At 51.2% G+C, this 67101-nt stretch overlaps 1 protein-coding gene across 1 annotated transcript; it reads left to right on the top strand.

Annotated features, from left to right (window-relative positions):
* Positions 1-25704: 25704 nt before the first annotated feature.
* Positions 25705-64982, top strand: LOC135173939 (B-cell CLL/lymphoma 9 protein-like). Its single transcript, XM_064141151.1, is given in 11 exon segments — positions 25705-25802; positions 50777-50859; positions 56780-57086; positions 58659-58975; positions 60819-61008; positions 61923-62022; positions 62426-62462; positions 62465-62789; positions 62791-63335; positions 63338-63388; positions 63391-64982. Coding segments are annotated over 9 exon segments (3168 nt in total). The 5' UTR covers positions 25705-25802; positions 50777-50859; positions 56780-57033; the 3' UTR covers positions 64941-64982.
* The last annotated feature ends 2119 nt before the right edge of the window (positions 64983-67101 follow it).

Below are 67101 nucleotides of genomic sequence, written 5' to 3'. Positions count from 1 at the left end.
TGTACTGATTACTACTGCCTCACTGGTTGCACAGTGCACAGAGCAACGTTAGGAAGAGGAACGGCTGATGGATCTGACCAGCACTGGCTGTACAACATCACCCTACAGCAACAGCAGACAGATAATGGCAAATGCAGCTAGAGAAGAAAGACCTAACCCTTCTCACTCCTCCCATCTATAGTGGAAAGGAAAATCTGATTGATCTTGCATTTTTCTATTCAGATGTGAACATCCAAACAATCCTGAGCCATAGTCAAGCTCAGGCTGGAGCATGGAACTGAGCCTGTGATTAAAATACTCTTCTGGATTTCCAGAGAGTTGATCTGTCTTCCTTCAAGACATTATCCCACATCAAAACTCTTGACAAATTCCATGTATTAAAAACATTCCAGTTGCAGGAAGCTCCCCTATTTATAAAGTCATTAGGGAGGTATCAGGCAAATGCTGCATGGACATAAGATAAATGCTCACCTTTTCTCCTATGATTAAAAGAGAGAGAGGAGGAGAGAGGAGATACTGAATTAGCAGGGAAATCAGGTAAACAGAATCTGGGAAAACATATGCTCATGCAGCAAAAGAAAACACAAACTCACATGTTGGAATCATAGAATCACAGAATGACAGGGGCTGAAAGTGACCTTGGAGATCACTCAGTCCAGCCTTGCTAACACAGGTACACCTAAATCAGGTTGCTGGATGAGGCACTTAGTGCCATGGTCTAGTTGATTGGCTAGGGCTGGGTGCTAGGTTGGACTGGATGATCTTGGAGGTCTCTTCCAACCTGGTTGATTCTATGATTCTATGATTTTATGTCCATGCAGGTTTTGAAAGTCTCTAGAGAAGGAGACTCCACAGCCTCTCTGGGAGGCCTGTTCCATTGTTCTGTCCCCTCAAAGTATCACAGTATCACCAAGGTTGGAAGAGACCTCACAGATCATCAAGTCCAACCCTTTAGCACAGAGCTCAAGGCCAGACCATGGCACCAAGTGCCACGTCCAGTCCTGCCTTGAACAGCTCCAGGGACGGCGACTCCACCACCTCCCCGGGCAGCCCATTCCAGTGTCAATGACTCTCTCAGGGAAGAACTTTCTCCTCACCTCCAGCCTAAATCTCCCTGGCACAGCCTGAGGCTGTGTCTCTTGTTCTGGTGCTGGCCACCTGAGAGAAGAGAGCAACCTCCTCCTGGCCACCCACCCCTCAGGTAGTTGTAGACAGCAATAAGGTCTGCCCTGAGCCTCCTCTTCCAGGCTAACCAATCCCAGCTCCCTCAGCTCTCCTCGTAGGGCTTCTGCTCGAGGCTCTCAGTCAAGTGAAACCTCCTGTGTTCTAGTTTCCACCTGTTGCTCCTTGCTCTATTGCTGGCCACAGCTGAGAGAGCCCAGCCATCCTTATGGCCTCCACCTTTACATATTTATATGCATTGATAAAATCCCCTCTCAGCTTCTCTTTCTCAGGATGGAGAGCCCCAGGTCTCTTCTTTCAGTCTCCCTGTAAGAGGACCCCTTCCAGTCCCTTAATCACACCTGTGGCCCCACACTCGGACTCTCCAGTCGTTCCTGTTTCCCTCTTTAACTGAGGAGCCCAGAACTAGATGCAATACTCAGGCGCAGCCCACCAGGGCAGAGTAGAGGGGGAGAAGAAACACACTGATCCACCTCAACTGCTGGCTACATCTTCTGAATGTACCCCAGAATACCCCTGGCCTCCTTGGCCACAAGGGTGCCAGCACTCCAGGTTCTTCCCCACATCCTTGCTTTTCAGCAGCTAACCTCAGCCTGTATGGATGCATGAGGTTATTCCTCCCAGGGGCAGGGCTCTACATTTGCCCTTGCTGAACTTTCCATGAGGTTCACCCCTGTTCAACTCTCCAGACTGTCCAGGTATCACTGAATGGCAGCACAGCCTTCTGGGGTGTCAGCTACTCCTCCCAGGTTTGTATCATCAGCAAACTTGCTGAGTGTATGCTCTGTCCCTTCACACGAACATGTTGAACAAGATGCTCCCAGTACTGACCCCTGGGGAACACCACTAGCCACAGGCCTCCAACTGGACCCTGCACTGTTGATCTGGGTCTGTCTTTCAGCCAGTTCTCATTCCACTCACTGTCCACTCATTTAATCCACCTTTCCTAAGCTTAACGAGGAGGATGTTTGTGAGACAGTGTCAAAAGCCTTGCTGTTGTCAAAGAAGACAACATCCACTGCTCTCCCCTCATCTACCCAGCTTCTATAATGGTCACACTATTACAGAAGGGCATCAAATTGGTCAAGCATCATTTCCCCTTCCTGAATCCACCCTGACTATTCCTGATAAATCTTTTCTCCCATGTGCTTAGAGGTGACCTCTAGAATCAACTGTTCATCACCTTTCCAGGGATGGAGGTGAGCCTGGCTGGTTCCTGTGTCCTGCTTCTTGCCCTTATTGAAGTTTGGGGTGACAATGGCTTTCTTTCAGTCCTTGGGCACCTCTCCTGTTCTCTGTGACCTTTCAGAGATGATGGAAAGTGGCTTAGCAACTACTCAGCCAGCTCCTTCAGCACCTGCGGGTGCACACCACTGGGGCCCATGTATTTTCTAGGTGATCTCTAACCCAGTCCTCCTTTGCTAAGGCAAAGTCTTTCTTCCTCCATCATTCCTCTCTCTTATCTCTAGGGACTGAGGGATGCCTTAGCAGTAAAGACTGAAGCAAATGAAACAATATGATGTAGAATTGAGCAATGAAAAGTATGAAACAAAGGTGGGAGATTTTGGCATACAGATGAGACTGCAAAAATCTGTGTCTGCTTCAGGAGCACTGCTTCCATTACACTGTCCTCATGTTTTACAGGAACTACAAACACACAGAGTGCTCTGGGGCTGCCAGGAGAATTTGGCTGTGGAAACTGCCTGGCCCTTGAGCCTTTTAAGATTCTCAGCCATGACTTCACACTCTCTTTGTATGTGAATGACAATCTTTGACTTCCACGAGGAAAGGCGTGGTGGCAGCAGCTCAGAAATGTACCAAACTCACTTCATGCTTCCATTTAGCCCCTGTGAGCTTAACCTAAGACAGCAAACCTCTTGCACAGCCAAGCAGCTACATTCTCTGTAATGTCTCTCTGCCTTTGACACCATCCTGCACCACATCCTGGTCTCTAAGCTGGAGACACATGGGTTTGGTGTGTGGACCAGGAGATGGATAAAGAACTGTCTTGATGGCTGCACCCAAAGAGTGGTTGTCAATGGCTCCATGGCCAAGTGCAGGCCAGTGACAAGTGGAGTTCCTCAGGGATCAGTCCTGGGACCAGGCTTGTTCAACATCTCTGTGGGTGCCATGGACAGAGGCACTGAGTGCAGCCTCAGCAAGTTTGCTGACCACACAAGCTGTGTGGTGCAGCAGCCAGGCTGGAGGGCAGGGATCCATCCAGAGGGACCTGGACAGGCTGCAGAGGTGGGCACAAGCCAAGCTCAGGAGGTTCAACAAGACCAAGTGCAAGGTCTGCTGAGCTGGGTCGGGGCAATGCCAAGTACAAATCCAGGCTGGGAAGGGAGTGTTGGAGAGCAGCCCTGAGGAGAGGGACTTGGGGTGCTGCTGGAGGAGAAGCTCAACAGGAGCCAGCAGTGTGCACTTGCAGCCCAGAAAGCCAAGCAGAGCCTGGGCTGCAGCAGCAGAAGTGTGGCCAGCAGGGCCAGGGAGGGGATTCTGCCCTCTGCTGTGCTCTGCTGAGACCCCACCTGGAGTACTGCATCCAGTTCTGGAGCCCCATTCCAGAGGGATGTAGAGATGCTGGAGTGTGTCCAGAGAAGGGCCACTGGGTTGATCAGAGGGCTGGAGCACGAGGTGAGCTTCTTGTGGCCTTCCAGGATCTGAATGGGGCCTACAAAAAAGCTGGGGAAGGACTTTTCAGGATATCAGGGAGTGGCAGGACTGTGGGGAATGGAGCAAAGCTGGATATGGATAGTTCAGGCAGGACGTGAGGAGGAAGTTGTTGAGCATGAGAGTGGTGAGAGGCTGGAATGGGTTGCCCAGGGAGGTGGTTGAGGCCCCATGGCTGGAGGTGTTTGAGGCCAGGCTGGCTGAGGCTGTGTGCAGCCTGCTGTAGGGTAGGGTGTCCCTGGGCATGGCAGGGGGGTTGGAACTGGCTGATCTTGTGGTCCCTTCCAACCCTGACTGATTCTATGATTCTCTAATGCCACCACACAGTGCCAGAGCTCACATTGTGGACTTTTATGGCATAAAACCAAACCAAAGGAAACTTCATTCCCAAAGGTGTTTTTGAGAAAGCCAAGCTCAGAAGAAGAAAGCACCTTTCATTAGCAGAATCCTTTCATGGTAAGCAGAAGGAGGCTAAGTCTGCCTGCAGACAGACAGAAGAAGTCATCTGTTGCCAACACATTCAAACATCTCTCTTGGTATAACAGACTTCTTGTGCCTTCCAGTGCTTCTTCTCCAGCATCCAGCTGCTCGGGGCACTCCTGCTGTACAACAGGGCAGTGGCACAGATGGGTTACTCTCACGGTCTGCAGCTGCTCTACAGTCAGCACACGGGTAAAATTTTGTTCCATGTCTCTCCTGCAAGGCTACAATAGAGCAAAAATAACTTCAGCATGATTTCCCCTCTAGATTGCACCAAAGAAGCCAAGCCCTGCCGTAGTGCAGGCTGGCCCGTTAGAGCAAGCGGTTCAGCTGGCGCTAGGACAAAGTGGGCGTTGTTGTCTGTTTGGTGAGGCAGAAATCAATATTGCCACCCCTCTCCTTCTGTTATTTCACCTTGAGATACTCATGCTCAGAGAGATGAGAGCTGGATCTTACTCAGTGTTACTGCAACTTTCCCTCTCCAGCATTTCACAGGGTCACAGATGTTCTTGGAGCCCTAACTGCCTGTGATTTACCGCTCAGCTCCTAAATGAACCCCACTGCTGGCTGAAGTAATGACTGGTTTTCCTTCCAAATCAGACCACTGCAGCTTTGCTAACTATTTATCTATGCCCTGACCCTCATTTCAGTCATTTTGCTCCCTGTGTCCTCCAGTAACAGCCCTCTGTCTGCCACAGCCTCTCTCTTCTCTGGACCCTATAATTCACTCCCTGGTGCTAGCCTCTTCCATACTGTAGCCATCTCATATCAATGATGTTTTATTGTGAAATGCCCCTTCTGATGTCTGTCTTCCTTTAATCTAACTGTAGGGAGTAGCTTGAATGAGTCATTAATTTGAGCAGAGGGAGCAAGGGAGGAAGGACCTGGGTGACTGATGCTCAGCCCAGGTGAGCCTGAAGCAATCTTGGCTGGGGAGAGACAAGCTGGGCACTATAGCACCATATCTCAACAGCTGCTCCTTCCAGTAGGTTCCCCTTCGGCAGTTCAGATTCAGGGGGTCTGGACTGACTCCACAGCCAGGTAGCAATAATGCCAGGCTGGCTGGGCTGGTTCTGATGAATCCTCTTGGATGCAGCTCTGTCTGCTATCATGCCTGCCTCTGTCACCTAAGGATTAGACAACTGCAATATGTTCTGTTTGGCACCACGCTTCAAATCCATTCATAAAGTGAAGGCAGTGCAGGAACCAGCACTCTGTGAGATAAGCCACGTCTCTCACCCACTATCACTCTCACATTTGTGTTCCCTTTTGCTGCCATCTGACCACTGATTTCCAGACAGACTTTAACATCTTCTGCTAACCTCCAGTGCCTTGCATACCACAACCCCCCCACCTGAGAAATAACCTCTTCCATTTCATAGAATCACAGAAGCATAGAATCAACCAGGTTGGAAGAGACTCCAGCTCAGCAGTCCAACCTAGCCCAGCCCTAGCCAGTCAACCAGACCATGGCACTAAGTGCCCAGCCAGGCTTTTCTTGAAGACCTCCAGGGATGGTGACTCCACCACCTCCCTGGGCAGCCCATTCCAATGCCAATCACTCTCTCTGCCAACAACTTCCTAACAACATCCAGCCTATACTTTCCCTGCCACAACTTGAGACTGTGTCCCCTTGTTCTATTGGTGGTTGTCTGGCAGCAGAGCTACCAGACTACAGCCTGGCTACAGCCTTCAGGAGTTGTAGACAGCAATGAGCTCTGCCTGAGCCTCCTCTTCTGCAGGCTGCACACCCCCAGCTCCTCAGCCTCTCCTCACAGGGCTCTGCTGAGGGCCACTCCCCAGCCTTGCTGCCTTCTCCAAACACCTTCCAGCACCTCAACATCTCTCTTGAATTGAGGAGCCCAGAACTGGACACAGCACTCAAGGGGTGGCTGAGCAGTGCTGAGTACAGGGGCAGAAGAACCTCCCTTGTCCTGCTGCCCACACTGCTCCTGAGCCAGCCCAGGATGCCATTGGCTCTCTTGGCCACCTGGGCACACTGCTGGCCTCATCTTCAGCCTACTATCTATCAATACCCCAGTTCCCTTTCTGCCTGGCTGCTCTCAGCCACTCTGTCCCAGCTGTAGTGCTGCTTGGGGTTGTTGTGGCCAAAGTGCAGAACTCTGCACTTGGCCTTGTTCAGTCTCATCCCACTGGCCTCTGCCCACCTATCCAGCCCAGAAGCTGGAGAAGTCATTGGGTATTCTCACATGTACCTAGGAGACTGGAGTTGAGGGTTGTTCAGTCTTTAATTTGCCATTGTTTGCTGGTGACAGTCTGATGAAATTGCCTGAGCTATAATGAAGGCAGTTTTCATTATCTGTCATTTAAAAACGTCAAGGGAGCTTAGACTGAATGGATAGGTGCTACCTGTTGTTTCAAATAGCTTTTGATGAAGGAAATACATTTCAAAAGTTCCAGTCACTGATTCACAGGTGTTGTACAAAGATTACATAAAACAGTGAGCTCCCTCCAAAGAAAACAAGCAATTTCCCCCTTGCTCTTTCGTTTACACACTGGCTAGCAACAGCATGGGGCTGACTTTCTTCTGCAGTTAGGAGCAGCAGCTTTCCAATCTGCAAGATCCTACATGATGGAGGACAACACCAACAAAACCAGGAGTAATTATTATGAGAGGCCACTCAAGAGTTCTGGCTTAGCCACATAAATGCTTCCCTCTTCTTCTTTTGCATTTTACTTGTGCACTGTTATGGTGCAAATTCTGCACCACTTTAGCAACACATGCCATGACTGGAGTGGAGAAGGGAGATGAAGCTGGGGGGGCCTGGAGCAGAGCCCTGTGAGGAGAGGCTGAGGGAGCTGGGGGTGTGCAGCCTGCAGAAGAGGAGGCTCAGGGCAGAGCTCATTGCTGTCTGCAACTACCTGAAGGGAGGCTGTAGCCAGGTGGGGTTGGGCTCTGCTGCCAGGTAACCAGCAACAGAACAAGGGGACACAGTCTGAAGCTGTGCCAGGGGAATTATGGCTGGATGTTAGGAGAAAGTTGTTGTCAGAGAGAGTGATTGGCATTGGAATGGGCTGCCCAGGGAGGTGGTGGAGTCGCTGTGGCTGGAGTGTTTGAAGCCAAGCCTGGCTGGGGCACTTAGTGCCATGGTCTGGTTGATTGGCCAGGGCTGGGTGCTAGGTTGACCTGGCTGAGCTTGGAGGTCTCTTCCAACCTGCTTGATTCTATAATTCACACTTCTGCCCAAACATTTTGCTAGTCTCTCTCCACTGCAGGTGTTGGCCTCTCACAGTGAATTCCAGTAACAGACTGTGTCAATGTTCCTAGTCCAACTGAGCACAAAATCTGCCAGCTTATCTGTTTATTGCCTAGCATGAATACATCTGCTTACAATACCTGCCTCGTGGGTCCTGAGAGACACCTAGGGCAGCAGGTTTATATCTGTAGCTTTTATTTTAGAGCATCCCTTTAACACATGAGATGCTGCTGCACAGGGGATCTGCCTTGGTAATGTACCTCTGATGGGATACACTCCTGTTGCCTTGGCTTGTTTACAACATAGGCTGCTCCTACACACATCCTGTACCTTTTGCCTGTCCTTTCTGTCAAACCAAAGGCAAAATAAATCCTATCAGTCTAGCTAGCATGGAGGGAATGCAGGTAACATGCAGGACACAAGAATCATTTGTGGTTTAGGCAATGGCTTTTAGATGTGTATCCAGCATAGAATCTTAGAACCACAGAATGGTTTAGGTTGGAAGGGACCTCAAGGATCAGCCAGTTCCAAACCCCTGTCATAGGCAGGGACACCTCCCACTAGAACAGGTTGCTCAAGACCTTGTCCACCCTGGCCTTGAACACCTCCAGGGAGGTTGTGGAGCACAGAAGCACCCAACGTGATCTTGATCACGTTGGGTGCTTCTGTGCTCCACAACCTCCCTGGAGGTGTTCAAGGCCAGGGTGGACAAGGTCTTGAGCAACCTGTTCTAGTGGGAGGTGTCCCTGCCTATGACAGGGGTTTGGAACTGGCTGATCCTTGAGGTCCCTTCCAACCTAAACCATTCTGTGGTTCTATGATTCTATGCTGGATACACATCTAAAAGCCATTGCCTAAACCACAAATGATTCTTGTGTCCTGCATGTTACCTGCATTCCCTCCATGCTAGCTAGACTGATAGGATTTATTTTGCCTTTGGTTTGACAGAAAGGACAGGCAAAAGGTACAGGATGTGTGTAGGAGCAGCCTATGTTGTAAACAAGCCAAGGCAACAGGAGTGTATCCCATCAGAGGTACATTACCAAGGCAGATCCCCTGTGCAGCAGCATCTCATGTGTTAAAGGGATGCTCTAAATATAAAGCTACAGATATAAACCTGCTGCCTAGGTGTCTCTCAGGACCCACGAGGCAGGTATTGTAAGCAGATGTATTCATGCTAGGCAATAAACAGATAAGCTGGCAGATTTTGTGCTCAGTTGGACTAGGAACATTGACACAGTCTGTTACTGGAATTCAGCTGTGAGAGGCCAACACCTGCAGTGGAGAGAGACTAGCAAAATGTTTGGGCAGAAGTGTGAATTATAGAATCAAGCAGGTTGGAAGAGACCTCCAAGCTCAGCCAGGTCAACCTAGCACCCAGCCCTGGCCAATCAACCAGACCATGGCACTAAGTGCCCCAGCCAGGCTTGGCTTCAACACCTCCAGCCACAGCGACTCCACCACCTCCTGGGCAGCCCATTCCAATGCCAATCACTCTCTCTGACAACAACTTTCTCCTAACATCCAGCCTATAATTCCCCTGGCACAGCTTCAGACTGTGTCCCTTGTTCTGTTGCTGGTTACCTGGCAGCAGAGCCCAACCCCACCTGGCTACAGCCTCCCTTCAGGTAGTTGCAGACAGCAATGAGCTCTGCCCTGAGCCTCCTCTTCTGCAGGCTGCACACCCCCAGCTCCTCAGCCTCTCCTCACAGGGCTCTGCTCCAGGCCCCTCCCCAGCTTCATCTCCCTTCTCCACTCCAGTCATGGCATGTGTTGCTAAAGTGGTGCAGAATTTGCACCATAACAGTGCACAAGTAAAATGCAAAAGAAGAAGAGGGAAGCATTTATGTGGCTAAGCCAGAACTCTTGAGTGGCCTCTCATAATAATTACTCCTGGTTTTGTTGGTGTTGTCCTCCATCATGTAGGATCTTGCAGATTGGAAAGCTGCTGCTCCTAACTGCAGAAGAAAGTCAGCCCCATGCTGTTGCTGAGCCAGTGTGTAAACGAAAGAGCAAGGGGGGAAATTGCTTGTTTTCTTTGGAGGGAGCTCACTGTTTTATGTAATCTTTGTACAACACCTGTGAATCAGTGACTGGAACTTTTGAAATGTATTTCCTTCATCAAAAGCTATTTGAAACAACAGGTAGCACCTATCCATTCAGTCTAAGCTCCCTTGACGTTTTTAAATGACAGATAATGAAAACTGCCTTCATTATAGCTCAGGCAATTTCATCAGACTGTCACCAGCAAACAATGGCAAATTAAAGACTGAACAACCCTCAACTCCAGTCTCCTAGGTACATGTGTGAGAATACCCAATGACTTCTCCAGCTTCTGGGCTGGATAGGTGGGCAGAGGCCAGTGGGATGAGACTGAACAAGGCCAAGTGCAGAGTTCTGCACTTTGGCCACAACAACCCCAAGCAGCACTACAGGCTGGGGACAGAGTGGCTGAGAGCAGCCAGGCAGAAAGGGAACTGGGGTATTGATAGATAGTAGGCTGAAGATGAGGCAGCAGTGTGCCCAGGTGGCCAAGAGAGCCAATGGCATCCTGGGCTGGCTCAGGAGCAGTGTGGGCAGCAGGACAAGGGAGGTTCTTCTGCCCCTGTACTCAGCACTGCTCAGGCCACCCTTGAGTGCTGTGTCCAGTTCTGGGCTCCTCAATTCAAGAGAGATGTTGAGGTGCTGGAAGGTGTTTGGAGAAGGGCAGCAAGGCTGGGGAGTGGCCCTCAGCAGAGCCCTGTGAGGAGAGGCTGAGGGAGCTGGGGGTGTGCAGCTGCAGAAGAGGAGGCTCAGGGCAGAGCTCATTGCTGTCTACAACTCCCTGAAGGGAGGCTGTAGCCAGGCTGTAGTCTGGTAGCTCTGCTGCCAGACAACCACCAATAGAACAAGGGGACACAGTCTCAAGTTGTGGCAGGGAAAGTATAGGCTGGATGTTGTTAGGAAGTTGTTGGCAGCAGAGAGAGTGATTGGCATTGGAATGGGCTGCCAGGGAGGTGGTGGAGTCACCATCCCTGGAGGTCTTCAAGAAAAGCCTGGCTGGGGCACTTAGTGCCATGGTCTGGTTGACTGGCTAGGGCTGGGTGCTAGGTTGGACTGGCTGAGCTTGGAGGTCTCTTCCAACCTGGTTGATTCTATGCTTCTGTGATTCTATGAAATGGAAGAGGTTATTTCTCAGGTGGGTGGGGTTGGTGGTATGCAAGGCACTGGAGGTTAGCAGGAAGATGTTAAAGTCTGTCTGGAAATCAGTGGTCAGATGGCAGCAAAAGGGAACACAAATGTGAGAGTGATAGTGGGTGAGAGACGTGGCTTATCTCACAGAGTGCTGGTTCCTGCACTGCCTTCACTTTATGAATGGATTTGAAGCGTGGTGCCAAACAGAACATATTGCAGTTGTCTAATCCTTAGGTGACAGAGGCAGGCATGATAGCAGACAGAGCTGCATCCAAGAGGATTCATCAGAACCAGCCCAGCCAGCCTGGCATTATTGCTACCTGGCCTGTGGGAGTCAGTCCAGACCCCTGAATCTGAACTGCCGAAGGGGAACCTACTGGAAGGAGCAGCTGTTGAGATATGGTGCTATAGTGCCCAGCTTGTCTCTCCCCAGCCAAGATTGCTTCAGGCTCACCTGGGCTGAGCATCAGTCACCCAGGTCCTTCCTCCCTTGCTCCCTCTGCTCAAATTAATGGACTCATTCAAGCTACTCCCTACAGTTAGATTAAAGGAAGACAGACATCAGAAGGGGCATTTCACAATAAAACATCATTGATATGAGATGGCTACAGTATGGAAGAGGCTAGCACCAGGGAGTGAATTATAGGGGTCCAGAGAAGAGAGAGGCTGTGGCAGACAGAGGGCTGTTACTGGAGGACACAGGGAGCAAAATGACTGAAATGGAGGGTCTAGGGCATAGATAAATAGTTAGCAATAGCTGCAGTGGTCTGATTTGGAAGGAAAACCAGTCATTACTTCAGCCAGCAGTGGGGTTCAGTTTAGGGAGCTGAGCGGTAAATCACAGGCAGGTTAGGGCTCCAAGAACATCTGTGACCCTGTGAAATGCTGGAGAGGGGAAAGTTGCAGTAACACTGAGTAAGATCCAGCTCTCATCTCTCTGAGCATGAGTATCTCAAGGTGAAATAACAGAAGGAGAGGGGGTGGCAATATTGATTTCTGCCTCACCAAACAGACAACAACGCCCACTTTGTCCTAGCGCCAGCTGAACCGCTTGCTCTAACGGGCCAGCCTGCACTACGGCAGGGGCTTGGCTTCTTTGGGTGCAATCTAGAGGGGAAATCATGCTGAAGTTATTTTTGCTCTATTGTAGCCTTGCAGGAGAGACATGGAACAAAATTTTACCCGTGTGCTGACTGTAGAGCAGCTGCAGACCGTGAGAGTAACCCATCTGTGCCACTGCCCTGTTGTACAGCAGGAGTGTGCCCCGAGCAGCTGGATGCTGGAGAAGAAGCACTGGAAGGCACAAGAAGTCTGTTATACCAAGAGAGATGTTGAATGTGTTGGCAACAGATGACTTCTTCTGTCTGTCTGCAGGCAGACTTAGCCTCCTTCTGCTTACCATGAGAAGGATTCTGCTAATGAAAGGTGCTTTCTTCTTCTGAGCTTGGCTTTCTCAAAAACACTCCTTTGGGAATGAAGTTTCCTTTGGTTGGTTTTATGCCATAAAAGTGCCACATGTGAGCTCTGGCACTGTGTGGTGGGCATTAGAGAATCATAGAATCAGTCAGGGTTGGAAGGGACCACAAGGATCAGCCAGTTCCAACCCCCCTGCCATGCCCAGGGACACCCTACCCTACAGCAGGCTGCACACAGCCTCAGCCAGCCTGGCCTCAAACACCTCCAGCCATGGGGCCTCAACCACCTCCCTGGGCAACCCATTCCAGCCTCTCACCACTCTCATGCTCAACAACTTCCTCCTCACGTCCTGCCTGAACCTATCCATATCCAGCTTTGCTCCATTCCCCACAGTCCTGCCACTCCCTGATATCCTGAAAAGTCCTTCCCCAGCTTTTTTGTAGGCCCCTTCAGATCCTGGAAGGCCACAAGAAGCTCACCTCGGTGCTCCAGCCCTCTGATCAACCCAGTGGCCCTTCTCTGGACACACTCCAGCATCTCTACATCCCTCTTGGAATGGGGGCTCCAGAACTGGATGCAGTACTCCAGGTGGGGTCTCAGCAGAGCACAGCAGAGGGGCAGAATCCCCTCCCTGGCCCTGCTGGCCACACTTCTGCTGCTGCAGCCCAGGCTCTGCTTGGCTTTCTGGGCTGCAAGTGCACACTGCTGGCTCCTGTTGAGCTTCTCCTCCAGCAGCCCCAAGTCCCTCTCCTCAGGGCTGCTCTCCAGACACTCCTTCCCAGCCTGGATTTGTACTTGGCATTGCCCCGACCCAGCTGCAGGACCTTGCACTTGGTCTTGTTGAACCTCCTGAGCTTGGCTTGTGCCCACCTCTGCAGCCTGTCCAGGTCCCTCTGGATGGATCCCTGCCCTCCAGCCTGGCTGCTGCACCACACAGCTTGGTGTGGTCAGCAAACTTGCTGAGGCTGCACTCAGTGCCTCTGTCCATGGCACCCACAGAGATGTTGAACAAGCCTGGTCCCAGGACTGATCCCTGAGGAACTCCACTTGTCACTGGCCTGCACTTGGCCATGGAGCCATTGACAACCACTCTTTGGGTGCAGCCATCAAGACAGTTCTTTATCCATCTCCTGGTCCACACACCAAACCCATGTGTCTCCAGCTTAGAGACCAGGATGTGGTGCAGGATGGTGTCAAAGGCAGAGAGACATTACAGAGAATGTAGCTGCTTGGCTGTGCAAGGAGGTTTGCTGTCTTAGGTTAAGCTCACAGGGGGCTAAATGGAAGCATGAAGTGAGTTTGGTACATTTCTGAGCTGCTGCCACCACGCCTTTCCTCGTGGAAGTCAAAGATTGTCATTCACATACAAAGAGAGTGTGAAGTCATGGCTGAGAATCTTAAAAGGCTCAAGGGCCAGGCAGTTCCACAGCCAAATTCTCCTGGCAGCCCCAGAGCACTCTGTGTGTTTGTAGTTCCCTGTAAAACATTGAGGACAGTGTAATGGAAGCAGTGCTCCTGAAGCAGACACAGATTTTTGCAGTCTCATCTGTATGCCAAAATCTCCCACCTTTGTTTCATACTTTTCATTGCTCAATTCTACATCATATTGTTTCATTTGCTTCAGTCTTTACTGCTAAGGCATCCCTCAGTCCCTAGAGATAAGAGAGAGGAATGATGGAGGAAGAAAGACTTTGCCTTAGCAAAGGAGGACTGGGTTAGAGATCACCTAGAAAATACATGGGCCCCAGTGGTGTGCACCCGCAGGTGCTGAAGGAGCTGGCTGAGGTAGTTGCTAAGCCACTTTCCATCATCTCTGAAAGGTCACAGAGAACAGGAGAGGTGCCCAAGGACTGAAAGAAAGCCATTGTCACCCCAAACTTCAATAAGGGCAAGAAGCAGGACACAGGAACCAGCCAGGCTCACCTCCATCCCTGGAAAGGTGATGAACAGTTGATTCTAGAGGTCACCTCTAAGCACATGGGAGAAAAGATTTATCAGGAATAGTCAGGGTGGATTCAGGAAGGGGAAATGATGCTTGACCAATTTGATGCCCTTCTGTAATAGTGTGACCATTATAGAAGCTGGGTAGATGAGGGGAGAGCAGTGGATGTTGTCTTCTTTGACAACAGCAAGGCTTTTGACACTGTCTCACATAACATCCTCCTCGTTAAGCTTAGGAAAGGTGGATTAAATGAGTGGACAGTGAGGTGGAATGAGAACTGGCTGAAAGACAGACCCAGATCAACAGTGCAGGGTCCAGTTGGAGGCCTGTGGCTAGTGGTGTTCCCCAGGGGTCAGTACTGGGAGCAGTCTTGTTCAACATGTTCGTGTGAAGGGACAGAGCATACACTCAGCAAGTTTGCTGATGATACAAACCTGGGAGGAGTAGCTGACACCCCAGAAGGCTGTGCTGCCATTCAGTGATACCTGGACAGGCTGGAGAGTTGAACAGGGGTGAACCTCATGGAAAGTTCAGCAAGGGCAAATGTAGAGCCCTGCCCCTGGGGAGGAATAACCTCATGCATCCATACAGGCTGAGGTTTAGCTGCTGAAAAGCAAGGATGTGGGGAAGAACCTGGGAGTGCTGGCACCCTTGTGGCCAAGGAGGCCAGGGGTATTCTGGGGTACATTCAGAAGAGTGTAGCCAGCAGGTTGAGGTGGATCAGTGTGTTTCTTCTCCCCCTCTACTCTGCCCTGGTGGGGCTGCGCCTGGAGTATTGCATCTAGTTCTGGGCTCCTCAGTTAAAGAGGGAAACAGGAACGACTGGAGAGTCCGAGTGTGGGGCCACAGGTGTGATTAAGGGACTGGAAGGGGTCTCTTACAGGGAGAGACTGAAAGAAGAGACTGGGGCTCTCCATCTGAGAAAGAGAAGCTGAGAGGGGATTTTATCAATGCATATAAATATGTAAAGGGTGGAGGCCATAAGGATGGCTGGGCTCTTCTCAGCTGTGGCCAGCAATAGGAGCAAGGAGCAACAGGTGGAAACTAGAACACAGGAGGTTTCACTTGGACTGAGAGGCCTCGAGCAGAAGCCTACGAGGAGAGGCTGAGGGAGCTGGGATTGGTTAGCCTGGAGAAGAGGAGGCTCAGGGCAGACCTTATTGCTGTACAACTACCTGAGGGGTGGTTGTGGCCAGGAGGAGGTTGCTCTCTTCTCTCAGGTGGCCAGCACCAGAACAAGAGGACACAGCCTCAGGCTGTGCCAGGGGAGATTTAGGCTGGAGGTGAGGAGAAAGTTCTTCCCTGAGAGAGTCATTGGACACTGGAATGGGCTGCCCGGGGAGGTGGTGGAGTCGCCGTCCCTGGAGCTGTTCAAGGCAGGACTGGACGTGGCACTTGGTGCCATGGTCTGGCTTGAGCTCTGTGCTAAAGGGTTGGACTTGATGATCTGTGAGGTCTCTTCCAACTTGGTGATACTGTGATACTTTGAGGGGGACAGAACAATGGAACAGGCCTCCCAGAGAGGCTGTGGAGTCTCCTTCTCTAGAGACTTTCAAAACCTGCATGGACATAAAATCATAGAATCATAGAATCAACCAGGTTGGAAGAGACCTCCAAGATCATCCAGTCCAACCTAGCACCCAGCCCTAGCCAATCAACTAGACCATGGCACTAAGTGCCTCATCCAGCAACCTGATTTAGGTGTACCTGTGTTAGCAAGGCTGGACTGAGTGATCTCCAGAGGTCACTTTCAGCCCCTGTCATTCTGTGATTCTATGATTCCAACATGTGAGTTTGTGTTTTTCTTGTGCTGCATGAGCATATGTTTTCCCAGATTCTGTTTACCTGATTTCCCTGCTAATTCAGTATCTCCTCTCTCCTCTCTCTCTCTTTTAATCATAGGAGATAAAGGTGAGCATTTATCTTTATGTCCATGCAGCATTTGCCTGATACCTCCCTAATGACTTTATAAATAGGGGAGCTTCCTGCAACTGGAATGTTTTAATACATGGAATTTGTCAAGAGTTTTGATGTGGGATAATGTCTTGAAGGAAGACAGATCAACTCTCTGGAAATCCAGAAGAGTATTTTAATCACAGGCTCAGTTCCATGCTCCAGCCTGAGCTTGACTATGGCTCAGGATTGTTTGGATGTTCACATCTGAATAGAAAAATGCAAGATCAATCAGATTTTCCTTTCCACTATAGATGGGAGGAGTGAGAAGGGTTAGGTCTTTCTTCTCTAGCTGCATTTGCCATTATCTGTCTGCTGTTGCTGTAGGGTGATGTTGTACAGCCAGTGCTGGTCAGATCCATCAGCCGTTCCTCTTCCTAACGTTGCTCTGTGCACTGTGCAACCAGTGAGGCAGTAGTAATCAGTACAGGTGAGCTACAGGTGGTCTTAAGCCAGCAGTGGGGACAGAGGAAGGGTGTATGCCTGCTTTGGAGATCTGTGTGTGTGCATATATATGATGTTGTTGTAGGTAGGCATGCATTTCTCCCCTCTCGAGTCTAAAGTCCCACAGAAGCCAGGGTGCAGGGAGGCTGCTCCCCCGAACTAAGTTCCTAATGTTCTTGATGGTTGCAGGCCTGAGGTTTGGCACAGCTGGGGAGACAGGTTAATATCTGATATAAAGGATGCTAAACTAGAAAGAATGCCACAACAATCTCTCCTCCTCCAGGCCAAATTTCTTAACCTTTTAGGAATCATAGAATCATAGAATCATAGAATCAACCAGGTTGGAAGAGACCTCCAAGATCATCCAGTCCAACCTATCACCCAGCCTATCCAATCAACCAGACCATGGCACTAAGTGCCTCAGCCAGTCTTTTCTTGAAGACCCCCAGGGACAGTGCCTCCACCACCTCCCTGGGCAGCCCATTCCAATGGGAAATCACTCTGTCTGTGAAGAACTTCTTCCTAACATCCAGCCTATACCTACCCTGGCACAACTTGAGACTGTGTCCCCTTGTTCTATTGCTGGTTGCCTGGCAGAAGAGGCCACCCCCCACCTGGCTACAATGCCCCTTCAGGTAGTTGTAGACAGTAATAAGATCACCCTGAGCCTCCTCTTCTCCAGGCTAAACAGGCCCAGCTCCCTCAGCCTCTCTCATAGGATTTGTGCTCCAGGCCCCTCACCAGCTTTGTTGCCCTTCTCTGGACATGTTCCAGCACCTCAACATCTTTCTTGAATTGAGGGCCCAGAACTGGACAGAGTACTCAAGGTGTGGCCTTACCAGTGCTGAGTACAGGGGAAGAATAACCTCCCTTGTCCTACTGGCCACACTGTTCCTGATGCAGGCCAGGATGCCATTGGCTCTCTTGGCCACCTGGGCACACTGCTGGCTCATCTTCAGCTTACTATCAATCAGTACCCCCAGGTCCCTTTCCTCCTGGCTGCTCTCCAGCCACTCAGTCCCCAGCTATAGCACTGCTTGGGGTTGTTGTGGCCAAAGTGCAGAACCCTGCACTTGGCCTTGTTAAATCTCATCCATTGGCCTCTGCCCACCCATCCAGCCTGGCCAGGTCCCTCTGCAGGGCTCTCCTACCTTCCAACAGATCAACACCTGCTCCTAACTTGGTGTCATCTGCAAACTTACTGATGCTGGACTCAATCCCTCGTCCAGATCATCAATAAAGATATTGAACAGGACTGGGCCCAGCACTGATCCCTGGGGAACACCACTAGTGACAGCTGCCAACTGGATGTGGCACCATTCACCACCACTCTCTGAGCTCTGCCATCCAGCCAGTTCTTGATCCAGCACAGAGTGAATCTGTCCAAACCATGAGCTGCCAGCTTGGCTAGGAGCTTCTTGTGGCAGACTGTGTCAAAGGCTTTGCTGAAGTCCAGGTAGACTACATCCACAGCCTGCCCCACATTCACCAGGCAGGAACCTGATCATAAAAGGAGATCAGGTTGGTGAGGCAATGATATACAATAAACAGAAGAGTTTCTGGAAGAAGGCTTTTCTTTTCCAAGCCAACAGGGAATGTTCAACTACACTTCCCTGTGTTCCTTTCTCATCTCTTTCACACTGTCCAGCTTTAGACTTCCTCCTGCAGCAGGATTCATGAAGGCAGCTCCCTTGTGCCCATGCAGAGAGATCATGGTGGTATGTGAACCATAATCACCTGGATTCCTTACAGAAATGTGCTCTTTTCCTCTCCAGAAGGCTCGTTAGAGCGTGCAGCCTTGTCAAACTCAGAGTTCATAAGGAAAGGATTTCACAGAGCTTCATCTCTCCCATCCTGCAGGTCCTCTGACCGTTCACACCTCTCCCATTCCCACAAACTTAAAGCAAACAAGCAAAGCAAATCATCCTCCCGGTGATGTGTCTCCTCCATTCCAACACTGAGAGCCTTTTACACCCACTTTGCACAGGTGTACAGGAGTGCAGAAGTTTGCTGTTACCTGGTGAGTGAGCAGGAATTGGAAGAGGGAAGCTTGATTCCCCTTGTGGTATTGCAAGGCCAGCAGCACCAAGGAAGTGATTGTTGCCCTCTTACTCAGCACTGGTGGACCAGACATTGAGCATGGGCTTCAGTTTTGGACCCCTTGCTCCAAGAAGGGTGTTGAGGAGCCAAGGCATCTCCAGAGAAGGGCAACAAAGGTGGGGAAGGGTCTGGAGAATTGGGCTAGGGAGGAGCAGCTGAGAGAACTGGGGGTTTTAAGCCTGGAGGAGGCTGAGAGGAGACCTCCTTGCTCTCTGTCACTTCCTGAAAGGAGGTTACAGTGAGGTAAGGGTTGGGCTCTTCTCCTTAATATTATCATAGAATCAGCCAGGTTGGAAGAGACCTCCAAGCTCATCCAGTCCAACCTAGCACCCAGCCCTGGCCAATCAACCAGACCATGGCACTAAGTGCCCCAGCCAGGCTGGCTTCAACACCTCCAGGGATGGCGACTCCACCACCTCCCTGGGCAGCCCATTCCAATGCCAATCACTCTCTCTGACAACAACTTCCTAACAACATCCAGCCTATACTTTCCCCTGCCACAACTTGAGACTGTGTCCCCTTGTTCTCTTGCTGGTTGCTGGCAGCAGAGCCCAACCCCACCTGGCTACAGCCTCCCTTCAGGGAGTTGTAGACAGCAATGAGCTCTGCCCTGAGCCTCCTCTGCTGCAGGCTGCACCCCCAGCTCCCTCAGCTCTCCTCACAGGGCTCTGCTCCAGGCCCCTCCCCAGCTTCCTTGCTGCCCTTCTCTGGACACCTTCCAGCACCTCAACATCTCTCTTGGATTGAGGAGCCCAGAACTGGACACAGTAGTCAAGGTGTGGCCTGAGCAGTGCTGAGCCCAGGGGCAGAAGAACCTCCCTTGTCCTGCTGCCCACACTGCTCCGATCCAGCCCAGGATGCCATTGGCTCTGCTGCCCACCTGGGCACACTGCTGGCTCATCTGCAGCTCCTCTCTACCAGCACCCCCAGCTCCCTCTCTGCCTGGCTGCTCTCAGCCACTCTGGCCCCAGCCTGTAGTGCTGCTTGGGGTTGTTGTGGCCAAAGTGTAGAACCCTACACTTGGCCTTGTTCAATCTCATCCCATTGGCCTCTGCCCACCCATCCAGCCTGGCCAGGTCCCTCTGCAGGGCTCTGCTACCCTCCAACAGCTCCACAGCTGCCCCTAGCTTAGTGTCATCTGCAAACGTTCTGGTGCTGGACTCAGTCCCCTGGTCCATATCACCAATACAGATATTGAACAGCACTGATCCCTGGGGCACACCACTAGTGACAGCTGCCAGCTGGATGTGGCACCATTCACCACCACTCTCTGGGCCTGGCCTTCCAGCCTAGTTCCTGACCCATTTCAGAGCGACAGGTGATATTAGGTGATAGGATGAGAGGAAACAGCCCCAAGTTGCAGCAGGGGAGGTTTAGATTGGATGTGAGGAACAATCTCTACCCCACAATGGTTGTCAAGCCCCAGAGGAGGCTGCCCAGGGCAGGGGTGGAGTGCCATCCACAGTAGAGATAGAGAGAAAACCTCTGAAGGAGTTAGTGGAGCTTCCCTACTGGAAGGTTATCACACTGAAAGAGGGAAATCTTGCCTTAGCAGACAAGAAATTTGTGATGCAATATTGCTAGAGATAAAATAGCCCAGAAATTGGGAAAAAAAAGAGAACATTTTGCATGGCCCAAATGTGCCATATCAAAGTAACTAGAGAAGGAACCTTTGACTGCAGAAGCAGTGGTGTACTGACTGCAGATGCTTGTAGATCCTTTCCATGCAAGGAGCCTACAAAAAAGCTGGGGTGGGACTTTTCAGGATCTAGGGAGTGCCAGGACTGGGGGAATGGTGCAAAGGTGGAGGTGGGGGAGTGAGGCTGGAGGTGGGGGGGTGAGGCTGGAGTGAGGAGGAAGTTGTTGAGCAGGAGAGTGGTGAGAGGCTGGAATGGGTTGCCCAGGGAGGGGGTTGGGCCCCATGGCTGGAGGTGTTTAAGGCCAGGCTGGATGAGGCTGTGGGCAGCCCTGGGCATGGCAGGGGAGTTGGATCTGGATGGTGCTTGTGGTCCCTTCCAACCCTGACTGATTCTGTGATTCTGTTCTAAGAGGGAGAGTGCATTCCTGATCCTAGGTGTAGTGCCTGTTGGCAGATCCTTCTTTGTGGTGACGGATTTTCTTGAGCATTAGTGACTGAAAATGCTTAACCTGCTGTTGCAATTGAGGTGAAACTTGTTTCACGTGGAAAGAGTGTGACTGAGGAAGAGGCTCTGCTTCAGGGTGTGAGTGGATGGTCAGGAGCAAGGTGTAACTTCAGAAGAGGTTATGCCTCCAGCCTTCACACGCTACGCTTCCGTGTCACCATCTTGCCTGCCCTCCATCCATCTTCAGTCCTGTTCCTCAGATGTTTCCATCTCCTCCACTTGTGCCAATTCAGGATGGAATTTACACTGGAGCTGACCTGGCTTGAAGGATTTGTTCTTGTCAGTAAAGACTTTATAAAAAGTTGGTCCTTCTAAACAGCCACCTGTGAATGTGGCTACATAAACAGTTTAACTGGAACAAGTGAGCAGCACTAACTGCGAGAGAGCACAGCAAGAACCCCTTACACTGGGTTTGCAGCAAATGGAGTGGAACAGAGCCTCAGCCCTACCTGTTCTTAATGTCTCTTGCATGAGTAGCTCCACTGTGTTTCAGTGGGACTCTACATACACATGTAAAACCGTTTGGCAGGGCCAGGGCCTGAAAGAGAATAAAAGCTACGATTGGGATGTGCCATGCTCTGAAGCTATGTGGAGAGTGGAATGCAGATCAATCAGAGAATCATAGAATCAGTCAGGGTTGGAAGGGACCACAAGGATCAGCCAGTTCCAACCCCCTGCCATGCCCAGGAACACCCTAACCTAGAGCAGGCTGCACACAGCCTCAGCCAGCCTGGCCTCAACACCTCCAGCCATGGGGCCTCAACCCCCTCCCTGGGCAACCCATTCCAGCCTCTCACCACTCTCCTGCTCAACAACTTCCTCCTCACCTCCAGCCTCACTCTCCCCACCTCCACCTTTGCTCCATTCCCCCCACTCCTGCCATTCCCTGACAGCCTAAAAAGTCCTTCCCCAGCTTTTTTGAGCCCCCTTCAGATGCTGGAAGGCCACAAGAAGGTCACCTGGGAGCCTCCTCTGCTCCAGCCTGCACAGCCCCAACTCTTTCAGTCTGTGCTCACAGCAGAGCTGTTGCAGCCTCTCAGCATCCTCCTGGCCCTGCTCTGGACACTCTCCAGCATCTCCACAGCCCTCTTGGAATGGGGGCTCCAGAGCTGGATGCAGTACTCCAGGTGGGGTCTCAGCAGAGTGCAGCAGAGGGGGAGAATCCCCTCCCTGGCCCTGCTGGCCACACTTCTGCTGCTGCAGCCCAGGCTCTGCTTGGCTTTCTTTGCTGCAAGTGCACACTGCTGGCTCCTGTTGAGCTTCTCCTCCAGCAGCACCCCAGGTCCCTCTCCTCAGGGCTGCTCTCCAGCCACTCACTGTCCAGCCTGGATTTGTGCTTGGCATTGCCCCGACCCAGCTGCAGGACCTTGCACTGTTTCTTGTTGAACCTCCTGAGCTTGGCTTGTGCCCACCTCTGCAGCCTGTCCTGGTCCTCTGGCTGGATCCCTTTTTGCTTGCTGAGCTGTCTTGTCTGCTCTGCTCTGCAGAACTGGAGTGCATGTAGCAACTTTTCCTGGGCTTGGTTTGCCCTTACTAGAAGAAGATCCTGCTTTTGAAAAGAAGGCCTGGTCTTCTGTCTCTGCCACAGGCAGGCAGTTGTGAGGAGATTGCATGCAGTAATACTTCCAAGATGTTCTTGGGATTTGCTGGGGTGCTGCAAAGAGCTGGGACATCTGGCTTTTCTGGGGCAGCTTTTACGAGCTTGGCTGAAGAACAAGGCCTGAGGACGGGGATGCTCTCAAGGTTAGCAGTGGCAGGCCCATGGTCTGGTGCTCCACTGCCTCAAATCCTGCCTTGCAACCTGCCGTTGCAGTTAGGATCATTCGAAAGCCTGTTGTCAGTTCCCATGGTAAAACATTTCAAGGACAACAGGAGGGATTTCTCAGATGAGAATCCCTGCCTTGGGAATTCACTGCTTGTGGCAGTTTGCTGTGGTGGATTCCCAAAGGTGGTGGGTGAAGTAGCGACTTAACTCTTGAGAGTGAAGCAAAAACACCTTGATAGTTGCTATCCGGAGCCCAGAGGGAGGAAGGAAGAGACATGAAGCCGTTGGAGGGGAGAGGCTCGGTGTGGTTATTTGAGACCGCTGCCTGCAGAGTTGCACAGTCATTTATAACTGTTTGAGACGTGGGGGGATGGGGTCGGGGGGATGGGAGAAGAGTTGGAAGAACCACAGCATCTGCAAACTGGTAGTGTTTTATGCTCCTTTCCCCCCGATCTAACTTCTCAAGGGAAGACAGTGAAGTAGTAGGTCAGAGGAGGGGGGGAGAGCAGAAAAGCAGACTGCTAGCAGCTCGTATTTTATCGCTGCTGTTGCTCGTGTCCAGGCTGGAGCACAGGGTAGGGTTTTCAGAGGTACCTTCAGGAAACGCAGATTGGGTGCCTGGCTTCCTTAGGCTCTTTAGGAAAATCCCAGCCTCTCTGCTGCCCAAGGGAAGCAGTTTGCTTTTAAGCAGACCACCATGGTCCCTGGTGACAGTGAGAGCAGGACTAGGCCTTTGCTCTAATGCACTGCAAGGCAGATCTGTTCCTTACACTGTGTTTTGTTGCGTAGTTGTCTACTCTATACGGCTGCTGCTGTTGCAGCCTTTCCTGGGCTAGTCCACTCAGCTCCCTCTGGTGTGGGGCAAGTAGTAGGCATGACATTAAGATCATAAGACCCACAGCAATGTAAAAATAGCAGAGGTTTATGTGTCAGGTAAAGAAGCAGGCTGAAACGGTGGCAAAGTACGTGGTGGTTCAAATGGAGCTAACCAGTCAGGTTTCACCATCACTCCAGCTTTGTAAGGTGCTGCTGTGATCTGAGGAAAGGCACAGGTAGGGCTAGTGTCAGTGGATGAGTTGGAAGGACCTTCTGGAGACCAGTGGGTTCTACTTTGGGGTTGTGGAGTCTGAGAACTTGTAGACCAAGAGACTGGTAAGGGAGAGAAGCAAGCAAGAGGCTTCGGTGGGCTGGAAGTCCGCACAGGGAAATGCTTAAGGGGTCTGGTTTCCAAATCAGAAGGGATTGAAACTGGCTGTTAAGAAGTGTCTCCTGAAGGAAGAGTATCTATCTAGGGTAGAAGGTCTGAAGTAACTCCTGTTGCAGTGCTTGGGGAACTGTAGAGTTCCTTAAGGATCTTACCAAGTGGGCAGGGACCAGGGGAGAAGAGAGGTACAAATTTCCCATTGGAATGGGCTGCCCAGGGAGGTGGTGGAGTAGCTGTCCCTGGAGGTGTTCAAGAAAAGCCTGGATGAGGCACTCAGTGCCATGGTCTGCTTGACTGGCCAGGGCTGGGTGCTAGGTTGGACTGGCTGAGCTTGGAGGTCTCTTCCAACCTGGTTGATTCTATGATTCTATGAAAAAGAGGAAAAGCCTCTTGGGGACTGAGGGTTATGTGGAGAGGTGAGGTGGATTAAATGGTCAGAGGGCTGTCCCGTGTGAATGCTCAGTGCTGAAATACAAAGAGTTGGGTTATTTAAGAGTGGAAATGGAGCAGAGTGAAGAGTTGGTCCTTTGAAGTCAAAGGGAGAGGGAAGCACTTGGTGTTGTTTTGGCAAAACAGGTTCTTCAGGCATGGCAGATATGCAAAACCGATCAGCCTGCTTTCTCTCCTTGGACTGCAGCAGCTCTCTGTGCCACTGGCGGTTTGGAAAGCTCTTCCTCACAGCCCACGAGATCCCTCCATTCAGGAACGTTTTGTGGCAGTAAAGAAGGATTAGTGGATGTTGAAAATGCTCTTTTCACAGAGCAAGTCACCGTCTGAAAAGGCAGAGGATTGCTGCAGATCTTCAACGCTCTTAACTCTGGGCTGGTTTCAAACCACATTGACGATTAATCCCCCGAGCATGGAGCGTTTGTTCAGGATAGGGCCCTTGAGCATATTTAGGAGTTGATGGGTTGTGTCTGTCGTTGCCGTCTGGTTCTTCCCTGGTCGGCTGCAGGCTGGTGCTTAGCCCAGAGTTTTGCCCCTTCCGAAAAGGCCCTCAGCTCTCAGAGCAGCTCCGTTAATGCGCTGGCAGCTGGTGGGCAGGCACTGGGTAGCAGAAGCGTGCTTCTGGAGGAGAAGCTCCCTCCCGCTTTCCTCTTGCCTTCTCAGTGGACAGCCATCCCCTTTCTGCTTCAGATACGGGGAAGGGAAATTCCGCGCTTGGTGTGAGCGGGCTGAATGTGCAGCGCCCTGTGGTGCTGCCCACCCGCCAGCCGGCGCCTCGGCGCTGGGCCTCTTTCGGGAGGATGACCCAGCACTGGTGACTGCAATGCACAGTGCCCACCCAGCACTGGTGACTGCAATGCACAGTGCCCACCTTGATGACTTTCCCGGCGCGTCGAAGACCTTCCCTTCCACGGGGCACCCGGCGAAGGTGCCTCGGTGCAAACCACCCTGCCAGCCGCGGTGCCCCTAGGCGCCTCTGGTGCTAAGAGGAGGAGGACTGGCAGGGGACCCGCTCAGAGCCGGGCAGCCCCCGGGAACCGCGCAAGGCCGCAGGGCTGAGTGGCGGGCGCCGCCCCCCCGCGGGGCCCGCACCGTTTCCGTTAGGGGTGCCGTTAGGGGGGCCCCGCGCCCACGGGGTCTCACGCCGGCCCCTCCCCGCCTCCACCGGGTGCCTCCCCTGCGGCTGCGGGCCCGGGGCGCCTGCAGCCCCGCCTCCGCGGCTCCGCCCGGGGAGCGGGAAGGCAGAAGGGGGGTGGGATGCTGCCGGTGCTCAGCTCCGCTGGGGCGAGTTAACCGAGCGGCCGTGCGCGGGAGGGGCGGTCCCTTTAAGAAACGCCCTGGGCGCGAGGTCTCTTTAAAAGGGGAGGAGGGGTGGGGCCCCGAGGCCGGGGGGCGGCTATGTTAATGGCGGGGGCGGCGCCGCGGCGAGCGCGGCGGGGTGGGTGGCGCTTGTCACGGTCCCGGGGGGCGCTCGGTGCGGCCGGCCTGTCTCTTTAAGAGCCTGGCTGCTACCACTGTGTAGGCGAGGGCGGGAGGAGCGAGTCTGCGAGGGGGAAGGGAGGCAGTCCCCGCCCGCTGGCTGAGGAGGGGAGGGGCGGGGCGGAGGGCCGGTCGAGACCACTGCCCGGAGCGGGGAGTAAGAGGCGGTCCCGCTGGCGGAGTGAGTAGGGGACAGTACCATTCCTGGGGCGGGGCGCGCGCGACGGGCGGTACCATTCCTCTCTCCGGGTTGCGGGACGCGGCGGGAGGGGGGAGGACTGGGGGGGGTGTGAACGGTGTGGGAAAACGGGGGGGGGGCGTGTGTGTGTGGAACGGACGGGGGGAGCGGGCGAGAGGGGCTGCGATGGGTGGTACCATGTGTGCGGGAAGGAGAGGGGGGGAGGCGCTGGCGGACAATGGAGCCTGTGTGTGTTTGCGGGAGGGGGAAGGACCCGCCGTTGCCGGGGGGAGCCGCTGCGCCGCCCCCTCCCGCCTGGGGCTGAGAGGAGCTTCGGCCCCCGCCTCTCCCCCACGGCCCGGCGGTGAGTGAGGGGGAGGCGGCGCGGCGGGCACCGGGCGACCACCGGCACCGCCGGCCGCCGCCCGCTCAAAGTTTGAGAGTTGGGGAAGGCTCGGGGGCCGGAGGGGACGCCGCCGACGGCGGAGGGGAGCGCAGCCCTGGGACCGCAGCGCCCCGGCGGCTTTGCTGGCCGTCCCCGGGCGCCTGGGATTCGCTCGGCTCCGCGGCGTGCCGCGCTGGCTGCGCGGAGGGGTGTGGGGTGCCCTGGGGTGTGCTGCGTGGCGGGAGGTGGAGGATGCTCTGAGGTGCGCGGGGTGCCCCGAGGCTGCGCTCCCTGGAGGGCCCTGTAGAAGCTGTGCCCCAAGTGAAAGGGGGGTGGGGGGAGGGGGTGGCGCTCCGTGGTGCGGAGGATGCCCTGGGGGCTGCACTCCTCTGGAGGGATGTGTGGTGTGTAGGGGATGCTCTAGGGGCACTGCTCTCCGGGGAGGTGTGTGGCGTGCAGGCGATGCTCTAGGGCTGTGCTTTACGGAGGATGTGTGGGGTGCAGGGGTCGCCCTGGAGGCCGTGCTCTGTGGAGGACCAAGTGAGGTGCTTTGGGGTGCACGGGAAGCCCTGGAGATCGTGCTGTATGGAGGGGCATATGGGGTGCTGTGCACTGCATTGTGGTGTCGGGGTGCCCTGGGGGCTGTGCTGTATGGAGGGGTTTATGGATCACTGTGGCTTGTCGGAGGTGCCTTGGAGGTTGTGACGTGCGGACGAACGTGTTGGGGTGCCCTTGCCTGCGTTTGTGGTGCATGGCATGCTTTAAGGGCTGTGCTACGTGGATGTGTCTGTGGGATGCCCTGTGGTTCGAGGCATGCACTGGGGCATCTGCAGTGGAGAGGTCCGTGTGGGGTGCACCGAGCTGCGCTGGGGTGCCCGGGGCGGCCACGTGGCTGTGTGGTGTGGAAGAGCCTGGGCTGAGGTGAGCTGCAGCATTGGGGTGCTTTGGAGGGCACGACGTATCGGTAGGTGAGTGGAGTGCTCTGCACTGTGGTGAGGTGAGCTGATGTGCCTGGGGTGCCCTGAAGGATGTGCTGTATGGAGAGGACTGTATTGGGTGGATTAGAGAGGTTTTTAATCCCAGTGAGTAACTGGGACATTGGATAACAGGGGCTGCAACACTAGGGTCATGATGCTGGGATTTGGGGGTGTGGGAGAGAAAAGCTGGTGCAAGTGGGATGAGAAGTAGGCATGTGAACTCCATGGTGAGGCTGAAGGAAGAGGGGCTGGGGCACAAAGGGCTACAGCAGGGATGCAGGGAATGGAGTATGAGGTGAAGCATGCAGGGGGCATGGGAGGTGAGATGTTAGGTCATCTGGGATGTGCTGCGAGGAAGGGATGGGGGGCTCCCTTGCAGGAAGACCTCCCTTCAGGAAGGGATGTGGAGAGGTGGATGACGTGTGGAGTATGAGGTAAGCTGGGGAGAAATAAGTTGGTGCACAAGAAGATGGTCATAGTGATGAGAGGATGTGAGAAACTGGGACTTGAGTGGTTGGGAGAAAGGGATGTGGGAGTTGAACTGTAGTATGGGGAAGCACTGTGAGCCAGAATATGGGGTGATAACTGTTTTCAGCAGAGAAGAGATGGTGCATGTGGTTGTAAAGTCAATTGTAGGTGTCCAGTGTAGGTAGTTTAGGGGAGCAGGCATCTTGGGAAGCTAAGCAAGTAGTGTGGAACTGGAATGTGAGATAGTTGTGCAAGAGGAGTTTGTGGGCTACTAAGAGTGTGGGAAGGAGCCGTCTACGTAGGGATTGTGGGGAAGAGCAGTATCTGACAAGGCAGGGGAAATGTGTTTGTTTGCAAGTGTTTCTGCTAGGCAGAGAAGAGGCACTGCATGTATGTGCCTGAGGGAGTCCGTGCCCTGGCCTGCTGCAGAGGGGTCTGTGGGAGGCTGTCTGAGGGATGGGAGAAGCTACATCTGTAGAGGTACTGGAAGTTCGTCAGATTAAATGTTGGACAACAGGAGAAAACCAACCAGCATTGGAGACTCCAAATGCTTAAGAAAATGATGGGACAGGTGGATGCATGCAAGTGGTGAGGCTCTGCTTCTAGGATGAGAGCATGCTGTATTTGGAGAAGAGGAGACTGTGAGGTGACCTCATCAGTGCTTATAAATCTGTAAAGGCTGAGTGCCAGGAGGCTGGAGCCAAGCTCTGCTGGGTGATGCCCAGTGACAGGACAAGGGGCAATGGGTGGAAGCTGAGGCAGAGGAAGTTTCATTTAAACATGAGCAATATTTTCACTGTGAGGGTGACAGAACAGGCTGCCCAGGGAAGTTGTGGAGTCTCCCTCTCTGGAGATACTCCAAACCTGCCTGCAGGCGTTGCGGTGTGATCCGGTATAGGTGATCCTGCTCCGGCAGGGGGGTTGGCCTGGATGAGCTTTCGAGGTCACTTCCAGCCCCTGACTTGAGGTCACTTCCAGCCCCTGACTTTCTATGATTTGTCGTCCACTTTCTGTTCCTTGGACCACTGTGTAGATGCCTGAGCTATGGGACTAAAAAGACCTGGCAATTCAGTCTCGGGGATGTGAAAGGTGGATGTTGCTCTAGGAGGCTAGACAAAACACGAGGATGCAGATGGGAAGGATCTGATGTGACAGTCAATCGTGGATTGTTATTTGGATATAAAATATCAAGGTGGGACGATTACTGGTTAATGGTTTAACTAAACAAATTGAGGAGCAGGAAGTAGTCATGCAGCAAAGAAAGTGTGGAATAATAATTGACAGTAGAGAGCTGATCATGGAACAGTTCAAAGCCCACCAACGTGAAAGGGAAAATGCTTTACTCTCCAGGTGCCAAAGCTGATTTGGGCTGTGAAACTGGCTGGGAAAATAACCACAAACCCCACTTTCTGGGAGAGGAGCATGAAGTCTTGTAGCTCTTGCCTTGCAAAGCAACATCTCCTTAGTTTGGGCCTTAGTACAGAGAAGAAAACATTGTGCCAAGTCAAGTTTGTCTCATTAAGCCTCCCTCTTGGTGACCAGTTGCTATACTGTCAAAGGACAGCTGGAGAAAACGTGGGAGACAGCTCTTTCAGTTTTGCGGGGTTCCACTAACATTTGTTTTCCTTGAAAGTGCTTTGTTCTCTGTTTCTTTGTGAAAAGCATACCCAGGCATCAGGGTGCTCTGAAAGCATCTTTAAATGCATCAAGCTTTAAAAGCAGGAGGAAAAAGATGATGTAGGTTATTTTAATCTTTTATTTTTTCCTTCTGTTTTGTTGGAAGATAATGTTTGGTGAGGGATCATAGAATCAGCCAGGTTGGAAGAGACCTTCAAGCTCATCCAGCCCAACCTAGCACCCAGCCCTATCCAGTCATCTAGACCATGGCACTTAGTGCCTCATCCAGGCTTTTCTTGAAGGGGAAGAAATCCTCCCATGAAATCAAATATCACAAAATAATTGCAGCCTATGGAATGGAAGAATGAACACATTAAACAGCTTTTTTCCTTCTTTTTTATTTACCTCTCTGCCGTTTAATATTTGGTCCTTGATGCCAGCTTGCTCCCTACAGTGAGGTGTTAGAGGTGTTGCAGGGTGCATTTAAACAGAGGCTAAGGCAGGTTTGTGTTCATCCCGTGCTAGCAGAAGTGCACATGCCCCTATCCTGCTCTGCTTTCTCCTGGAGGCACAGGAGTTGCTTTGGTGAGCTCTAGCCATTTTGGCCAAGTTGGCAGGATGGCTGTGCCGTGGGTTGTTGCATGGTGTGGGTGTTTTCCTCGTTGTGTTTTTTTTTGGAGCAGTGATCTCCAAAGAGATAATTTTTAATGAATGTGTCCTTTTTTTTTTTTTTCTTTCTTTCTTCCTCGAAGCATAAAAATGTCTCAAGGGCTTATATTCTTTCCTTGTCTCCCTTGCTGGCCCCTCCTCAAACAACAAAAGAATGGCAGCTTTCTTTTTCTAAGATGGAGTTAGCAGCGATGTCAGTTTTGGGATTTGGGAATTTTCCCAGTGGGGTGGGTGGGTTTTTTTTTCGTTGATGTGTGTCTTTGGATTCTTTTTCGTCCTGGTGAGGTGTGGAGTTTTTTCCCCTTTTCTTTTTGTTTTGGTTGTTTGTGGAGGTGTTTTAGTGTTGGGTGATTTAATTTTTTGGGGGGTGTGGGGTTTTTGTGTGTGTGTGAAGAGAGGTCTGGGGATCTTGGGTCTCACTGCACTGTTGTGAACTCTTAACACCTTAATTGAAGGGGTGGAGATGCTGAATCGCTAACAAAGCCTCCTTTATCCAAAATGTTAATCAATCATTGACGTTAAATAAGTGTGAACAAAACCAAACAAAAAAAATCCCACCCTAAACAAGTTTTTGTCTAAGGCCCCCTCCCATTCAGCTGCTCATCTTTGGTCAGGTTAACTTAGAAATTCGTTTGGGGGGATGTAATTTGTGTCTATAGATGCTTCATTTTGACAACGTTTGGTTAAAGTTCTTTGCTGACTTCCCAGTGTTTTCCCAACACAGATCATTGAGCATCATAGATGCAGTACAGATGTTTCAGGAGAAACTGATCTACCCGGTGTGAGGAAGTAGCTAGATTGTGGCAGTACTGTTGAAACCACCTTTTTTTTGTGGGTCTGTTTAGTGGTTTTTTTGGTGGGTTTGGGATGTGGTTTGCTTTCCTCTCTTGTGGTCAGTTACAATCATAGAATCAGTCAGGGTTGGAAGGGACCACAAGGAGCAGCCAGTTCCAACCCCCTGCCATGCCCAGGGACACCCTACCCTAGAGCAGGCTGCACACAGCCTCAGCCAGCCTGGCCTCAAACACCTCCAGCCATGGGGCCTCAACCACTCCCTGGGCAACCCATTCCAGCCTCTCACCACTCTCCTGATCAACAACTTCCTCCTAACCTCCAGCCTGAACCTACCCACCTCCAGCTTTGCTCCATTCCCCCCTCCTGTCACTCCCTCACAGCCTAAAAAGTCCTCACCAGCTTTTTTGAGGTCCCCTTCATATCCTGGAAGGCCACAAGAAGGTCACCTGGGAGCCTCCTCTGCTCCAGCCTGCACAGCCCCAACTCTTTCAGTCTGTGCTCACAGCAGAGCTGCTGCAGCCTCTGAGCATCCTCCTGGCCCTGCTCTGGACACACTCCAACATCTCCACATCCCTCTTGTAATGGGGGCTCCAGAACTGAATGCAGTACTCCAGATGGGTTAGTTTGTTTATTGGTCAACACAGTCTTGTAAGTGAGGCAGGACCTGAATTTTAATGTGAAAGAAAATAAATAGGTTCCCCTTCATACAGCCAGAAACTTTGTAGGTCTCTTCTTCAGTATGTTATCAATACAAAGGGTGTGGACTCTTTCTTCCCTGTGCTTCCCTCTCCCTCCCCTCCCCCATCTTGCATTTCATCTTTACAATTCGTGCACTTGGATTGTTTTCAGTTGGGGTTAGTCCACAGCCAGAGAAACTACATTTGTCACACAATATCCAAATATAGCAACTAAGGCAACTATAAGCCACAAGGCTAAAAGATTAACATACAGCATCTTTTCTGAGGAGTTTTTGTGTTTGTGGTGGGAGTACCTTTGATCCACACTCGCTCACGATTCAAAGGCTTGCTACTCTGTAATGTGTTGACTTCCCATCCCTATTTCTACATGCTTCTGGATCTCTTTTTTTCCCCCCCTCTTTGAGATTCTCATGTGCTGTGTCAATTCTGTTCCTTGCCAGCTGTGCTTACGAATTTTGTTGGTCTTTTATAAATTCAATGAGAGAAAAAAGCCCCAACACAAGAAGTTGAACCTGTGGAGCCATTTACACTGCTGTCTGTATTCAAGCCATTCCCATCTTAAATGTCAGCTGTGTTACCTGGTAGGATATGATCTCTTCTGCTTACCACAATTTCTTCAGGGTGATGCAGGGAGCCTTCATAAACTCCTTCTATTTAGTTCACTTGGCCTTGGACTGCACAGAAATCTCTGTGCCTGGTAAGGTCTGTGTTCTGTTTACACAGACATGAAGTCCTTTAACCCAGCAAGGTTTACTATAGGCTTGGAATTCCTGCTCACAAGCTCTGCTGGAGTCCCTCTAGTCTTCCTGATCGCAAAATGAAGGTGTTAACTCAGGTTGTCAGAGCAATTTGTGCATGGAAGGAGATTTCATTAGTGAGTTTTAGTCTGAGCACTGCTCTGCCTATGCTATGTAGGATGATTTTCTTCTTGTACCTTTACTTGTCTGTTAGGATTTTTTTCTGTTTCAAGAGTTTAAACATTTTGGAGCTGGACCTCCTATGTGGCAGGGACTGTATAAGTACAGAAGAGAGACTTTATTCAGAGTTAGGACTTTGCATAAGCTTGAAGAAACAGAGTAGAAAAACCTGACCCATCTACTGGGAAATTCCTGAAGAGTTGACTTTAAGACTGTATCATAGAATCACCAGGTTGGAAGAGACCTCCAAGCTCAGCCAGTCCATCCTAGCACCCAGCCCTGGCCAATCAACCAGACCATGGCACTAAGTGCCCCAGCCAGGCTTTGCCTGAACACTCCAGGCACAGTGACTCCACCACCTCCCTGGGCAGCCCATTCCAATGCCATCACTCTCTCTGACAACAACTTCCTAACATCCAGCCTAGACCTCCCTGCCACAACTCAACTGTGTCCCCTTGTTCTGTTGCTGTTGCCTGGCAGCAGAGCCCAACTCCACCTGGCTACAGCCTCCTTCAGGCAGCTAGACAGCAATGAGCTCTGCCCTGAGCCTCCTCTTCTGCAGGCTGCACCCCCCAGCTCCCTCAGCCTCTCCTCACGGGCTCTGCTCCAGGCCCCTCCCAGCCTTGCTGCCCTTCTCTGGACACCTTCCAGCACCTCAACATCTCTCTTGACTTGAGGAGCTCAGAACTGGGCACAGCACTCCAGGTGTGCCTGAGCAGTGCTGAGTACAGGGGCAGAATAACCTCCCTTGTCCTGCTGGCCACACTGCTCCTGATCCATTGGTCTCTGCTGCCCACCTGGGCACACTGCTGGCTCATGTTCAGCCTGCTATCTCCCAGTATAGCCATAAAAACTCAAGCTATACAACAATAGCAAAACATAAGGTGATATTTGATGTATGCTGAATCCAAATGAACTATGCCAATGTGACTTCATGGTTTAGCAGAAATAGGGCTTTCTTTTGTCACTATACCTGTACCTATAGTCCTAGCTACCATTTGTTAGTATTTCTGTCAGCATTTCTTCTCTGTTCTAGGTTTGGCTTTGAGGAGTCCTTGATGCTTGCCCCATTTTTGATTCTGCACCACCCGTCTGTATGTGCTGGTACTGTTGCTGGAGCAGCTGTATGCTAAAGCAGATCAAGGACTTGATCTGGCAAAAAAAAAACCCCTCATTCTACTTGGGCTGCATCAGTTTGCCAAGCTGGTTCACTGTTTGCCACACAAACAGTTGTAACAGGCACATCACAGTGTGGTGCAGGGGTGTAAGTAAGTATTGGTAGCAGCAGTTTTTCAAGCTGGCATTGCTGCCGAAGGAGTGCTCATCTAGTTACACCTCTAAGACACTGCTAAGCTTGCTAAATGTGCTTTACACCTATTTGTTGCAGCTTCCCTTGCCTGAGAACACTTCCTTCAGCTTATCTGGTTCTTCCTGCCAAGATGTTTGTCCTCTCTGAACACATGCAATGTATATAAAAGGGGAGCTCCCTCTTAAGAGGCTTTAAACAGGGCAATGAAAAGAGTGTGGTGGTTTAGTGCTGGAAAAGTTTTTGCTGCTTCAAGACTGTCTGATTATACAGAACATGTAGTGTAATTGATGATAGGCTATTTAGTATGGTTGCAATTAAGCAGTGAAATTCATGCTGTGAGAATCATCAGGAGCAAGAATTCAACAAGAGTTAAAAAGAATCTATGTCTGTAGGAATAGGAAGAATATTCATTATCATCATCAGTGAGAGTAGAAAATTTGGAAGAGGTATGAAGCCTGTGGTCTAAACCTTGATTTTTTTATTGTGTTCTAACAGATGTGCTTCTATATTGGGAAAGAGAGGGAGGGAATGTCTTGTTTTGCCTGGGTTTGCTTGCAGGATTCTCACACACTTCTCTGACTGACTGAGACCACTGTGTGAGATGTGCTGCTGAACTCCATGGGCTTCTTGTTGCCTCCCAATGATCCATCCTGAAATCTGGTTCTGAGCTACCAAACTGTGAAGTTTGTGAGCTGCTGCTGCCTGACTTTTTACATTTGTTTTGCTCTTACTTCTGTGAGCTGGTGAGGGGCCTGGAGCACAAATCCTATGAGGAGAGGTTGAGGGAGCTGGGCCTGTTTAGCCTGGAGAAGAGGAGGCTCAGGGGTGATCTTATTACTGTCTAAACTACCTGAAAGGGCATTGTAGCCAGGTGGGGGTTGGCCTCTTCTCCCAGGCAACCAGCAATAGAACAAGGGGACACAGTCTCAAGTTGTGCAGGGTAGGTATAGGCTGGATATTAGGAAGAAGTTCTTCACAGAGAGAGTGATTGGCATTGGAATGGGCTGCCAGGGAGGTGGTGGAGGCACCGTCCCTGGGGGTCTTCAAGAAAAGACTGGATGAGGCACTTAGTGCCATGGTCTGGTTGACTGGATAGGGCTGGGTGATAGGTTGGACTGGATGATCTTGGAGGTCTCTTCCAACCTGGTTGATTCTATGATTCTATGATTCTACTTGCTCTTCAGCAGAACCAGATCTCAGCACTAGTTGCATTTATTCTAAAGACTTCTGAAATTGCTGTTTACTGTATTTGAAGAATGAAGGTTATCTCTTTGAAGGAGATAGAGAATCATAGAATCAACCAGGCTGGAAGAGACCTCCAAGATGATCCAGTCCAACCTAGCACCCAGCCCTATCCAGTCAACTAGCCCATGGCACCGAGTGCCTCAGACAGTCTTTTCTTGAAGATGTGCTCCCAGAATCCTCTTCTCCCCTTTTTTTTCCCTTGAAAGGTGAACTCCTTCATAGAATAGAATCAACCAGGTTGGAAGAGACCCAAGATCATCCAATCCAACGTATCCATCCAGTCCAACCTATCCAACCAAGAGCATCAGTCCAGCCTTATCCAATCAACTAGACCATGGCACTAAGTTCCTCATCCAGTCTTGAACACCTCCAGGGATGGTGACTCACCACCTCCCTGGGTAGCCCCTTCAATGACAAATCATTCTCTCTGTGATGAACTTCCTCCTGAATCAAGCCCATACCTCCCCCTGCCACAGCTTGAGACTGTCCCCTTTCTGTTGCTGGTTGCCTGAGAGAAGAGACAAACCCACCTGGCTTTTCTTGTTTGCCCTCTAAGAAGACAACAAACAAGAAGAGAAGGGAGATGAAAAGTGGAACTGTAAGGTGGTTGGCTTCTTTGCTTGTTTATAAAACCTGGGCAGAATCGATGGAGTCTGTTTGCAGGAAGGAAAATTGAAAGTATGCTTTACCAGTCACATAATTTCTTTCAACAAAGCAGGGCTGGGAGGTGGTGGAGCAGCATCCTCTGAGAGTTCACTGAAAATTGGGTGCTGTAGTCTTGAAAACAATCCTCATTTCGAGTGCTTCTTAGTGGTGCAGGCTATGATAAAGAAGTGCTACAGTAGATGCAATAATATAACTGCATATAGAACCGAGGGAGAGCTTTCTCCTTCTCTATTGGCTTGAGAGCAGTTGTGCCTCTGTGCATGGCACCCATAGCCACACAGCTGTGCCTGCTCAACGTCTAGCATGTGCAGTTACTCTGAGCTGGTTGTCCTGTTACCATGGCCTTTAGGCCTCTTAAAAAGGCAGTGCCACTGTGTTCTTGCACTTAACGTTCTGGTGGAGCTTTCTGAACAGTAGCAAAACAAAGGAGCTTTAAATTGCTGACCTGTCTTGTCACTTGTGGTCTGCATGCCTGATGTTGGTTGTCCATGCATTTTGAGCAAAGGGTGCAGATATCTTTTCACTTTATCAGTAGAGTGCTGGGGTCCATGGGCTCTTTTAAAACCAGGTCAGGTTTGATTTGGTGGTGAACTTGAGCACAGAACCTGGCTCTTAATTTGTCTGCTATTTATCTGCTTGACCATGATACTTCTGCTCTCCAAATTGCGTTCAATCTGTGAGTCTGCTAGCGTGTGCTGCACAAAGCATTCTTACCCACCCTGGCAGTGTGTGCAGCTATGCAACACCTGAAGGCAAATTCTGGTTCAGGGGGCACTGCCAAAAACACTATGTAAGATAAAGCTGTAGACCCGGAAGAAGGGGACCTGGGGTACTGGTAGATAGTGCACTGAACATGAGGCAGTAGTGTGTGCAGGTGGCCAAGAGAGCCAATGGCATCCTGGGCTGGCTCAGGAGCAGTGTGGGCAGCAGGACAAGGGAGGTTCTTCTGCCCCTGTGCTCAGCACTGCTCAGGCCACAGCTTGAGTGCTTGCCCAGTTCTGGGCTCCTCAATTCAGAGAGATGTTGAGGTGCTGGAAGGTGTCCAGAGAAGGGCAGCAAGGCTGGGAGGGGCCTGGAGCAGAGCCCTGTGAGGAGAGGCTGAGGGAGCTGGGGTGTGCAGCCTGCAGAGAGGAGGCTCAGGGCAGACTCATTGCTGTCTACAGCTGCCTGAAGGGAGGCTGTAGCCAGGTGGGGTTGGGTTCTGCTGCCAGGCAAGCAGCAACAGAACAAGGGGACACAGTTTGAAGCTGTGGCAGGGGAGGTCTAGGCTGGATGTTGTTAGGAAGTTGTTGTCAGAGAGAGTGATTGGCATTGGAATGGGCTGCCCAGGGAGGTGGTGGAGTTGCCGTTCCTGGAGGTGTTCTTGCCAAGCCTGGCTGGGGCACTTAGTGCCATGGTCTGGTTGATTGCTCTGGGTGCTAGGTTGGGCTGGCTGAGCTTGGAGGTCTCTCCCAACCTGCTTGATTCTATAATTGATTCTATGATTCAAGTTTCTCGTGCCTATGCATTCTGTATCTTACTAAACAGACTTCTTCAGATGTCTTGATATCACTGTTGTGCTGCCTGTTGAAGTTGCAGTATTTTACCTACATATCAATCGGTTTTGTTTGGTGATGATTAGAAATGTGTGTTATTTGTAGTGTAATCCAAAGCTGTAGCCTGCCAAGGTGTGCAGCCACTGCTTCTAAAGTGACAGCTGTTATGTTCAGAGTTCAGATGATCTTATGCATGGAGAGACTCGTGGAAGTTTTCCTAGTGCAGTTGAAGCTTTCCACCACTTTTTACATGTATGTATGAGAAGATAGTAAAGAATTTCAGGCCAAAATGGCTTGACAGTTTGATGACAAGAACATCATAGAATCAGTTACATTGGAAGAGACCTCCAAGCTCAGCCAGTCCAACCAGCACCCAGCCCTGGCCAATCAACCAGACCATGGCACTAAGTGCCCCAGCCAGGCTTGGCTTCAAAACCTCCAGGGACAGTGACTCCACCACCTCCCTGGGCAGCCCTTGCAATGCCAATCACTCTCTCTGACAACAACTTCCTCCTAACATCCAGCCTAGACTCCCCTGGCACCAACCTGAGACTGTCCCCCCTTGTTCTATTGCTGGTTGCCTGGCAGAAGAGCCCAACCCCACGTGGCTGCAGCCTCCCTTCAGGTAGTTGCAGACAGCAATGAGCTCTGCCTGAGCCTCCTGCTGCAGGCTGCACACCCCCAGCTCCTCAGCCTCTCCTCACAGGCTCTGCTCCAGGCCCCTCCCCAGCCTTGCTGCTCTTCTCTGGACATGTTCCAGCACCTCACATCTCTCTTGACTTGAGGAGCCCAGACTGGACACAGCACTCAGGTGTGTCTGAGCAGTGCTGAGCACAGGGGCAGAATAAATTAACCTTCTCGTGGTCCTGGATGGAAGTTGAAACTGTCAGGCACATAGCCCCCACGCAGCAGAATGCTTCTGATGTTTCTGGTGAAAGTTAGTTTCATTTGACAGTTCTGAGTCTTTGAAAGTAGTGCTGTGTTTATACCACCCAGTGAATACTTTGAAGTAGGCTGGGACTTGCTGTACGTGCATGGCTAAGTAGAAGGATATTAAAGATGCACATCTGGAGCCGAGCGAGGGAGGATCCTGCAGCAGTCAGAGTTGCATGCTCTTCTTACTTGTATAAGATCATGTCAAAGCAGTAGGTTGATAATAGACCTGGTGATACAGTTGCTTAATTTCTTGTCAAAATAACGTTTTTAGATGCAGTGTTTTGAGATCTTTTAGGTGACCTCACGTTATTTATCAAATGTCAGTTTTTCATCGCAGCAGCTTTGATACAATCATGTAGCATTGTGAGGTGCTGTGTACATGCAGTCTTGGGCTTGCTGGAGCTCTTTGAAGTGCCTTACTCCTTAGAAAAGTCATTGCTCTATTAAAGATCCTACATTTAATGATTAGGAACCAGTATGTGGAAGAACAGTGTGCCCAGGTGGCCAAGAGAGCCAGTGGCATCCTGGCCTGCATCAGGAATGGTGTGGCCAGCAGGAGCAGGGAGGTCATTCTGCCCCTGTACTCTGCACTGGTTAGACCACACCTTGAGTGCTGTGTTCAGTTCTGGGCCCCCCAGTTTAGGAGGGACATTGAGATGCTTGAGCGTGTCCAGAGAAGGGCAACAAGGCTGGGGAGAGGCCTTGAGCACAGCCCTACGAGGAGAGGCTGAGGGAGCTGGGATTGGTTAGCCTGGAGAAGAGGAGGCTCAGGACCTTATTGCTGTCTACAACTACCTGAGGGGAGGTTGTGGCCAGGAGGAGGTTGCTCTCTTCTCTCAGGTGGCCAGCACCAGAACAAGAGGACACAGCCTCAGCTGTGCCAGGGGAAATTTAGGCTGGAGGTGAGGAGAAAGTTCTTCCCTGAGAGAGTCATTGGACACTGGAATGGGCTGCCCGGGGAGGTGGTGGAGTCGCCGTCCCTGGAGCTGTTCAAGGCAGGACTGGACGTGGCACTTGGTGCCATGGTCTGGCCTTGAGCTCTGTGGTAAAGGGTTGGACTTGATGATCTGTGAGGTCCTTCCAACCTTGGTGATACTGTGATAACTGCACTGTGTTGCTGAAGGTTGTGCTGTATCTAATGTGAACCTAAATCCAAAGAAATGAGATTTTCAGTGCAGCAGGAACACCATATTCCTTGACACCCATCTTACCCAGCAGTAAGTTGCATGGAATATAGTAATTCTCCAGCTGTTCTCCACATGTGAATGCCTTGCTTGCAGTGCTGAGCTCCCCAGGTGTGAACACCTGGTGCTATAAAATAGCAGGAGGACTCAGGTAAGGAAGAGGAGCAGAAGGAATAGCTGGTTGTGACAGTCCTGAATGAAAACTGGTTCCACAGGCAGTGCTGGAAGATAGCAGTGCTCAGGGGAGCTTTGAAGAGCTGCTTGTTTGGGATCAGAGAGACCAGACACCCCTTAAGGTGAAGGTTAAGATGGAGGCAGGGGTGTGGGTCACCCCCAGCAGTGGTGTTGTCCCCGTGCAGTGTATTGGGTAGTAGCTGCTTGGTGCTGGAGTGTGTTTTCTGTGAAGAATGTCTGTCCAGTGCTGACCCATTCCAGCCCCACTTAGCTTATGGAAACTGACAGGCTTCTAGCCTGAGGAGTTATGCCTGAGGATGGTTTTTTGCCCTTTTTTCCTGGAAGCCTAGTGAAGGTGCTGAAATGAAAAGAAAAAGCACTTGTTTTCTCCTGTGCTGGCTGATAGGTAGCTTATTCCTTCCAAACCGTCTGCTTAAACAGTGTATCATTGCTGCATGTTGAAGAACAAACTGTCTTCTCAGCCCTGTCTTCCCATCCATTATTTCCACATCCTTCCCCTCCCTCTGCAGATTAGTTTCTAAATAATGGGTTACTGGCAGCTTGATACAAATATCTTTCACTGATAGTGGTTCATGTTGATGACCCCAGTTAAATTTACAAAAAAAATAAGCCCAGAGAAGTGAAACACAGAGCAGGGCCAGGAGGGTGCTCAGAGGCTGCAGCAGTCCTTCTCTGAGCACAGACTGAAAGAGTTGGGGCTGTGCAGGCTGGAGCAGAGGAGGCTCCCAGGGGACCTTCTTGTGGCCTGCCAGGATATGAAGGAGGCTACAAAAAAAGCTGGGAGGGACTTTTTAGGCTGTCAGGGAATGGCAGGAGTGGGGGTAATGGAGCAAAGGTGGAGGTGGGGAGAGTGAGGCTGGAGGTGAGGAGGAAGTTGTTGAGCAGGAGAGTGGTGAGAGGCTGGAATGGGTTGCCCAGGGAGGTGGTTGAGGCCCCATGGCTGGAGGTGTTTGAGGCCAGGCTGGCTGAGGCTGTGTGCAGCCTGCTCTAGGGTAGGGTGTCCCTGGGCACGGCAGGGGGTTGGAACTGGCTGATCCTTGTGCTCCCTTCCAACCCTGATTGATTCCAATTCTGTGAAAGTAGATCACCTCTAACAGGTTCAGCTGCCTCTCAGAAACTAGTTAAGTTTTGACAGAAGGTAAACCTACAGAGCCACTGGAATGGGCTGCCCAGGGAGGTGGTGGAGTCGCCGTGCCTGGAGGTGTTCAAGCAAAGAGTGGATGAGGCATTTAGTGCCATGATCTGGTTTAACTGGCTAAGGCTGGGTGCCAGGTTGGACTGGCTGAGCTTCAGGTCTCTTCCAGCCTGGTTGATTCTGATTCTATGGAAAGCAGCTCACAGAAAACTCTGTTGTTATCTGCTGTACTCCTGCATGTAATACTGGGTGAAGATGGGGCTGTAAACTATTAAAGCAATGTATTAAGCTGCAGAAGCCTGTCAAATATTAGGGAAACACTGTTGAAATATTTCTTGAAAAATCTGTTATCAGTAGAGCTTTGGATATTTTTATCAGTGCTAACAACTAGAGGAACTCTGGAGCAGACTGGCTGTTGCTACAGGTAAGCTCCATGTGAAGTGCTCACCACTCCACTTGTAACATACATAAACTGCTCCCAGCACTGCCAGCAGAGGTGGAGCTGAACTGATGTTGGCCCTGTGCTAAGGCTGAGTGGAGGTCAGCAGCACATCATGGTGCACTACAGGTTATGGCACAGTTCATAGAATCATAGAATCAGCCAGGTTGGAAGAGACCCCCAAGCTCAGCCAGTCCAACCTAGCACCCAGCCCTGGCCAAGCAACCAGACCATGGCACTAAGTGCCCCAGCCAGGCTTGGCTTCAACACCTCCAGGGATGGTGACTCCACCACCTCCCTGGGCAGCCCATTCCAATGCCAATCACTCTCTCTGACAACAACTTCCTAACAACATCCAGCCTAGACCTGCCCTGGCACAACTTGAGGCGTGTCCCCTTGTTCCGTTGCTTGATGCCTGGCAGCAGAGCCCAACCCCACCTATCTACAGCCTCCCTACAGGTAGTTGTAGACAGCAATGAGCTCTGCCCTGAGCCTCCTCTTCTGCAGGCTGCACACCCCCAGCTCCCTCAGCCTCTCCTCACAGGGCTCTGCTGAGGGCCCCTCCCCAGCCTTGCTGCCCTTCTCTGGACACCTTCCAGCACCTCAACATCTCTCTTGAATGGAGGAGCCCAGAACTGGACACAGCACTCGAGTGTGTGGCCTGAGCAGTGCTGAGCACAGGGGCAGAAGAACCTCCCTTGTCCTGCTGCCCACACTGCTCTTGAGCCAGCCCAGGATGCCACTGGCTCTGCTGCCCACCTGGGCACTGCTGCCTCATCTTCAGCTCCTCTCTCCCAGCACCCCCAGCTCCCTCTCTGCCTGGCTGCTCTCAGCCACTCTGGCCCCAGCCTGTAGTGCTGCTTGGGGTTGTTTTGGCTAAAGTGCAGAACCCTGCACTTGGCCTTGTTCAGTCTCATCCCATTGGCCTCTGCCCATCCATCCAAGCCTAATACCTTAGCAGCAGTCTGGGCAGCCTGCTCCTGTAAATTTGTTGGTGGCAATGGTGTGGGCAGCGAGGGGGAAGTGTTCATGGCATTCCTGCACAGAAGCTGATAGCTTTGGCTTTGAGGTTTACTGGGGTTTTAATTTGGACCTTTTCCAAACTGATTGTGGTGGTTTGGGTGCTATCTGACCCCCCCACCCCCACACTTTGGAAATCACCCAGAGTGGCTCTGGAAGTTTGAATGAAGCTATACTTACAGCTTAGCACAACATACAAGCAGATACTGACGATACATACAGCTGTGTTCAGAAGTATACAAGGTAAAAGGTAACACAGAAACACAGCAGCCCTCCCAGAAACCTGAGTCCTTAGCAGGGGCCCCCAACTGCCCTTCCATCTTCTCCCACCCCTCTACCTTACCTAGGTGTTGCCTTGAGCCCCACGGAAGAATGGAGGGTTAGACAGGGTGGTGAGGAAGTAGATGGATTAATGAGAGAGACAGAGGGTGAGGTTAGAGACAAATGCAGCCCAGAGCCCAGGCAGTGCCTGAATGCCTTATCTATGTTTTTACTCTTGTTCTTATACATCTCAGCAAGCCTCTGAGTGAAGCAGACATCACCATTGTTCTGCTTTCACAACCTGGAATCTAGTTCTCACATTCTAAACATTCTATCTGGCTTTGAACTAGCACACTGATTTCTGCAACTGTGTCAGACTTTGCCATGAGATGGTTTGAGTCCTAAGTGGACCAAGTAGGTCAAAGGTTGTGGTGTTGTTTTTTTAGTGTAATAACTGGGAAATTGAAAGGGACTTCAAATGTCTGGCTGCATACACCTTCAGTCTACTCAGCAGTGTGCATAAGCATGTGTCTCCTCCATTACCTTGAGGAAGGAGCTGTGGAAAGACTTGTACAAAATCAGAAACTGGATGGGACAGCTATTCATCCCCAGTGTGTTAAAAATACACTGAAGTGGTAGATGCCTGCAGAAGAGGGGGCTCAGGGCAGACCTCATTGTTGGCTACAACTCCCTGAAAGGAGGCTGTAGCCAGGTGGGGTTGGGCTCTTCTGCCAGGCAAGCAGCAACAGAACAAGGGGACACAGTCTCAAGCTGTGGTGTGGAGGTCTAGTGCTGATGTTGTTAGGAAGTTGTTGCCAGAAGAGTGATTGGCATTGGAATGGGCTGCCCAGGGAGGGTGGTGAGGTTGCTGGCCACTGGATGGTGCTCAGGCAAAGCCTGGCTGGGGCACTTAGTGCCATGGGTCTGGTTGATTGTCTAGGGCTGAGTGCTAGGTTGGCCTGGACGATCTTGGAGGTCTCTCCAACCTAGGTTGGTTCTATGACTCTATGCACTAATATAATTCAATAAGCATATAGCTGTCTCTTTGACAGTGTTAGTAACAGCTATTACAAGTGAGTTAGGTGTGTAGTGAGCAATTAGAGCACTTGAAAAAGATTGTTTTAGAATGATGTTTGTAAATAGCTAAAAAGAATAATTAAATGGGCCTTTGCATCCATGGCTACTGTTGTTTATCCATGTGCTTGTCAAAGGGAGCAAGAGGTAGTGATCGTTAGGGTATCATTGCTGAGAGCAAAGGGATGGTTACATGAGAAATGTCCTAAACCATTTTATCTCTGATCTTTGGGGTTGTATTGTCAGTGATTGCCTTGAGTACACTTTGTAAGGAGAAGAGGAAAAAGTCAGACTTTCTGTGGCTGGCTGTGTTTTGAATGAACTTCAGGAGAGACTGGTTCTTCAGGAAATATCCATGTGTGGTGACAGGAGCTGGAAACAGTGGAAGAAAGAGTATGCATTGTGAATGGGCAGGCACAGGTAGGCTCAGCAGAGCTACATTTATATGGTGCTGCATACTGAATTTGCACTAGGGCAGTCCAGGATATTGTTATAGTTTCTGGGAGCCTTATCCTGTAGTCCTAAATTTATTATAGTTTCTGGGAGCCTTATCCTGTAGTCCTAAATTCTTAATTGGAGCTACTTGAAGGAATATTTTTTCCCTTGTAATACCATAGCCTTGCCAGATCATTCCGTGTCAATGTGCTTGTAGGTCATGAATGTGTTAATTTTAAGTGAGCCTTTCTTTGCTGAGCCCCCTTCTCTGTGCTTCAAGGTGTGGAAGTAGTTACAGGCAATAACCTGCCCGTGTTTTGGAAGTTAACAGAGAGATGTATGCACACCACGTGTGCAAGAGGAGTTATTTTCTCAGTGGAGGTTGTAATGAGCCTGCTGAAGATTGTGTGGTCCCCACATGCATGTAACAAAATGAATTTAGGTGGGAAGCTCTGAATTCTGTTGTTTGGTTGAGATTCACTTCTGGTACAAGACCATAGAATCAACCAGGATGAAAGAGACCTCCAAGCTCAGCCAGTCCAACCTAGCACCCAGCCCTGCCAATCAACCAGACCATGGCACTAAGTGCCCCAGCCAGGCTTGGCTTCAACACCTCCAGGGACAGTGACTCCACCACCTCCCTGGGCAGCCCATTCCAATGCCAATCACTCTCTCTGTGAAGAGCTTCCTCCTAACATCCAGCCTGGACCTCCCCCGGCACAATTTGGTGGCTGTGGGGAGGCCTGTGGATGTGCTCTATCTGGACTTCAGCAAGGCCTTTGGCACTGTCCCCCACAGCAAACTGCTGGCTAAGCTGTCAGCCCATGGCTTGGATGGCAACACTCTGTGCTGGGTTAGGAACTGGCTGGAGGGCTGGACCCAGAGAGTGGTGGTGAATGGTGCCACATCCAGCTGGCAGCTGTCACTAGTGATGTCCCTCAGGGATCTGTGCTGGGCCCCATCCTCTTTAACATCTTCATAGATGATCTGGATGAGGGCATGGAGTCAGTCATCAGCAAGTGTGCAGATGACACCAAGCTGGGGGCAGATGTGGCTGGGTTGGAGGGCAGAAGGGCTCTGCAGCAGGACCTTGACCACCTGGACAGATGGGCAGAGTCCAAGGGGATGGCTTCAATAGCTCCAAGTGCAGGGTGCTGCACTTTGGCCACAGCAACCCCATGCAGAGATACAGGCTGGGGTCGGAGTGGCTGAGAGCAGCCAGACAGAGAGGGATCTGGGGGTGCTGATTGATACCCACCTGAACATGAGCCAGCAGTGTGCCCAGGTGGCCAAGAGAGCCAGTGGCATCCTGGCCTGCATCAGGAATGGTGTGGCCAGCAGGAGCAGGGAGGTCATTCTGCCCCTGTACTCTGCACTGGTTAGACCACACCTTGAGTGCTGTGTTCAGTTCTGGGCCCCCCAGTTTAGGAGGGACATTGAGATGCTTGAGCGTGTCCAGAGAAGGGCAACGAGGCTGGGGAGAGGCCTTGAGCACAGCCCTATGAGGAGAGGCTGAGGGAGCTGGGATTGGTTAGCCTGGAGAAGAGGAGGCTCAGGGGTGACCTTATTGCTGTCTACAACTACCTGAGGGGAGGCTGTAGCCACGTGGGGTTGGTCTCTGCCAGGCAAGCAGCAATAGAACAAGGGGACACAGACTCAATTTGTAGCAGGGGAAGTCTAGGCTGGATGTTAGGAGGAAGTTGTTGTCAGAGAGTGTGATTGGCATTGGAATGGGCTGCCCAGGGAGGTGGTGGAGTCACCATCCCTGGAGGTGTTCAAGAAAAGCCTGGCTGAGGCACTTAGTGCCATGGTCTGGTTGACTGGCCAGGGCTGGGTGCTAGGTTGGACTGCCTGAGCTTGGAGGTCTCATCGAATCTGGTTGATTCTGTGATAATGCTGAAGTACTGAAAGAGGAAAAGCAGAGGATGAAGCAACAAGAATACTGAACTTCTTCACACATATATCCTTTTATCGTTGAACTCTGCTCACTTTAATGCTGTTGTCTCCTTTTTTTCTTCTTTTTTTACCTGAAACTTGCCATGTCTTCAGTCACACATTCATCTTAAATGAGGAGTCCAGAATACCTGGCTGATTCTGTGACAGGGTGGCATCTTTTACCTGCCTTATTGAAAGCTGGTGGTTCCAGTAACTAGCTGTGTTGCAAGCACATGCTCTATACATTCGTGGGAAAGGATGAGGATAACATCTGCTAAAAGGCAGGGACAGGTTAAAAGGTTTATTTCACAGCCCTTAGCAGGGGCTCTATCTAGCAGATGGGACTGGCTCAGAGGTTTGAAGTGTCCTGTGCCCTTGCATCCTCAAGTATCATGGGAGAGAGGTGTGGGGTTCAGTACTTGTTAATTTATCTGTTTGCTTTTATACAGCCTTAAGGGAGGCTGATGGTTCAATAAAAGCATTGAATAACACTTCCTGCATCCTCCTTGTTTCCCAGTTGCACTCCTTTATCGATGAGGTGTGTAATCAAACACTTTATTAAACAGCAGCTTATTAAGATGTGAAATGTGCTGTTTGGCTGCAGGTGTGCAAAACTGCTAACTGCAGCATGTGATGAATGCCAGTGGTAACTTTTGGGTGTGTGGTTGGATGAGGGTCAGAGTAATAGGATGTGACCTTCCCAGTAGAACTGCACTGGAGAAGTGTGTCGGCTGATTTGTTGGCTTATCTCACCTCTCAGGTCTCATGGGGAATCCACTGGTGGCTGGGGAGAGACTGTTTACAAGGTCTTGTAATGACAGGATGGGGAGTAATGGGTTAGACTAGATGCTAGGAAGAAGTGCTTTGCAGTGAGGGTGGTGAGACACTGGCACAGGTTGCCCAGAGAGGTTGTGGATCACAGAAACACCAAATGTAATCACATCTTTGATCACATTCAGTGCTTCTGTGATCCACAACTTCTCTGAAGGTGTCCATGACCAGGTTGGATGAGGCCTTGAGTGACCTGGTGGGAAGTGTCCCTGCCTATGGTGAGAGGTTGGAACTGGATGATCTTTGAGGTTCCTTCCAACCTAAACCATTCTATGCAAAGGTTTGCTTCCTGGTGGCTGTCATGATAAGCAGTTGCTCTAACTGCTTCTGCCACTGGTGCTGCTGTTCTTGGTCCCTCCTGAAGCTATTGCTCTTCCCAGAGCAGTCTTACTCCACTCTCCTTTCTTGCCCATTCTGCTGTCACAGCTACAGTTCAGGGTGCCAGCTCAGCTTGCATTCAGAGTTACCATTTGTTTTCTGTACCAGCAGATCTCTAGCCTTTTTTCCCATGCTGATTTTGGTCTCTTACCACCCTCAGTCCAGCATGGATTGGCTCTCTGAAAGACCACAGGGGGAAAAATGGGCTCTTTCTTGTACACAGAGAAAGGTTTCTTGCCTTTAATGCTTCATGTCACACTAAGGCCACAAGTTTCATACTTTTATCTATTTGGTATGCCTTTATTTCATCTCTCCACATTCTCCCTCTCAAAGGAGGACAAAAGACTGAAGTGACTCAGTGATAACTGCAGCTGTTCCTGCTGCAGTAGCCATAATGCTATATACCTTCAAGTACCTTACCACTTGTCACTATCAAGCTTCTGCAGTTTAAAGGCATGAAGTAGGAATTAACTAGTTCATAGAGTGATTTGCATTGGAATGGGCTGCCCAGGGAGGTGGAGTCACTATCCCTGGAGGTGTTCAAGAAAAGCCTGGATGAGGCACTTAGTGCCATGGTCTGGTTGATTGGACTGGCTGAGCTTGGAGGTCTCTTCCAACCTGGTTCATTCTATGATTCTGTGATTTTGCCTTAAATGTTGCTTATATAGTTAGAGAATCATAGAATCAAGCAGGTTGGAAGAGACCTCCAGCTCATCCAGCCCAGCCTAGCACCCAGCCCTGGCCAATCCACCAGACCATGGCACTAAGTGCCTCATCCAGGCTTTTCTTGGACGATGATCCCACCATGTCCCCGGGCAGCCCATTCTGATGTTTGGATGGGTTGGTGATTTGCTTGTTTGCTTCTGGTTTACTGTTGGGGTTGGTTTGTTTGTTTTGTAATGTGGTGACTATTTCATAGAAGTGTGGGGGTGATTCATCAATACTTACCAAAACTAAACCAAGACATGCAGTTGTCTTTAATTACTCCGTGGTAGCTGCTTGTGTACTTGCTCTCACCCTTTTGCTCTGAAACTCACTGTGCACCCTCACTCTCTTGCACTGACTGTGGGCTAAGACCAGGTGAGCAGCAGAAACAGTAAGCTAGGGGAAGGGGATGGAGTTCCACTGCAGTAAGTGTCTGGGTAACCTTAAAGACAGATAGAGTCTGCTTACTGCTGTCTACAACTACCTGAAGGGAGGCTGTAGCCAGGTGGGGTTGGGCTCTGCTGCAGGCAAGCAGCAGCAGAACAAGGGGACACAGTCTCAAGCTGTGTCAGGGGAGGTCTAGGCTGGATGTTGTTAGGAAGTTGTTGCCAGAGAGAGTGATTGGCATTGGAATGGGCTGCCCAGGGAGGTGGTGAGTGGCTGTGGCTGGAGGTGTTGAAGCCAAGCCTGGCTGGGGCACTTAGTGCCATGGTCTGGTTGCTTGGCAGGGCTGGGTGCTAGGTTGGGCTGGCTGAGCTTGGACTCTTCCAACCTGGTTGATTCTATGATTTGTGTCCCTCTTGCAGTTCTCAGCTGCAGGCTCTAAGGCTGTCATCTTCTGGTTCTTTGCCAAGTCGGGCTTGAACATTTCACGCAGTAGAGCTGTGGCTGTTTGCTGTGACAGATTCTCTGCGTCCTGTTGGGTGCTGGTGTAACATGTTTCTCCCTTTCTGCGTCCTGTTGGGTGCTGGTGTAACATGTTTCTCCCTTTCTGCGTCCTGTTGGGTGCTGGTGTAACATGTTTCTCCCTTTCTGCGTCCTGTTGGGTGCTGGTGTAACATGTTTCTCCCTTTCTGCGTCCTGTTGGGTGCTGGTGTAACATGTTTCTCCCTTTCTGCATCCTGTTGGGTGCTGGTGTAACATGTTTCTCCCTTTCTGCATCCTGTTTGGTGCTGGTGTAACATGTTTCTCCCTTTCTGCGTCCTGTTGGGTGCTGGTGTAACATGTTTCTCCTTTCTGCATCCTGTTTGGTGCTGGTGTAACATGTTTCTCCCTTTCTGCGTCCTGTTGGGTGCTGGTGTAACATGTTTCTCCTTTCTGCGTCCTGTTGGGTGCTGGTGTAACATGTTTCTCCCTTTCTGCATCCTGTTGGGTGCTGGTGTAACATGTTTCTCCCTTTCTGCATCCTGTTGGGTGCTGGTGTAACATGTTTCTCCCTTTCTGCGTCCTGTTGGGTGCTGGTGTAACATGTTTCTCCCTTTCTGCGTCCTGTTGGGTGCTGGTGTAACATGTTTCTCCCTTTCTGCGTCCTGTTGGGTGCTGGTGTAACATGTTTCTCCCTTTCAAGGGAAAAGGTGATTTCTGTCGCTACTTTAGTACAGGTGTGTCAGTATTGGCACTGGCATAGCTTAGCTTGTATTATTTCATGGGGTGGGGTGGGGGAAAGGGGAAAGGAGACATAACCAGGTAATTGGATTCAGGAAAGATTGTGCTACTGTGGTAGGTTTTACTGGCTGAAGCAGCTTGTTGCGATAGGTGTTTGTTTCAGCTTCTGTCTGCAGGTGTGACTTGGCGAGATAAGGATGGTCTATCGCATTGATGATTTCATTGTTTGATTTGGCTGGACTGGGTGGAGAATGTAGCTACATTGTTTGGGACTAGCTTTGTAGGTTGGCTTTGTTGAAGTGGATTGCATGGCAGTGCATTGCTACATTATTAAGGTGAAGCTGCAGTAGATAAGAGTTGGAGAGTGTTGGAGGAGAGAGAGTATGTAGTTTCACAATGCGTAACTAATTGAGCCTCACAACAGCTCCTGTGTTCCTGTTGGGAGATCTGGGCAGCAGAATGCACTGGGATTACACAGGAAACCTCTGGTAGTGATTTCACTTAGCAATTGTGTTAACTGCAGGGTTGTCCACGTGTGTAAAAGGCTGAGAGTGCTCTGAAAAACCATGCTGGCCCCAACAATGTGAATGTTGTTTGGATGCTTACTGTCCTTGCAGCCTCCCCAGTTTTCACAGGAAATAAGGGAGAAGCTGGCAGATACCTGCTCTGTCTTTCCTGACCTCAGATTTACCATGAAGCCATTCCTTGGAGTCCATGTTTAAGCCATTCCTTGGAGTCCATGTTTAAGCCATTCCTTGGAGTCCATGTTTTCTTGTGTTAGTGAACTTCCAGGCATTTAAACTTGCTTTAAAATGTGACTGAACATTCATTGATGCAGGGTTGCCTCCATCACTGAAAATGTGCTGGTCAGTTCTTATGCTGTTAACTCCTTTAACCTGATAGGAAATAACCATAGTGCAAGGTGAGACTTAACCCCTCTATTTTGACCAAACTTGCAAATAGGTCTTGCTTGGGAATGTTTGCAGTTGGATTCCCTTCTTGTATTGTAGCACAATGATGTGAAGTAGGAGCTGCCAGAAGAGCAGATAGTGTTTCTTCCTTCTAAAACCTGCCCGGTTTTCCCCTAGATGTTATTGCTTGGCTTTCTTGGTGCTTGCTGTTATGATTTGTATGTTGTCTGGTTGTGGAGGAGGTTGTATCTGCAAAGCACAGGGGGGTTGGCAGAAGTTGCTGGGCACATAGTGAGGGGAAGGCAAGCCTTTGAAGAAAGATGGGTGCAGAAAAAGGGAGGTTACATGTCTGAGCTTAGTGCCAGCTTCTCTGAGCACAGATGAGCTCATGGGATTCCAGCTAACTCAAGTATGGGAGTGCTAAAGCAGGTCTGAGCTATTTCCCCTCCCTGTGCAGTGTGTGTTCAGACTCTTCCAGTCTGATGGCAGCGCTTTTGAATCTGATGAGTCTCACCAATCTGAGCAGAGGATTCCCTGTTCAGTGTCTCAAAGCAAGTTTTGATTGCTCTGCTTGTGTGTGTATGCATGGGAGGTCCCATGCTTGGCTCTGCATTCTTGTTGATAAAATTCTTCCTCTCTCTCCTTTATCTAGGTGATCTTTTCTTGTGAGACGAGTAGTTCGCAACTCATGGCCTCCACAATGAGTACTGCAGTGTCGTGACACCAGAGTTCTTGGTAAGCTTCCACTTGGAAAGGGCCTTTCACAGTCCCACAAATGCATGTCCATCTCTTGTTTCTGCAGTTAAGGTTTAAAGTGATTTTAAGCTGCGGCCAAGTGGTTTGAGGCCACTTTTCGCCTGTTCTCACCTCCTTTGTGCTCCTAGTGGCGTTGATGCTGTTACTGATCAGGGGACTACTCCAGCTGAAAAGAGATTCCAGCTGTTTCTCCAAGAGGAGTTCCCATTCAGGTCTTGCCCTGATGTAATCAGGAGAGAGGTGGTGGCAGTGAGCAAGCAGGAGAACTATCCCTTTTCTCAGCTGTTGCCTAGCATATCTTAAAGCAGTGCTGAAAATACAGACTTGGATGCAGCTTGCCAAAATGGCTTGAAAGTGGCTTGGCCATTCACTGTCAGTGACACTATCTCCAATTTTAAAGCAATGATAAAGGCTTTGCTATGCCAGGTGGATTCCAGCTGCAAAAATACATTTCTCTAGAGCTTTTCCATTATTGAACCCTGGATTCTCAGACATAGAGAAGTGCATTTGGAAAAATCATGATGCATCCCATTTCCCATTATAAAAGATGGTGCATTCCCAATGTGCAGAAATGAGAAGCTGAGGAAGCTGAGTTGCTATTGTTCCACCAATGAATATATTGATGTATCATTTATAGCTGTCTCTGGTAAGAAGAAATTTAAACTCAGGTTGGAAAACACAGTTCCACTGCAGAGTGCATCAATCCTAATAGATGGAGGATACATGTATATAGGATAATACAGAATTAAGGTGAAATAATTGAAAGTGCTGGGTTTGTTTGGTTTTGGTGTGGTTTTTTGTTTGTTTTGTTTGTTGGTTGTCCCTGTAAAGTACTCAGAAGTTTGGTAAAGTCAGAAATATTGTGCAGGGAGTGTGATCCTGCTTGTATTCTTTACATTCTCTCATTGCACTGTGCAGGACTGGGAGTCTGAGAAAATGGTTGTCAGTGGCAGTGATTGGTATTGGAATGGACTGCCCAGGGAGGTGGTGGAGTCACTGTCCCTAGAGGGAGGTGTTGAAGCCAAGCCTGGATGAGGCACTTAGTGCCATGGTCTGGTTGATTGGGCAGGGCTGGGTGCTAGGTTGGACTGGCTGAGCTTGGAGGCTCTTCTAACCTGCTTGATTCTATGATAATAAAAGGTAACATGTTGACAACAGGATGATATTTAACAAGGCCAAGTGCAGGGTTCTGCACTTTGGCCACAACAACCCCAAGCAGCACTATAGGCTGGGGACTGAGTGGCTGGAAAGCAGCCAGGCAGAAAGGGACCAGGGGGTACTGATAGATAGTAGGCTGAAGATGAGGCAGCAGTGTGCCCAGGTGACCAAGAGAGCCAATGGCATCCTGGCCTGCATCAGGAGCAGTGTGGCCAGCAGGACAAGGGAGGTTATTCTTCCCCTGTACTCAACACTGGTCAGGCCATACCTTGAGTGCTGTGTCCAGTTCTGGGCTCCTCAATTCAAGAGAGATGTTGAGGTGCTGGAAGGTGTCCAGAGAAGGGCAGCAAGGCTGGGGAGGGGCCTGGAACACAAACCCCATGAGGAGAGGCTGAGGGAGCTGGGGGTGTGCAGCCTGCAGAGAGGAGGCTCAGAGCAGACCTCATTGCTGTCCACAACTCCTGAAGGGAGGCTGTAGCCAGGTGGGGTTGGGCTCTGCTGCCAGGCAAGCAGCAACAGAACAAGGGGACAGAGTCTCAAGTTGTGGCAGGGGAGTTCTAGGCTGGATGTTGTTAGGAAGTTGTTGGCAGAGAGAGTGATTGGCATTGGAATGGGCTGCCCAGGTTGGTGGTGGAGTGGCTGTGCCTGGAGGTGTTGAAGCCAAGCCTGGCTGGGGCACTTAGTGCCATGGTCTGGATGACTGGATAGGGCTGGGTGCTGGGTTGGACTGGATGATCTTGGAGGTCTCTTCGAATCTGGTTGATTCTGTGATAATGCTGAAGTATTGAAAGAGGAAAAGCAGAGGATGAAGCAACAAGAATACTGAACTTTCACACATATATCCTTTTATCGTTGAACTCTGCTCACTTTAATGCTGTTGTCTCCTTTTTTTCTTCTTTTTTTACCTGAAACTTGCCATGTCTTCAGTCACACATTCATCTTAAATGAGGAGTCCAGAATACCATGTACTTCTACAGATGCATGCGTCTCTTTTGAAAGGTGGAGTTAGGTGCTGTTGATAATCATAGAGTCAGCCAGGTTGGAAGAGACCTCCAAGATCATTCACTCCAACCTATCACCCAGCCCTATCCAATCAACTAGATCACAGCACTAAGTACAGTGTTATTGTCAAAACAAATACAGGAGCCAGATTAGCGTACAAAGGTGGTGCAGTTTAGAAACTTCTGCAGATGTTCTCTGATTTCAGTTGCTGCTGTACAGATTAATTACAGCATAAGAGTAATAACAATAGTGATAGATTAACCTGAACATTGTTCTCAAAACCAGTGGGATAACCAGTTGGTGGCTCTGGAGAGGCTTGTGGATTCTCTGGAGTGTGTGGCCCAGACTGGAGTTCATCTTTATTGTGCCTAATAGGAGGCATTAAAAATGAGACCTTTATGGGAGAAACGTTTCATAGGATCAAGCAGGTTGGAAGAGAGCTCCAAGCTCAGCCAGCTCAACCTAGCACCCAGCCCTGGCCAATCAACCAGACCATGGCACTAAGTGCCCCAGCCAGGCTTAGCTTCAACACCTCCAGGCACGGCGACTCCACCACCTCGCTGGGCAGCCCATTCCAATGCCAATCACTCTCTCTGACAACAACTTCCTAACAACATCCAGCCTAGACTTCCCCTGGCACAACTTGAGACTGTGTTCTCTTGTTCTGTTGCTGATTGCCTGGGAGAAGAGCCCAACCCCACTTGGCTACAGCCTCCCTTCAGGTAGTTGTAGACAACAATGCTCTGCCCTGAGCCTCCTCTTCTGCAGGCTGCACACTCCCAGCCCCCGAGCCTTTCCTCATAGGGCTGTGCTCCAGGTGGGGGTTGGGCTCTTCTGCCAGGCAACCAGCAACAGAACAAGGGGACACAGTCTCAAGTTGTGCCTGGGAAAGTATAGGCTGGATGTTAGGAGGAAGTTCTTCCCAGAGAGAGTGATTTCCCATTGGAATGGGCTGCCCAGGGAGGTGGTGGAGGCAACATCCCTGGAGGTCTTCAGGAAAAGCCTGGATGGGGCACTTAGTGCCATGGTCTGGTTGATTGGCTAGGGCTGGGTGCTAGGTTGGACTGGATGATCTTGGAGGTCTCTTCCAACCTGGTTGATTCTATGATTCTTTGGGTTTGTGTTGCACAGGGGCGATGAGAATATGGAGCAAGTTGGTGTCTGGTAGTCACAACAGAAGAGACATTTACTAGAGAGGAGAATTTTCAGGGCTGATGCAATGTGCACAACTGTGGTGTGGAGCACTGTCAGGCTCAAGTACAGCAGTGCAGTTGCTGTGTGTGTAACTGCACAACCTCACATGAAGATTTATTTGGGGAACTGGAAAGCTGTACTGCTCAGTACTACAAGTTATTGATAACTCTCCTTGGCCAGAGCTGGTCATGTAGTGCCTGTGTTTCTTAATCCTCTGGTGTCAGCATATAAGCAAACCATTTTTGTTTTCTAAAAGCAATTTGACAGTAGTTTCTTCCCAAAAATGTAGACACTCCCAGTCCAGTGAGATTTATTATGTTTCATTTGATGTGCACAGGAAGAAACTGCTTCTTTGGTGCCGAGAAGGAATACAGGGAGTATTTACATTTGAATAATATTTAACTAGCAATGCTTAATACATTAACAATAAATCTTGGTTAGATTCTAAATTAAGTGGATTTGCATCTGAGTAGGTGAGATGAACAGGAGAGATTTTGTTGAGACATAAACAAGACAGGAATTAGTTCCAAAATAATTTAGCCCAAAGGATGTAAACAGTAATGTTCAATAGTTTCCTCCTCCAGAAACAGTTTTATATGCCTTATTGCGTGCATCGTGTGTGTTGTTTCTAAGAAAGAAGCTGCAGAAGTGCTTGTTTGGGGGGGTTGAAATTGAGAGGGATAGTTCTGTAGTGATCTTTTGGCCTTTCTAATAGATTTGTGTGGCTAAGCTGGTATTTTCAGAGTAATCACAGCATAACTGGTGCTTACAGGTCGTCAGGAAGGCATTCTGTTTTATTTTCCTCCTTTTGTGCAGCCCTTAGCACACATCACTGAACATATGTCTGGCTGTATTGGACCGAGGAGACAGAGAAGATTTGAGCAGAGGATGCTCTTAAGAAATATCAGATTACAGCCACTCGGGGGAATTCTGGATAGCGATAGCTAAGTCATGGTGGAGATTCGTAACTTTGGCTTCCTACTGACTTGTCCTGAGATCACAGAACCATAGAAGCAGCCAGGTTGGAGGAGACCTCCAAGATCATCCACTCCAGCCTAGCACCCAGCCCTATCCAATCACACTGTCTGCCACGAGAAGCTCCTAGCCAAGCTGGCAGCTCATGGTTTGGACAGATTCACTCTATGCTGGATCAAGAACTGGCTGGATGGCAGAGCCCAGAGAGTGGTGGTGAATGGTGCCACATCCAGCTGGCAGATATCACTAGTGGTATGCCCCAAGGATCAGTGATGGGCACAGTCCTGTTCAGTATCTTTACTGATGATCTGGATGAGGGGATTGAGTCCAGCATCAGTAAGTTTGCAGATGACACCAAGCTAGGAGCAGGTGTGGAGCTGTTGGAAGGTAGGAGAGCCCTGCAGAGGGACCTGGCCAGGCTGCATGGGTGGGCAGAGGCCAATGGGATGAGATTGAACAAGGCCAAGTGCAGGGTTCTGCACTTTGTCCACAACAACCCCAAGCAGTGCTACAGGCTGGGGATGGAGTGGCTGGAAAGCAGCCAGGCAGAGAGGGACCTGGGGGTACTGATAGATAGTAGGCTGAAGATGAGGCAGCAGTGTGCCCAGGTGGCCAAGAGAGCCAATGGCATCCTGGCCTGGATCAGGAACAGTGTGGCCAGTAGGACAAGGGAGGTTATTCTGCCCCTGTACTCAGCACTGATCAGGCCACACCTTGAGTGCTGTGTTCAGTTCTGGGCTCCTCAGTTCAAGAGAGATGTTGAGGTGCTGGAAGGTGTCCAGAGAAGGGCAACAAAGCTGGGGTGGGGCCTGGAGCAGAGCCCTGTGAGGAGACTGAGGGAGCTGGGGGTGTGCAGCCTGCTGAAGAGGAGGCTCAGGGCAGAGCTCATTGCTGTCCACAACTACCTGAAGGGAGGCTGTAGCCAGGTGGGGTTGGCCTCTTCTGCCAGGCAAGCAGCAAGAGAACAAGGGGACACAGCCTTAAGTTGTGCCGGGGAAAGTATAGGCTGGATGTTAGGAGGAAGTTCTTCACAGAGAGTGATTGGCATTGGAATGGGTTGCCCAGGGAGGTGGTGGAGGCACCGTCCTGGAGGTGTTGAAGCCAAGCCTGGCTGGGGCACTCAGTGCCATGGTCTGGTTGCTTGGGCAGGGCTGGGTGCTAGGTTGGACTGGCTGAGCTTGGAGGTCTCTTCCAACCTGGTTGATTCTATGATGATTCTAGACCATGGCACTACGTGCCCCATCCAGTCTGTTCTTGAACACCTCCAGGGACGGTGACTCCACCACCTCCCTGGGCAGACGTTTTCAAGATGGGAACGGATGCAGAATCAAAGTGTTCAGATAGGAGGCCCTTGCCCGTTCTGTTGACTCCAGAGTGATTAGCTTTGGCTCAAGGGAAGCCAGCCTGACTGCTTGTAAGCTGAATGGCCAGCCAGGGCCGCCTCCGTTTGGAAATCCTGGGATCTGAAAGCTATTCTCTTGTGTCCGCCGGGTAGCGGGAGAAGAATGGCCACTTGCTGCTGCTGGGCGAGTCACTGGTGTTCTGTTCTCTGGTGGGGTGTCTTTAACAGCGTGCCCTGGAGATGCGAGAGTCCCCCTGGGCGGCAGGAGGCACGCGTCTAGAGAATGCTGGAGCTGCCGGAGGGAAGCGCCCAGGGCAAAGCCAGAGAGGAGCCAAGAGGAAAAAGGCAAGCGGGCAGCCGGCGCTGAGAGAAGCGGGCGCTAGGAAGCGCTTCGACGCTGCCTCTGGCGGCACGCTCCCCAGGGGGACTTGACGAGAGCCCATCTGCGTCTGTGTGAGACTGTGAGCTCAGGATTCCTGTCAATGCATTCCAGTAACCCCAAAGTGAGGAACTCCCCGTCAGGCAACGCACAGAGGTAAGGAGGAGAGCCTGCAGCGGTGTGCGATGGTGTCCCCGCTCTGCTGCGGGGTTAGGCAAGGGTGGGTGCCTAACACAACGACTTGCTGCTCCTCGTTTGTGTTCCTCTCAGACCTGCTGAGTACCTGAGAGCTGACAAGCCTCCACGTTTGCTAGGCTCAGGGTGAGCTGAAGGCTGTAAACCTGCGAGGTGCAGATCCTCCCTTCCTCACACCCTCCTCCCTCCCACCAGGTGTCTGAATAGGCTGTAGGAGAGTAAACATGCTATTTTGTGTGTGTTGGTGTTTTTTTCCCCTCTTCTCTTCTCCCTCTTCTAATTATCTGTTTCCCCAAGGGGTAGTGGGGCTGCAGAAGGTCTCTGTCTGTACTTTCACACAAAATGCTTCCTCCATATTACTGGCCTGAGCAGTCTGAAGAACTGATCAGCTGTGTACTGAGATCTTCTGCATCATTCACCTGCCAGTGCAGCAGGTCAGCATCTCTCCTCCACTAATTTGGAAAGGGAAAAACATGGAAGCAAAGCACTGTCCAGGGACTTAGTGGTCTGATTGACAGCATTCTTGAGCACGATTATTTACTCCTAGAGGTCATCTGGAGCTTAAGAGTAATTTACAGGGAATGCTTCTGAGTCATATGTCTGTCCGAAGGAGGAAATAGCTTTTGTGAGCCCCAGTGAGGATGGTAGCAAGCGCTGGCTGTTGGAAGTGGCAGTGCTGATGGGAGAGTACAACGTGTGAGATCCAATAGCAATGGATTAACTGGAGGGTGAAGAGGAAGGGGTGGTTAATACATCTGCAAAAACAAGAGCAGCAAAATATTTTTAGGATTGCAATGTGCTGAATGGAAGAGGGAGTGAAAGGCTCCGAATCTCCTTTGGTAAATGAAAGCTTCCTCTGCCCCATTTTGCAGGAGTGTGCAGCGAGATGGTATCCTTCCCTTTCCTTATTCAGAGGCAGGTTGTAGCTGGTTTAATTGTTTTCACGGTCAGAGGTTTGTGTTTTCCTGGCAGCTCGCCCCAATGTATGATGAATGCTGCAGTAATGCTGGGTTTTCCTTGTGCTCCCTGTAGAACTGGATAGGGAGGTGCAAGGGAGGATGGTACAGAGTGGGGGTCTGCTGTCATCAGAGCTGCAGCATGTAGTTGGGGTCCAGGAGAGTGGTGAGGTGAACTTTTATTGTGCCTTGTTTGTTTACTCTGAGCTGGTCTTGGTGTGAGGCGCTTCTCTGTGCACATAGAAACCGCTGTCTTTATTGACAGAAGCCCCAGAGGTAGGTCCTCATGTGACAGCAGTTCCTGGGATCTGGCAGGTCTGTAGCTTGCCCTGGTGCCTTCTTGAGCAATGAGATGCCATCTTGGATAATAACCCTTTCAGGGCATGTTCAAAGAAGCAGCTGCATGACTCTAAGCTTGCAGGCGTTTGTTTTATTTGTCAGCAGTTGTCTTAGCTTGCAAAGGTGGCAGTGATTATTGCTGCTCCTCTCTAATTTGTTGCTACAGGGTTGGATGAATGCGTGGTGTGATTTGTCACTTTCTGTTTTCCTTTTCTTTTGCTTCTCTCTGTGTCCCCAGTAGCCCCAAATCAAAGCAGGAGGTGATGGTCCGTCCCCCTACAGTGATGTCCCCGTCTGGCAACCCTCAGCTGGATCCCAAATTCTCTAACCAGGGCAAACAAGGGGGCTCCACCAGCCAGTCCCAGCCCTCTCCCTGTGACCCTAAAAGTGGAGGTCACCCTCCCAAAGTGCTCCCTGGCCCAGGTGGGAGCATGGGGCTGAAGAATGGCTCTGGAAATGGTGCCAAGGGGAAGGGGAAGAGAGAGAGGAGCATTTCAGCGGACTCATTTGAACAGAGGGAAGCTGGGACTCCTAACGATGACCCTGAAATCAAAGGTACGTTTGTGCAAGTACTTGTGCAAGTACAGACAGTTAGTCTGAGTCCTCTGTGAGATGGAGGATTGCTATGCAAGGGTGAGCAAAGTATTTCTTGTCTGGGGTTCTGTAAGTTTCAGTCAAAGAAGTCTAAAGGTCTTGAGAACAGCCAAAGAGGAGACGCTATTGTAGCTGGCATCATTAAATGCCCTATTCACGGTTAAGGTGCAGATCTGACTGATGGGAAAGTTCCTTTGCAACCCTGAAACACTCCTAAAGGATTTGGAAGTGCAAATGCAGCCTGATGGTTTCCCTCTGGCCTTCCAGGAACTGCTCTGTTGTAACTGGGGTTCTGAACAATATGCAGTCTTGTTTTGTCAACACACGTATAACCTGTTACACCCTGACTGGTAACACAAGCTGGAGAGCTGGGTTTTCTGTGTTCTGAATGGTGCCACATCCAGCTGGCAGCTGGCACTAGTGGTGTTCCCCAAGGATCAGTGCAGGGGCCAGTCCTGTTCAGTATCTTTATTGATGATCTGGAGCAGGGGATTGAGTTCAGCATCAATAAGTCTGGAGATGACACCAAGCTAGGAGCAGGTGTGAAGCTGTTGGGAGGGTAGGAGAGCCCTGCAGAGGTACCTGTCCAGGCTGGATGGGTGGGCAGAGGCCAATGGGATGAGATTGAACAAGGCCAAGTGCAGGTTCTGCACTTTGGCCCCAACAACCCCAAACAGCACTCCAGGCTGGGGCCAGAGTGGCTGAGAGCAGGCAGGCAGAGAGGGAGCTGGGGGTGCTGGGAGAGAGGAGCTGAAGCTGAGGCAGCAGTGCCCAGGTGGGCAGCAGAGCATCCTGGCTCAGGAGCAGTGTGGGCAGCAGGTCAAGGGAGGTTCTTCTGCCCCTGTGCTCAACACTGTTCAGGGCACACCTTGAGTGTGCTGTGTCCAGTTCTGGGCTCCTCCATTGCAGAGAGATGTTGAGGTGCTGGAAGGTGTTGAGAGAAGGGCAGCAAGGCTGGGGAGGGTCCTGTATCAGAGCCCTGTGAGGAGAGGCTGAGGGAGCTGGGGGTGTGCAGCCTGCAGAAGAGGAGGCTCAGGAGTAACCTCATTGGTGTTTACAGCTACCTGAAAGGAGGCTGTAGCCAAGTGGGGTTGGGCTCTTTTGCCAGGCAAGCAGCAACAGAAGAAGGGGACACAGTCTCAAGGTGTGCTAGGCAGGGGAGGTCTAGGCTGGATGTTGTTAGGAAGTTGTTGTCAGAGTGAGTGATTGGCATTGGAATGGGCTGCCCAGGGGTGGTGGAGTTGCCATGCCTGGATGTGTTCAAGAGAAGACTGCATGAGGCACTTGTTGCCAATGTCTGGTCGATTGGCTAGGGCTGGGTGCTAGGTTGGGCTGGCTGAGCTTGGAGGTCTCTTCCAACTGGTTGATTCTGTGATTGCCTCTGTGCAGCAGTGCTGAAGTGGACTTGCACGCAGTTGTCCATCTGTGCTTTGTTGTCTGTTTGCTAGGTCACGTGGCTGAAGGGAGGAAAAAAGTGACCTTTTGCACTGACTGTTCTCCTTGGGGGCAGACTTCTTTATATTTGATCATTTTAGTGGAAGGTTTTCCTGCTGCTCTGTGTGGCATTGGGAGCTACCACTTGCCTTGGAGAGGGACAAGATGAGGTTTTGCTCTCGGTGGTGCCTGAGGGGCAGCGTGGCATTAAGAGGGCAGATGTGTGGTGTAATGGAAGAATCACCTTTAGTGGTGCCTGAGGGAGAAGTGGGAAGTTTCAGAGAAAAAGCTCTGATCACTTTCCAGAAGTAGTTTCCAAAGAGCCACCAAGGTACTGATGCTTGTCTTTTTCTTCCTTCTACCCTTTTAGACTGCAATTCTGCTGATCATGTGAAGTCTCAGGAGTCTCAGCACACACCACACTCCATGACTCCTTCAAATGCTTCAGCCCCAAGGTCTTCCACACCTTCCCATGGTCTGACTGCCTCTTTGGAGCCAGCAAGTGGACAGAAGACTCCATCCAAAGTGGTTTATGTGTTTTCTACTGAGATGGCCAACAAGTAAGTAGGTTGATGCTTGAATGTCTTCAGCAAGTCGAGCTTATATTTATGTTCTCTTTTGTAAGAGATTCTCAAGTGTGCTTTCTCCAAGTGTATTCTTGTAGCAAATAGCCATTACTTGTTTTGGGGATGCTAAAGGAGCTGGAGTGAATCATAGAATCAACCAGGTTGGAAGAGACCTCCAATATCATCCAGCCAACCTATCACCCAGCCCTATCCAATCAACTACACCATGGCACTAAGTGCCTCATCCAGTCTTTTCTTGAAGACCCCAGGGACGGTGCCTCCACCACCTCCCTGGGCAGCCCATTCCAATGCCAATCACTCTCTCTGTGAAGAACTTCTTCCTAACATCAGCCTATACCTACCCTGGCACAACTTGAGACTGTGTCCCCTTGTTCTATTGCTGGTTACCTGGGAGAAGAGGCCACCCCCCATCTGGCTACAATGTCCCTTCAGGTAGTTGTAGACAGTAATAAGATCACCCCTGAGCCTCCTCTTCTCCAGGCTAAACAGGCCCAGCTCCCTCAACCTCTCCTCATAGGATTTGTGCTCCAGGCCCCTCACCAGCTTTGTTGCCCTTCTCTGGACATGTTCCAGCACCTCAACATCCTTCTTGAACGTATGTCACTACTCTTGCCCTCTGAGAAGTGATTTCTTTTCCCCTTAAATTCTTTTTGTTTTTGCAAATGGTGGTAGATGCTGTTTTGCAATCAATGCAGTGAGTAGTAACCAGGATGCCATGACCCCTGAATGCTGATTTGTTTCTGGATGTAAACATTTACTGCTCATCTAGAGTGAAACACAAGGTTAGGTCTCTTCCTTCTGCCAGCTGCAGGCTAGAAGGGAGGGCAGGTAAGAAAAAAACTGATTCTTGGCTTCAACTGGATATGTGCATCTCTCTGTTTTCACAGGGCTGCAGAAGCTGTGCTGAAGGGACAGGTGGAAACCATTGTGTCCTTTCATATCCAGAACATCTCAAACAGCAAGGCGGAACGAAACACTGTACCCTTGGTAGGGAATACCTGCATGTGGGTGAGAAGGGAAATGGTAAATGTTTCTGTGTGATTCAGAGAGATGAATGATTATTTATACTTTGAAGTAAGTTTTCGGGTGGAAGAGTCGTTGTTCTAGCCGCCTACAAACTAAAGTCTTGGATCATCCAAAGAGGAGCTGGAGTCTTGCAGTGTTTCCTCTGTTTCCAGCCTGTTGCTCGTACAGAGCTATCTCAGAGGCAAGGGTACCTGCTGTAACACTTAGGCAAGATAGGTTTCTGCATTGCTGTAATAGCTGCGTGAAGGCTCCCCTTCCTTGTGAAGTGTGAGCCATGGGACTGAGGCTGGACCTTTCATTCGCGCCGCTGCTCGTGTGACGTGGCTGTAAAAACAGAGTGACAGCATGTGCCTTTCTCTTGCAGAACCCCCAGATCACTGCACTTCGGACTGAACCCAAGCCCTGCCACAGACCCAGCCCTCTGCTGCCCAGGACCAGAACCCTCCCCAGAATGCCAAAATGCAGCCGACTCCACCTGTGTCAGCACCGGTATCCAAATCCACTGGCCCTCCGTGTCCTATAGATCAGGACAGTCCCAGCGTGGAAAGCAAAGTGATGTCTGTGGGCAGCCCTGCAAACTCTACCCCGTTGCAGACAGAAGGCTTCGGGCAGAGTTCAACCCCCAATAATCGAGCAGTGAGTCCAGTTTCTCAAGGTAGCAATAGTTCTGCTGCAGACGCCAAAGGTCCTCCCCAGCAGGGGTCTGGCGGGGAGGCCCCCAGCTTGGGAGAATCCCGACGGCCTGTCGCAGGAGCAGCTGGAGCATCGGGAGCGCTCGCTGCAGACCCTGAGGGACATCCAGCGCATGCTCTTTCCTGACGAGAAGGAGTTCACGGGGGGGCAGAGTGGGGGGCCGCCCCCCGCTGCTGCCGTGCTGGATGGGCCCCAGAAGAAACCCGAAGGGCCCATACAGGCCATGATGGCTCAATCCCAAAGTTTAGGCAAAGGGTCAGGGTCTCGGACAGATGGAGGGGCTCCGTTTGGCCCTCAAGGACACAGGGACATGCCTTTTTCCCCAGATGAAATGGGGCCACCACCCATGAACTCCCAGTCGGGACCCATAGGTCCAGACCACCTGGACCACATGACTCCCGAGCAGGTGGCCTGGCTCAAGCTGCAGCAGGAGTTCTACGAGGAGAAGAGAAGAAAGCAAGAACAGGTGGTTGTGCAGCAGTGTTCTCTGCAGGACATGATGATCCATCAGCACGGGCCTCGTGGGGTGGTCCGAGGCCCCCCCCCTCCCTACCAGATGACCCCTGGGGAGGGATGGGGACCTGGGGCCCGGAGCCCTTCCCCGAAGGCATGAACATGTCACACTCTCTGCCCCCAGGGGAATGGCGCCTCATCCCAACGTGCCTGGGAGCCAGATGCGCCTGCCGGGTTTTGCGGGGATGATGACTCCTGACATGGAAGGCCCCAGCGTCCCAAATCCTGCCTCCCGGCCTGGACTTTCAGGTGTTAGTTGGCCAGACGACGTGCCAAAAATTCCAGATGGACGAAACTTCCCTCCTGGACAGGGTGTCTTCAGTGGCCCTGGCCGAGGGGAGCGGTTCCCCAATCCGCAGGGTCTGCCTGAAGAGCTCTATCAGCAGCAGCTGGCTGAGAAACAGATGGGCCTCCCTCCTGGCTTGAGCATGGAAGGCATCAGGCCTGGCATGGAGATAAACAGAATGATGCCCTCCCAAAGACACATGGAGCCTGGGAACAATCCCATCTTCCCTCGCATGCCAGTGGAAGGGCCGATGAGCCCCTCCAGGGGAGACTTTCCAAAAGGAATACCCCCCCAGATGGCCGCTGGCAGGGAGCTGGAGTTTGGAATGGGACCCAGCAGCATGAAGGGGGACATGGGCATGAATGTCAGCATGGGCTCCAACCCACCCCTGGTCCCTCAGAAGCTGAGGGAGGCAGGAGTCGGGCCCGAAGAGATGATGAAACTGCGCCCTGGTGTCTCGGAGATGCTTTCCTCCCAGCAGAAGATGGTGCCGCTGCCGTTCGGGGAGCACCCGCAGCAGGAGTATGGCATGGGCCCCAGGCCTTTCCTTCCCATGTCTCAGGGCCCAGGAGTCGGCCTCCGGAACCTCAGAGAACAGATTGGGCCTGACCAAAGGACTAACAACCGGCTCAGCCACATGCCGCCACTACCTCTCAATCCCGCCAGTAACCCCAACAGCCTCAACACTGCTCCCCCCGCGCAGCGCAGCCTCGGCCGAAAACCCCTGGATATCTCCACAGCCGGTCAGGTGCATTCACCAGGAATCAACCCCCTCAAGTCCCCCACCATGCGCCAGGTCCAGTCTCCCATGATGGGCTCTCCCTCGGGGAACCTCAAGTCCCCTCAGACGCCCTCCCAGCTGGCAGGAATGCTTGCAGGCCCCACTGCCGCAGCTGCCGCTGCCTCCATTAAGTCCCCTCCCGTCTTGGGGTCTGCTGCTGCTTCTCCTGTCCACCTCAAGTCTCCATCTCTCCCTGCACCTTCTCCTGGATGGACTTCATCTCCAAAGCCTCCTTTGCAGAGCCCTGGGATACCCCCAAACCACAAAGCGTCTCTCACCATGTCTTCTCCAGCCATGCTGGGGACTGTGGAGTCTGGTGAGTGCCGCCTCTGCCAGCCAGGCTGGCTCTGGAGCTTGCGTTGGGTTGCTGCAGAGCCTGCAGCCAGGGCGGGGAGGCGGTTTCCTGCCGTGGCAGGAGCTGGAGGGCGCTTTGCGGGGTGCCGAGGGTCTGGTGGATGCCTGCGTGGCCGAAGCACGAGTGCTTTTGCTCTTGTGTTTTGTGGGCTTGCCCCACGGTGGCCGCCTGTGTGTCCAGGCGAGCGGGCTGGTCACTCGGGACCTGAAGGAGTGTGGGGTCAGGAGGTGGGACAAGATTGGCTGTGTTAGTGGGAGAAAGCTCTCTCGGGAGGGGTTTTGGCCTCTGCCGTAGCCTGGTACCGAAACAGCTTTGAGCCGAAAGGCTCCCGCAGAGACATGTGCAGTGCAGTGTGCCAGCTGCGTAGCTAGCTATGGCTCAGGTGTGGTTAGTTCTAGGTTCTGAACCTGGCTCTTTCTAGGATTCCTGCCACAGACAGTGAGATGTGCTAGCGTTTGTTCTGGCTTCAACCGTTTTGGAGAGAGCTAAACGCCACTGCCTGTGGCATTCGGTACCGTGCCTGCGACCTTGGGCTGCAGGTGCTGGGAGCACCCTGTCTGCGCTTGAGCGTGCCTGGCTCGCTGGTGGCATGCTTCTGCCTCTGCTTACCGCTCCGAGCCTTCCCCGGCTCGGCGCCTTCCTGCCCGGCGCCGCTCGGCGGAGGAGCCGTTTGCCCATGTTGCCCTCTAGTGCCGCTGCGGGTAACGGCGGCGGCCGGGCCGTGGCTGCCGGGCCGCAGTGCTGGCCGTGGCCGGGAGGGTAACCGCTTGCACCAGCCATCAGGATTGCTGGCCGGGACCCGCTTCCAGGGAAGGGAACCGTGGTGCTAGTGCCCACTGGGGCTGCTGAGGCCATGCCCGCCGTGAGCCCAAGTGCTACGAGTCGGAACCAAGTGGTTTAGTGTGTGCCTGCCGTTGTGTTCGATTGGCACGCAGCTACTCCAGAGGGTAAACGTGTCAGCAGTGCAGGGTTGTTCTGTTCCCCGGTGTGATCCCCGGTGTGGAGAACAGTGGGGTGGGAGGGAGCAAGGATGTGCACTGAGGAGCACGTAGTGAATTTTCAGTGACAGTACAACTGGTCTAGCATTTTCCCTTCACACGTGGTCTAAGTGGCATGAGATTCATCGGTGAAGAACAAAGGAGACCGGAGAGGGGTTTAAGTTGTCTCTAGTTTTGGGAGACTAAAGGATGATGTTAAGTTACTAGGAGCAGAGAATGCTTCTTCAACTGCAGTGAACAGTAAATGTGTGTATATAAAACCTGAAAGGAAACATAAACAGAGAGTTTTACTCCTAGCTGGTGATGCAGTGTGTCAGAAATCTGCCTGCGTGTCTTGGCATAGTACCTGCTGCAGCTTTCGTGTTTGTGTGATGCCTCCTAAAGAAAAAAGGAGCTGACATTTGGTGGCTGCAGGGGCTATTAATTGACTTACAGGTTTTTCTTTGTGTGGCTAGTGTGTGGAAGGTGAATAGCAGGATTTTCTGCCTTGCTTGGTAATTCTTGTGGATTTGTAGAGGCTCAACGTAGTTTCAGTAGGAGTGCAGAATCCAGGATAAACCATCTTGGTCAATAGGCAGAAAGAGACCTGGGGGTACTGGGAGATAGTAGCTGAACATGAGCCAGCAGTGTGTCCAGGAGGGCAGAGAGCCAATGGCATCCTGGCCTGGATCAGGGAGAGTGTAGCCAGCAGGACCAGGGAGGTTCTTCTGCCCCTGTACTCAGCACTGATCAGGCCACACCTTGAGTGCTGTGTCCAGTTCTGGGCTCCTCAATTCAAGAGAGATGTTGAGGTGCTGGAAGGTGTCCAGAGAAGGGCGGTAAGGCTGGTGAGTGGCCCTCAGCAGAGCCCTGTGAGGAGAGGCTGAGGGAGCTGGGGGTGTGCAGCCTGAAGCAGAGGAGGCTCAGGGCAGAGCTCATTGCTGTCTACAACTACCTGAAGGGAGGCTGTAGCCAGGTGGGGTTGGGCTCTGCTGCCAGGCAACCAGCAACAGAAGAAGGGGACACAGCCTGAAGTTGTGTCAGGGCAGGTCTAGGCTGGATGTTGTTAGGAAGTTGTTGCCAGAGAGAGTGATTGGCATTGGAATGGGCTGCCCAGGGAGGTGGTGGAGTTGTCATCTCTGGAGGTGTTCTTGCCAAGCCTGGCTGAGGCACTTAGTGCCATGGTCTGGTTGCTTGGCCAGGGCTGGGTGCTAGGTTGGACTGGGTGAGCTTGGAGGTCTCTTCCGACCTGGTCAATTCTATGATAGGCTTATTTTTCTGGTTCCCACAGTCAGTGGGCATTGACTGTGTAGTAAGATAGTCTCTTTCAATAACTGAGATTTCTAGTTTTTGAGATTTCGGGGGAAAAGGGTAGGACTTAAGTGGAAACAAAACCCAAGTTTTTTCTTTCTTTTTATTTTCTTAAGGTGGTCCA

The sequence above is a fragment of the Pogoniulus pusillus genome, unplaced genomic scaffold (assembly GCF_015220805.1).
Source record: "Pogoniulus pusillus isolate bPogPus1 unplaced genomic scaffold, bPogPus1.pri scaffold_151_arrow_ctg1, whole genome shotgun sequence".
Taxonomy (NCBI): Eukaryota; Metazoa; Chordata; class Aves; order Piciformes; family Lybiidae; genus Pogoniulus; species Pogoniulus pusillus.
This window is presented reverse-complemented; position numbering and strand designations above follow the sequence as displayed.